This window comes from Chionomys nivalis, chromosome 1 (genome assembly GCF_950005125.1).
Source record: "Chionomys nivalis chromosome 1, mChiNiv1.1, whole genome shotgun sequence".
NCBI classification, from domain to species: Eukaryota; Metazoa; Chordata; class Mammalia; order Rodentia; family Cricetidae; genus Chionomys; species Chionomys nivalis.
Genome location: NC_080086.1, coordinates 3,555,289 through 3,609,968, shown reverse-complemented (window position 1 = coordinate 3,609,968; position 54,680 = coordinate 3,555,289). Strand labels below are relative to the sequence as shown.

The window sequence follows — 54,680 nt, the reverse complement described above, 5'->3', positions numbered from 1 at the left end:
TTCAGCTTTCTAGCACTGGGGTTGCATCCATGCACCACGAGGATGGCTTTGTGGGGTTCTGAAGATCACACCGCATTCCCAGGGCTCCCCACACCCCTCACCTGTGGGGTTGAGACAGTCTCAGCCCATTGACCTCCAAATGAACCTGTAGCCAAGGATAACCTTGTCCACCACTCAATCCTTCCACCCCTGCCCCCAAGTGCTAGGATTACAGGTGTGTACCCCAGCTATTCTTTTTAAATAAAAAAATAACCCTTTGTCTAGAAACAAAGCTTCCAGGCATAAACACAAGTAGGGATGTAAACCTGACAGGTAGGGCTGGGGGCACTAGACAGGGCACTGGCCCCAAGGAACCTGGCCTTGCCTGGGCCCACAGCCTCCTGCTTTCTTTGGGGAGCGGCTGCATTCTTCCCTTTGTTTTCAGGCTCTGGGAGACCTGAATCATCGTTTCAAGCTCACTGGGTGCCATGCCGGACGTGAGCTCCCGAGGAGACCTCACTATTAATCTCCTTGCTGTTATCTATGAAGGACCTTGCCAAAACACTCATTTTTTTTTAAATTGGAGTATGCTCATTGTGCATAGTCCTGGGTTTCCTGAGGGCATTGTCATCCAGCCTCTGGACTGCTCTCTCACCTCCGCCACCGGTCCCCTTTCTCCCAGTGCGCAGGTTCTCTATAGCTGCACGTCATGAAATCTAGGAGTCATGGTGTTTTTCTGAGCCTGACTTAATCCATTCAGGACAATTATCTCTTCTGGTTTTCCTGCACATGATATAATCTTGTTCGTTGTGGTTGGACAGAATTCCTCTGTGCATATATTACCACATCACCCAGTCATTTGTTGGCAGACACAGGCTGGCTGCAGCGCTGAGCTGCATGAGGGCTGCAGTAAAGATGGATGCTTCAGTGTCTCCGGGACATGTTCACCTGGTGGTAGATGGGTCGTCTAGATGCTTTAGTTTTAAGGCCTCGCTATGCTGAGTCCAACAGTGGCTGGACTAGTTGCATTCCCACCAGAAGTATATTGGGGGCCCCTCTGCCACACCCTTCTGAGCAATGGCCATCATCTGTTCTAACCAAGCTGAAATCTCAGCATAGTTTGAATTTGCATTTCTGAACACCTTTTCATGTTTCTTGGCCATTTGTTACCCATCTTTTGAAAATCCATTTCATTAGCCCACTTATTGTTTGGGCTTTTAAAAAAAGATTTGTCTTTGTGTGTGTGAGTGTTTCGCCTGAGTGTTATTTATGTGTACCACAGGAACCTGTGGAGGTCAGAAGAGGGTGATAGCTGATCTCTCTGAACCTGGAGTTCTGGTTGTAAACCTCCACGTGGGTGTGTTGACTGAGATTTCCGTCCCACCAGGTCCCACAGCCCTTTAGTCCCAAATAAACACAGAGAGGCATACATTAATCATAAACGGATTGGCCTATTAGCTCAGGCTTCTTATTAACTAACTCTACATCTTAAATTAACCCATTATTCTTGTCTATGTCAGCCACGTGGCTTGGCACCTTTTATCAGTCAGGCATTCTCTTCTTGCTTCTTTTGTGTCTCTAGCCCCTGAATTAGGTTTTTTGGTTTCTTGGCATTTTGTCTTTTGGATTCTTTATGTGGCATAAATCCTAATCCTGTCAGGTGTTTAGTTAGTAAAGATTCGCTCCCGTTCTACAGTGTTCACGCTTGAGCCTCTTCCCCATTGAGGAAACGGGAAGAATGGACGCTCATTCAGCTCCAGCAGAGGCTGAGGGAGTGGCTGGGTGACAGAGGTAAAGAGAGGGCACAACTCTGTCTCACTGCGGGAAGTGGAGGCTTGGTTCCTCTCTGAACAGTGAATATTGTCTGGGCAGTGGGAATCGAAGCAAATTGCGGAGACTTGGGTGGGTATTAGGGCGGCCCGCTGGCTCTGGGAGTCCTTTCCGGGCCGTGTTGCTGACATTTGGGAAATTGAGAGAGTTTTGATAATTCGGTGTCTCTGCGTGTGACAGGGAATTCACTTGCACACTGTGGTAGCTAAGAAGGGTCATACCTTCCGCCCTCTGGACCCAACAAGAGGAGTCTGCTACCGAGTCCTCAGAGAGCCAGGTGGCCCGTGCCAAACCGTGGCGTTTTCACTGCTGTTGCTTTACCTAGGTAGACTGTACTCAAGGAATCCACCTCGCGACCAGTGGTCTGGAGCCAGTCAGTGTGTGCTGGGGGTACCTGCGTGGGATGAAGGGAGGTGGAGAGCTCCAAGGAGCCTTGATTACATATGTGCCTAACTGTTGCAGGAGTCCCCGTGACAGCTGTTGACACCCACACCCGAAAGTCCACAGCTAGGCAAGAAAAGGGCCGGCCCGCGGACCTGTCCTTCTGGCACCACGCAGGGGTCTCCCCTGTCCTCCACCTCCCGCCTCCCCGGGCATGCCGGCTGCAGCCTGTTGACTCCGGGCAGTCGGCTGAAGCTCCGCCTGTGCGGATGCCTGGTCCCGCCCTGAGCCGGCGAGGGCTACCGGAGCAGCGCCCCGCTCCGGGGCTGCGGGGCTCGCGATGGCTGCAGCCAGGGCTGAGGCTCCAGGTGAGTGGTTTTCAGGGACCCCGACAACGCTGGGGGATCCCCGGTGGCGAGCCGGGTCCTCCATTCCTTGCTGGGGGGCCCTGATGGCGAAGACAGGGTCCCCCGGTCCTATGCTGGGAGTCCCTGTTTAGTGAAGCCAGGATCCCTACTCCATACGGTGGGGTTCCTGCATGTCTACACCAGGGTTTCATCTGAGGGCAGTGGTCAAGGCGGTGGGTGCCTGCAGCCCCAGCTCAGGTGCAGCGCCTCAGTCCCGGGAGGGGGGTCGGGTCCCGGCCGCGCCCTGCAGAGGGTGAGCTGTGTGCACAGTCCCCCGCGCCTTGCGTCTGCATCCTCTGCATCCGGCGGCTCCGGTTTGCGCCTCTCTGAAAGAAGCAGCGGGTTCCAGGGTGCTGCAGGAGGCTCTCGCTGCGTCCCAGTGCCAAGTCCAGGACTAGGGAGCCTGGGAAGAGCGGGCACCCTGCCAATCTCATCATAGCCTTGGTAGTAAAGCCAGCAGTGGGCTTGGGATGGCGGGTGGTGGGGACTAATCCCTTTATCTTCCGGGGCCAGGGGTCGAACCCAGGACTCCAGATCAGCTCTGTAACCTCAGCTTGCTCCTTTTCGTTTTGTGAGTCTTGTTGGGGGTTTAGCCTAATTTGTCCTCTCTCGCTCTTGGGTAAAACTTGGAGGTGTCTTCCCTGGAACACCGTGGCCATTTCTTCACAGATGATAATCGTAAAAAGTTGTTACTTAAGGCAGGTGGGAGGCAGAATAAAAAAACAATAAGTAAAAGCAGGCGCAGAAGTCAAGAGGCCGATATGACTCTGGGCTGGCCTGGAACTTGGTGTAAGACCGTCAACCTGCACCTGCTTTCCAAGTGCTGGCTGCAGGCTTGTCTCTACAGGACTGGTGTGATTTTAATAAACGGTGGGGAGTCTGTCTGTGGCCTTTCAGAGGCCTAGTGTGGAGCTCAAAGCCGTTTTGCTGAAAAGAGGGTCCTTTCCTCACTCTCCCCTGGGTGCCTTAGTTTCCTCCCTGTAAAGTGGGGCTGATGACTTCCCCCGCCTCTAGGGTCTGCGGCTGTGAGGGGTAACAAGCTACATCAGCATTTGGGATGCTGTCCGTGAGCATCAACTAAACACATCTTTTAGTTTAGGGTCACTTGCCCACGACACGAGAGTCATCTAAGTGTGGCGCCATTTCGGCTCTACTGCGGAAATTTGCAAAACAGGTCCTTATGCCAGACACCAAAAAGGGTCCTGCTTTTTTGCCTGCAAGCCCTTCCATTTGGAAATAAGTGCTCATGGGAAAACAGAAGTCTAAAAACTACTCCTGCTGGATCGCGGGACAACATACAGTTTGGCTTACACTGTATGAAAAAAATTACAACTCCAGGGCTGTTTAGAAGTTGTCCACAAGAAGTGAGGAGGAGCCAAACATAACTGCTTGCTCCCTTACCGTTTCATGAGACCAGCTTGTGGGGTAAACGCTGAGAATAAGCCCGCTGCCCAGCGGCTGCCCTTCTTCCGGGAAGATGGTTCCAGAACCCGTGGAGCTAGGGAGAGGACCGGCAACTGCAGTGGCTCAAGTTCATGTTCGTGACTCAGAAACCCAAACTGGTGTCCCATTCTGCTTCGCAAAAGCTGCTGTTCCTGGTGTGTCCTCGGCACGTTCTTCCGGGAATGCCTCACACAAGCTGCTCCAGGATGGGCTGGGTGCTCTCACCAAGGTGAAAGCGGGAGCTTCTCAGGCGCGTGGGATCCAGGTCATGAGTCAGCCCCAGAACCCACTCAGCATTATCGGGGACTCAGTCCTAGCCTGCCTGACCCAAGGGAAGTTGAGGCATCAGCCCGCCCTGCCCCGGTATGTGCCAATCTGTGCCCTGCTCCTCCCCGCTTTCAGAATCTAGCACCTCCACTGGAAGATGGGGACAGTAGGAGCTGCTGCTTTATGAGATCCCTGGAATTAGGTGAGGTCGAGGTGCATGGGAAGGGCTGGACAGAGAGATCCATGGTGAGGAGCGCTGGCTGCTCCTGCAGAGGGCCTGAGTTCAGTTTCCAGCACTCATGTGGTGTCTTGCCACCCTCTGTAACTCCAGAGCCAGGCAGATTGATGCCCTGGCCTCTTGGGTCACAGAGGGCACACAAGTGGTACTCAGACATCCATTCAAGCAAAATACTCGTATACAAAACTCACACAGTCTTGCAGAATCTGCTGGGTATGTTTTTGCAGTGTGTGTGTCTGTGCATGTATGTGTATGTGTCTGTGTGCATGCGTGTGAGTCTGTGTGTATATGTGTGTCTGTGTGCATGTGTGTGTGTGTCTGTGTGTGTATGTGTGTCTGTGTGCATGCGTGTGTGTGTCTGTGTGTGTGTCTCTGTGTGTGTGTCTGTGTGTGTGTATGTGTGTCTCTGTGTGTGTCTCTTTGTGTGTGTGTCTGTGTATGTGTGATAGTGGTGGTGATGCTGCTGCTGCAGATCAAACCCAGGACCTTGTGCCTGCCAAGCTCATGCCCCACCACGAGAGAGCCCCACTCCCAAGGCCTATAGGCTCCTGGGCCACAAGCTTCACTTCTTTATGTTTGTTTATGGTAGAGATCTGTTAGGAAAATCATTTTTACCAGCTGGGTGATTTTGGCTAACTTATTTTGTTTCTTTGAGTTCCAGTTTTCTTATTTATAAAATTGGGCTAAAACCCCCTGACTCCACTGGCGGTGGCAGTGACCGGGTATGGCTGTAGCTGTGTGGAGGGTTCCAGCTTCCACACATTCTAATTTCCCTTTATCCCTCTTGACCTTTTCCCAGGACATTGTCTCTGCCGCAGAAGCCCCTCCGAATGCCTGTTTTCACACCGCGGTGTTTTTGTCTGGTAGCTCTCCTGGCTGTTTGCCGCATGTTGCTTGTGCTGGTTTCATGGCTCCACCTTCGGCATGCGGGTCATAGGAGGGCAGAGTTGGTCCTTCCCCGTCCTTCCCATCTCTGATCCCTCTTCCTATCGAGTGACTGGCAGAGACTGTAATTCTTAAGTGAATGAAACTTCACTTAAGGTGTGGGCAGGGCTGGTTCGTTCATGAAAGACCCATCAAGTATGCACTGTTGGAGCCAGAGTTCAGCCTAGAGAGGTCAGTAGTGGCTTAGGCTGGAGGAGAGCTTACATTCCTGGCTTCTCTCCTTACGAATGTGTCATAGAAGAAATGACTCAGAAGCTGGTTTGTTCTGGCTTTCCGTTCTAGGGTACACAGCCCACCACAGCAGAGAAGGCATGGCTAAAGAAGTGTGAGGCTACTGGTTACCTTGTGTCCACAAGAAGCAGAGAACAGACAGAAAGTGTGGCCTGACTATCAAACCTCAAGGCCCACCCACAGTGACCCACTTCCTCTAGTGAGATTCCCCCTCCAAAGGGTCCACCACCTTCCAAACAGCGCCACCACCTGGGGGCCAAGTGCTTGAGCACATGAGCCTGTGGGGACATTTCACGGCAGAAATGGGCTGCCATTATATGGTATTGACAAGACAAAACAAAACCTAATAGGCTAACCACAAAGAATAAGGCCCCCTCTCAAAGCTGGGGAGACATTGTCTAATTTATGAAGAGGGAGCACTTTAGTATCCGCAGTGGGTATCTTGCAGAGAGGAGATGGTGCGGCGTTCAGGGGACAGAATAGGAACAAGGGAAAATGGCGGGTGACTGGGGGATGCAGCATGTGCATTCTTTCGGGAAAGGAAGCCAGCTTTGCTGACGTTGCCTCGCTGTGTGGTTAGAGTCCCGTCTGTGTCCGTCCGTCCCCCCCACCCCCAGCGTGGACAGTTAACTCAGTAAGTCCATTTGAGGGGCAGAGGTTTCTCCAGAATGAAAGACACGTGTACCTTTTGTTGTGTGGTTCCTGGTTGGCAGCATCGTGTTCATCACCCTGGACGGGGAGTGAGCTGAACCTGAGGCTGGGGGTGAAGGCGGGAAAGCAGAGGGATGCCTCTTACACAGGGCGGGCGGGTTGGCCTGGCCGTCCTTCCGCGGGCATCTCCCACTCATTCTCTTTGGTTTTCCGGAAAAGCAACACTCATGTCTTTCAGGCTGCTTCCCACTCTCTCTTTCAAAAGCATTCTCAGAACTATTTAGTTTGTCCCCACGACAGCCTTTCGGGAAGCAGGTACCTGCCCCTCCCTGTCTGTTAGCATCTCAGGCCACGGTGGCCTTGAACTTGGGATCCTGCTGACCCGCCCCCCCCCAATACTGTGATTGGCTGTACAAGCGTTTGAATCTCGGATGCCATAAACGCGGTTGACATTGGCTGAATACCCTGTAGACATCTAAAGGGACAGAAGATTGTCGGGGCCCGAGGGCTGTTCTGGTAAAATATCAGGTGCGACACCCCGGCCTCCAGGCCAGCTTTCGTTCTCTGCGTGTGTACCATCTCCTCGGCTGGAGAATTGGACTTCTCTGAGTTTACACGGCAGACAAAGGTCAGTTACACTTGTGTTACCATGGAGACAAACAGGACTGCGCCCTAGCAGGCTGCCACCGCTTTAACAGGTCTCCCAGGCAACCACATTGCCTCCAAGGAAAGCGAACAGACCCAGCTCCCTTGTGCCACGGCGCTTTAGGGTTCCCTAGACATTAGCGCATAACATTTCCTTAAAGCGTTAGCACGTCTTTTTTTAAGTTTCTAATTCATTCATTTATTTCATGTTTGTGTGTGTGTGTGTGTGTGCACATGCTTGTGTGTGCACATGGCATGGCACACTTGTGGAGGTAAGAGGATAACTCTCAAGAGTCAATTCTTCGCTGACCATTGCAGGAATCAGGCTCAACCCTCAGGCGGCTGCAGCAGGTGTTTCTACCCACTCAGTCGTCTGTCTGGTCCTTATTACTTCCTGTACACAGTTACCACAGTTACTTCTGGGACATGTGACAGGAAGCAAAAGGGCTGATGGGATTGGGGCATCAAATCCACACCTCAGAATTTAAGATGCTTCAAGGGCAAGCTATTTAGAGGAAGATTTAGAAATGATTTGTTACTGATTTCTCAAGGAGCTGACAATAATTTTAGATTCTGGGCATCACTGTTACTATAGAAACAGTGGTATTAAGGATGTAAATGATAGGGGTTATTTTATTGCTTTTAAAGTATTTGTTATGCTGGGTTTGGTGACACAAACCCGCAAACACACACCGGCAGGCTCAGAACTCAGCAGGCTGTGGCTGGAGGATTTCAAGTTCACGGTCAAGGTCAAGTTTTGCTAGACACAAGATCCTATCTGAAAACCAACAAAACAAATGTACTCGAAAGACATTCCCGCTGTTTTCTTTTCAGGCTCCTTCATATTTTTGTAATAATTGGCTATCTTTGAAATGGCATGTGAATGTTTTTATGAGTACTGATAAATTCCTCTTCTGTCAGCGGTTTCTTGTGACTCAGTGGCTACAGTCCTCCTCGCTGGTGCTTGCTCGCGCGTCCCCCGCCTCCATGAACACCCAGTACACCGTCTCAGGCTCTCACGGGATGCTCTGAACACCTTCCAAGTTGTAGCCACCAGCTCTGTAATAGCTGCCCGAGGACGGCACTGTTTTATTCTGTGTTCTAGATGCATAGCTGAGGAGTTGAGAACTTAGGTTCCTTCCTAAAGGAAAGACTGCTGAGCCAGAGCCTGAACCCAGGCCAGCTGGCCTCCAGAACATATCACCTTTTCGCCTGACCTTGGATTACATTCCTTCAATCCCTGTGGTGCCATTTCTGTGACATGCTGATCACTAAAATGGAACCTGTCTGTTGGCAGGAGAGTGGAGTGCTGGCTGGCCTCCAGGGCTTTGAGGGATTCTGAACAATTTCCCTTAACAATGGGGTGATGTTGGGCAGATGCACGTGTCTGGGCACAGCCAGAGGAGCAGAGATGCTGGAGGCTTCTTGCAGTGATTGGCAGGGAGCTGGCATGCAAGGTGGGGCAGGGAGCCAGGCCAGCCTGGACCCTGCAGGGTGGACTGTCCGCAGGCCGGCTGAGGGGCTCTGCCGCCGCTGTCCCAGGAAAGTCAGGTGTGTCCCACGCCCTTTGATGGAGTAGATCAGCTCCTTCCAGTCTACCTGGGAGCATTTCCTTGACCATAGTGCACCCTTGGTGGGAATTAGTCAGATCTACAGAGGTCATTGTTTGATTGTGCTGCTGGGAACTGTGGCTAACCCAAGCAGACACAGCAAAAACGAACAATAAAAATACAATCGCTGTGAGTTTTTCCATTTCGCTTTACCTGTTTCTCGTGTGTCAGCAGCCGTGAGAACCCGTGGGGTCAACCGAGGAGAGACCGAGAGTAAAGTGATGTTACCCAGGATCTGCTAAGTCTGCCTCGGGAAGATTGGGTTACAAAGGCAGAATTTAGCCAAAGGTGTGCTCGAGGCAAGGGAGTACACTGACTTAAGATGGCTGAGGAAGGATTTCTGTGGAGATTTCTTGCCACCAATTAAGTCCCCTTCCCATAACAGTTAGTCATGGCTGCAGGCTACTGGACAAGATAGTAGGTTTGGCCTCCTCTGAAGTACTTGGGCGAACTCAATGTATGTGAAACTCCCTGATATGTCTCTGACCTGACCGGCTCCTAAAGCAGCTTGCACACCGTGCTGGTGGTGTGGATGGGAGGGAAGGCCCATTTCATTTCCAAAGGAGGTCAGTGAAATGGATTCCGCTACACTCTTGGCTGTGTCTTCTGCCCCCCTGACATTCAACATCAAAGACCCTGGGTGAGGTCTGTCCTCACTTCCTCCCACTTGATCTTGTCTCTGAGATGTGGCAATTGCTCTTGGCTCTCACACATTACCAGATCTTGACTTTTTCCTTCAATCCCGTGGCTTACAGGAGAATGCTAAGTGATCTGGTCCCAACGTCGATAGTCAGACGGGATTTCCTGTAGCCCAGGCTAGCCTCAAACTTGTGATCTCCCTGCTCCTGTCTTCTGAGAGCTGGGGTTAGAGGTGTTTGGGTCACACTCGGCCACTGTTGAAAGATTTTGATGAATTTTAGTAGAAAAGTCATTGTGTCGAAGGGGCGGATGCTGGCTCGGGGGCGTGCCATTGCCCTCCACACCATGTTCCAGATCGCCTTCTAAACATTTCCAACAATTTTTCCTCCTACCAGAGTCCTGGGAGATGATGGGACCGGCTCCTTTTCTCCCCCTCGCCCTTCCTAAGGCTCCTTGGTCTGTATTTTTCAGTATTAATTATTGATGGGTATCACCACAGCATAAAGCCTGTTTCCATTGTTGGGTTTCGTGGTACCGAGGATGGAACCCACGACCCCATGTGTGCTAGCCAAGTGCTCTACCTCTGAGCTGCGCCCCTAGCCCTGTGTCTCCATCATGAATTCAGTGATTCTCAGGTTCCTTGTAGTAGTCCCCCCTCAGAGGGCCACAGCCAACCACAGTCGTGTATTTCAGAACCAGGAAGCAAGGCTGCCATTTCTCTGAGCCCCTTGCTGTTTCCACTGCCTCCATTCTGGCTGCCTCTGGGCCCCATGCCCTCCGTGTGCTTGTTTTACTGTCACACAATAAACTTCCAAAGGTGAGGGGCTGGAGAGATGGCTCAGTGGTTAAGAGCATTGCCTGCTCTTCCAAAGGTCCCGAGTTCAATTCCCGGCAACCACATGGTGGCTCACAACCATCTGTAACGAGGTCTGCTGCCCTCTTCTGGTCTGCAGACATACACACAGATAGAATATTGTATACATAATAAATAAATAAAAAATAAAATAAACTTCCAAAGGTGAATGAACACACATATTTCAAACTCATGTTTGAATTCTCTAAATTCAAATAAAGGAGATTTCTCATCCTGTCGTGTTTCTCTTAGCTGAGTTTTCAGATCTCAAGACAGAGCTACTGTATGAATTGTGTGATACGATCATGCATAAGATGAAAGTTAGTGTCTGAAACCCTCTTCCGTGCTTTCTCACTCACAGGTAAAGGGCCGGTAGAGAACCACAGCCATGCTCTTATGGTTTCTAGTCACATGATAAGACTCACGGCTCCTGGACCTGCCAGCGCCCTTGTAATGGAGGTTCCGAGGAAACGCAAAGGAAGTGACTCGGACCCGGCCCAGTGAGTGCGTGTTGTTCCAACCCCATGAACTCTTTCAGTCATTTCCAAGTCTGTGGCTGCGTGGCGGCTGGTCACGGCCTATTGTACCTGTCCCTGATCTTGCCTTCCAGGACTGGTGGTGAGGGCAGTCCAGGAAGGTCAGCCAGAATCTGAATGAGACGTCGGTGTATAATCTACATCAGTATGTAATGTTCATGGTCACGGCTAACTCCCCTCTTCCCTTATCAAAACACTGCACCAGGAGCAAAACATTCATGCATGTTTGTCTCCCGGTGACTTCACTGACCACCCAACTCATCGGTTACAGAATAGCCCAGTGATCTGCACTCAATTTAATCTCATAAAGCTCTTGCTTCCATAGCTACTAAGCCAGCTCGATAACAAAGATCTCAGTATTTGCTTGTTTGTGTTGCTGGGAATAAACCCAGGACCCCAAGCGAGCTAGGTAAGAGGTGTGTTTCTGAGCCACACCCCTATCCTCACTGGAGGGGCTCTGCCACTGAGCCATTCTTCAACCTGCCCCTCTCTCCTATGCACCTTGTAGCCTGAGATGCTTTCATTAGCCCCCCAAAGCTAGGTTTACAGTAAAACTGTTTGGGACAGATCTTGGGATAGCGCTGTGTGGGAGTGGGAAAGCTGGGGTCGGTTTCCCACCCTCGCAGAAGGGCGGCTTCTGAGTTAGAGAGGAGAATACGAGCCAGCTTCCCAGGTCTATTTAAACTGGTTCTCACCAGGATCCTTCATCTTTTAGCTTTGGTCCCCAGGACAGTGATACTGGTGTGGTTCAACCATAAGCCTCAAAGTACTTTTCCGGTCAGTTGCGTATGACTGGGAGATTTCTTCCTGGTTTGACTCTGTATTCTCTACTTCTCTCCATTAACAAGATGTACAGGATAAGGGGAGCTGGCCAAGGACAGTTACCTTCATCTGGAGATATCAGCTGGTAACAAATGAGAGTTCCTACTAGGTGTGTGTGTGAGTGTGTGTGTGAGTGAGTGTGTGTGAGTGTGTGAGTGTGTGTGCATGAGTGTATGTGAGTGTGTATGAGTGTGTGTGAGAGTGTGTGTGAGAGAGTGTGTGCATGAGTGTATGTGAATGTGTGTGAGTGTGAGAGTGTGTGTGAGAGAGTGTGTGTGAGTGTGAGAGTGTGTGTGAGAGTGTGTGTGAGTGTGAGAGTGTGAGCCTGTGAGTGTGTGTGCACACACACGTGTGTGTGAGTGTGTGTGTATGTGGCTGTTTTATTTTGTTTTGGTTTGGTTTGGTTTTTGGTCTTTTTTGCTTTATGAGACTCAATTTCTATATGTAACACGATCTAAGCTGGAACTTACTATGTGGCCCTTGTAGCTCAGGCTGGCCTTGAATTCAGAGAGGGTTTTCCTTCCTCAGTTAACCCTCTCCTCGTCTTGTAGACGAGCCTGGAGGTGTGTCTCCTAGGTTATTCCAAGTCCTGTCAGGTGACAGTGAGCTGCACCATCCCAGAGGTAAGCCAAGGTCTCCTTCCTTCCTGGTCAGAATCCATGACAGGAACTACGGTGGGAAACCTCCCGAGCCCCTTCACCTGTCTTCTTTCATCAAGAATACTTCAGGCTTTGGATGGAGAGCTGATTCTCTCAAAGGGACTGTGGCCAAGGTCTTGTGCTATGTAGTCATTCAACATTAAGAACCTACTATGTAGGATAAAGAGATATATCAGCAGTTAATAACACTTGTTGCTCTTTCTGAGGATCCGAGTTTGGATCCTAGAACCCACAAGTGAGTCATAGCTGCCTGTAACTCCAGCTCCAAGGAATCTGATGTCCTCTTTCTGGCCTCTGACCTGCATGTACACAACACACACACACACACTCACAGAAACAAATAATAAAATATTTTTTAAAAAGATTTATGTATATGAGTGTTTGTCTGAAAGTATATATGTGCACCCCATGTGTGCAGTTCCCACAGTGGACAGAAGAGGGTGTCAGATCCCCTGGAACTGGAGTTACAGGCAGTTGTGAGTCACCTGTGAACAAGAACAACAAAGGTCTTAATCACTGAGCCATTTCTCTAGCCCTCAAGGAAACAAACAACCCCCCCCCAAAAAAAACATGTGACAACTCGTGGAGTAAGAGGCGGAGAAGCAAATGAGACCCGTTGTGTTTTAGAAGGAGAGCAATATCCAATGGGTGAAGATTGTTGAATGGCAATTCTGCAAGTGTAGGTAGCACAAACCAGCTGAAGAAAACATCAAGAGGAAGCCCTGTTTAAAGGGCTTTGTGGGCAGCGCAGGGCTCCAGAGTGAGGCTGGTGGGGGCTGAGGAGGAAGAAACGCAACTGTGGAATGATATATATAAAATTTCATGACTGTTTGACCCTTTGAAGCAAAGAACAGGTTGAGGATAAATCTCCGTGTGCCGCCAGCCAAGGGCCACCACATGGAGGGAGGAGCTTGCAGGCCTGGAGGAGGAGTCTGACGGGGCAGATGAGGGGATGCCTGTGGTTTGGATTTTCTTTAGTTGCAGATTTCTTGGGAAGTGTTCAGGGGCCGAACTGCTTCCAAAGGCTGGAGGGAGAAGGTAATGACAAACCAAGGAACCACGGAGCCTTAGGAAGGGGGTGTTCTCCTAGGGCACTCTGCATCTTGGGAGACAGGGACCAAGCAGAGGATCATGATGACACCAATATTTAGGGAGAAGGGAAGCTGAGTCAATTGTCTAAGGTGCTAGGCTGAGCAAGGAGAACCAAGCAAGATGAGAAGCAGGACCATGGAAGCCAGGGGGGTGGCAGTGAAGACCTCCAAGATGGCGGGGTGTTCAGGGGCAAAGACCTCAACCTGACAACCTGAGTTCCATATCCTGTGAAAGCTGGAAAGGCCCCGACTCCACAGAGCTGTTGTCTGAACCCCATCTGTGTGCTGCGGCAGGCACCCCGATAGTGATGGTGGTGGTGATGGTGATGATGGTGATGATGATGATGGTGGTGATGATAATGGTGATGGTGATGATGATGATGGTGATGGTGATGATGATGATGGTGATGGTGATGATGGTGATGATGATGGTGATGATGGTGATGGTGGTGATGGTGATGATGATGATGGTGGTGGTGATGATGGTGATGATGATGATGATGGTGATGATGGTGATGATGATGGTGATGATGGTGATGGTGATGATGATGATGGTGGTGGTGATGATGGTGATGATGTTGATGGTGATGAGGATGATGATGGTGATGAGGATGATGATGAGGATGATGATGCTGGTGATGATGATGATGGTGGTGATGATGATGATATCCTCAGAATGGAAGACTTAGGGTCAAAAACCACAGCAACAACACTAGAATCAGTGCTGGTGTCTGTCAGGGCAGGGCTCGAGCTCTTTCTAGACACAGTCGGAAGCTGGATGGGAGTGAAGTGAGGATGACAGCAATGTCTGCTCAGCTCTGATGTGTGGAGGCCACATGCTGTTCCACAGGAGGGAGGGAGGAAACCACGACCTTGGACCACAGATGTCGTAGCTCAGGAAGGTCCTGGTCAAAGTCACTGGATATGGTGGAGATAAGATGGTTTTATAAGCACTTTCCCCAGAAGCTCTGACTTCTGAGTAAATGCAGCCACACCCTGAATGCAGTGGGCCCCAGCACCCCAAGTGCCTCTGGGAGACGGGGTGAACATTAGCCAAGGAGGTTCTTCCCCCCCCCCCCCGCCCCAGGGAAGCACACAGTCAGATGGAAAAGCGGCGGAGAGACAAGATGAACCATCTGATTCGGGAGCTGTCCTCTATGATCCCTCCACTCAGTCCCGCGGCCCGGAAACTGGACAAGCTCACTGTCCTGAGGAGGGTGGTGCAGTACTTGCAGTCTCTGAGAGGTGAGTAGGGACAGGGCTGCTGCTCCAGGCTGGGCATTATGGTCTCCATACAGATCACTCTGTCGGTCTGGGGTTGGTCCTGGCTGTGATGTCTGTCCACCTTACCACACCCTTGCAGAATTGTACCCCTTGCTTCATGTGAGAAGATAGGCTGTCAGACATCAAAAATCCCAGTATGGAGGCCGGGACTGGCTGATTAGTAGTTCAAGGCCAGCCTGGGCTACAGGACACCTGGTCTCAAAGCAAGCAAAGTATGAATCGGATGCACACTGCCACCTAGTGGTTCCTGTTTAGATCTCAGAAAGGGGTGTTCTGTGGACCCTGCAGCAACCTTGCAGGACTGCGGTTGCTGGAGAGAGCAAAGCTGTCTGGGACTTCCTTTTCTGTGCTTGGAGATCTGGGTTCCATGAGTCTGTTGAGAAATGTGAGTCTCTTTTGCCCACTCCTGAGGCTTGTGTACATTTTATTCTCTCAAGCTCTTACTCTCCATGTTTTTGGATATTAAATCAATAGCTAGGTTTAGTGGTTCACGCCTATAATCTCAGCAATCTGGAGTTGGAAACAGGATTGTCATGAGTACAAGGCCGGCCAGGGCTGCAGAGACACTCCAGGGAAACAGCTCAGTTGCTGGAGTGTTTGCTTAGAGCCCAGGAAGCCTCAGGTTGGTTCTCGGCACCACATAACCTGAGTGTGGTGGTGCTCACCTGTGGTCCTGTCTCTCGGAAAGTGGAGGCAAGATCAGGAGTTCAAGGCCAGTCTGGGTGACTTAGTGAGCTCAAGGCCAGCCCAGAATACAGGAGGCCCTAGGTAACAATAAAAAAAGGAAGAGGAAAAAAGGAAGGGAGGGAGGGAGGGAGGGAGGGGGAAGGAAGGGAAAGAGGGAGGGGTCACTGTATGGTGACAGCAGCCGCTTGTGCACAGTGCACACTGATTAATCACTAAATTTCTTTCTCTGTATTTTCAGTAATTTTGGCCTATTTATTTCTAGGTGTGACAGAATCTTTCTTAGGAGATAATTCTAGACCTTCATTTATTCAGGATAAGGAGCTCAGCCACTTGATCCTCAAAGTAAGTGACCCCACACTCCTCACACCTGAGACACCCCTCTCACACTTGAGACAACCCCCTCACACCTGAGACACCCCTCTCACACTTGAGACACCCCCTCATACCTGAGACACCCACTCACACCTGAGACACTCTCCTCACACCTGAGACACCCCCTCATACCTGAGACACCCCCTCACACCTGAGACACCCCTCTCACACCTGAGACACCCACTCACACCTGAGACACCCCCTCACACCTGAGACACCCCCTCATACCTGAGACACCCCCTCACACCTGAGACACCCCTCTCACACCTGAGACACCCACTCACACCTGAGACACCCCCTCACACCTGAGACACCCCCTCATACCTGAGACACCCCCTCACACCTGAGACACCCCCTCACACCTGAGACACCCCCACACACCTGAGACACCCCCTCACACCTGAGACACCCCCTCACACCTGAGACACCCCTCTCACACCTGAGACACCCCCTCATACCTGAGACACCCCCTCACACCTGAGACACCCCCTCACACCTGAGACACCTCCTCAACTATGGTCACCACCTCCTCAGAGCCTTCCGAGGGCTGCTGTCATGGCCTTATTTTCTCACAGGTGGGGCTTTCTAGGCTCTACAGCAGAAAATTTGGTGTCTGATTGACAGTCTTGCCTTGTGCTATGACATAGGTGCATGTTATAGTTTTGTTATTTTTTTTAACTTTAAAAAAGTTACTCTTATTTTAACTTAATCTTTAAGACTTACTTTTTATTCACGCATATGTGTGTCTCCCTCTGTGTGTGTGGGGTACACCCTGGGGACAGAAGGTTCTCTTGGAGCATGGGTTATAGGCGGTTTGAATTGCCTGCTGTGGGAACTGGAAAGTAACTCAGGTCCTCTGAGAGAACAGCAAGTGTCCTGAACTTCTGAACTGCACCCCAGCTCCTGGAGGGTTAATCTAAATCATTTTATTACACTGACCTGAGGGGGAGGGGGATGCATGTCATAGCATGTGCACATGTGTGTAGATCAGAGAACAGTCAGGAGGAGGGGACTATGTCATGGCATGTTTTTGTGTGTAGATCAGAGAACAGTCAGGGGGAGGGGACGTATGTCATGGCATGTGCATGTGTGTAGATCAGAGAGCAGTGGGGGAGGGAATGTGTGTCATGGCATGTTTTTGTGTGTGTAGATCAGAGAGCAGTAGGGGGCAGGGATGTATGTCATGGCATGTGCATGTGTGTAGATCAGAGAGCAGTGGGGGAGTTGGTTCTCTCTTTCCACCATGTGGGTCCCAGGATTCAAATTCAGGCATCAGACTTGGCAGTGAATCTTTTCCCATGGAGCCATCTCACTTGCCCTGACAATGGATTTTGGGGATACAGGGCGGTGTTAGCTAATCATGCAGAGGGCTTTGGAGGCCCAGCCAATAGTCACGGGGCGCTTTTCTCACCCGTTGCTTCCTGTTACCTCAGCTCTCCGGAGCACACGTCACCTAACTCTTCCTGTTGATTGTTTTAAGGACGAGTCAGAGCGCAGGAAGGTAGCTCAGTTGGCAGAGTTCCTGCCTAGCTGCACACAACCCTGGGCTCCAGACCCAAGCTCTGCATAAACAGGTGTGGTGGTGGATGCCTGGAACCCCAGCGCTCGGGTGATGAAGGCAGGCGGACTGGAATGGAAATTCAAAGTTGTCCTAGACGGCATAGCGAGTCTGAGTCCAGCCTGGGCCACACGAGACTATTACAAAAGAGAGGGAATGCTTCCCTGGGGGGTACCAGCCTGGAGAAATGGTTTAGAGGTTAAAAGCACTGGCTGCTCTTCCAGACGATCCAGGTTCAAATCCCGGCACCAACCTGATGGTTCACAACCATCTACAATTCCAGTTCCAGGGGATCTGATGCCCTCTTCTGCTTCCATGGACACCAGACATATACTTGATGCGCAGACTTACATGCTGACCACACACACACACAGACACACACACACACACACATGCACATACATAGAGTCAACCCTTCCTCTCCCAGTTTGCATAGCACAGCCATAGCAGCTGTAACAAGTGATGTGTTCTGAGAAGTTCATAGGGTTCTCTGTGTAGCAGACTGGACTCTGGCGAAGGTGATTTTATTTTGGAATGTTGTCATACAATGTGATGGACTTTACTGTAACATTTTCACACATGTATGTTCATACTTGGTTAGTTTAGCCTTTCCCACCCTCCCCTGTTCCCTTTCTCACTCCAAATGGCCCCCACTTTTGTTTCCACATCACATGTGTTCGTTACCTTCTCTTTTTCTCCTTTAACCCCATAATGTCTCTTTTTCCCCTTCATGAACCGTGTTCCATAACCCTGCACACATGTAAAGTAGCTTGATAATGAGATATCAACAAAATAATCTATAGATAAAATTTTCATGTTACAAACTTTAGAATTGAATTTGACGTTCTCTGTATGTCATATGAAAATTTTAGACTGGGATTTGCCGGCTATCTTCACAACTCTGAGAGTTTCAGAGCCACGTCTCTCCTCCAATGCTGACTGGGTGCAGGAGAAATGACTGTCTGGGTTTTGTGTTGATCCTAGACAGCAGAAGGCTTCCTGTTTGTGGTCGGATGTGAAAGAGGGAGGATTCTCTTCGTATCTAAGTCCATCTCCAAAATGCTGCAGTATGATCAGGTATCAAACCACAGTGTTTCCATGTGGTCCTGAGAATAAATACAATGTCCTTCTGGTTCTTATTGCCACTATTGAAAATCTTAAAGATTAATTCTGTGATTGTGCCATGCTATTCTGTGCAGGGCCCAGGTAGATCCTTCAGTTGAGGGGCATCTAGGTTGTTTCCAGCTAGTACAAATAACACTGCTATGAACATAGTTGAGCACATGTCCCGCAGTGCTGGTTTTCCTGCTCATGTATCTGTGCACCGCATGCATGCGTGTGTACCGCAGAAGCCAAAGGAGCTGTCAGATCCTCTGAGACGAGAATACAGATGGCTGTGAGCTGCCCTGTGGGTCCTGAGTCTTTCAGAAGAAAAACATGTGCCCCTTAACTACTGACCCATTTCTCCAGCCCCTCAAAATGCACTTTTGTTTGTATTTACAAATATCACCCAGAACCCCAAGTTAATGCCTCACGGTGTGGTGTGTCTTTATTTAAGTTCATGGAAGGTTTATGTCTTCGGGTGTAACTCAGTGGTAGAACACTCTCTTGGCATGCACAAGGCCCTGGGTTTGAGCCCCAGCACTGGGGAGAAAAATATCAATCTCTATCAAGGAACATTTATCTTATGTGTGTGAAGAAATGTCCAAAAGTGACTTCATTGATGTTAAGCGTGTATCCACTTTCTTAACAGGGCAGTTTGATGGGACAGAATCTGTTTGATTTTTTACATCCAAAAGATGTCGCCAAAGTAAAGGAACAACTTTCTTATGATGGCTCCCCAAGAGAGAAACCTGTGGACACCAAAAGTGAGTTCTTTCGGGGTTCTTACCACTGTCCCTATGTCCTGACTAGTTACCTTCCATCGCTGTGATAAATCACCACGGACACCAGAAAGGGCTTCTATTTGTTTATTTATTTATTTTTAGTTTACTTTCAGAAGGATAGAGTCTATCATGGTAGGAATGACATAGCATGGGGGCAGGGACAGAAAACGGGTTGGTTATGGTTTTATCCACACACAGGAAATAGAGAGAGGGATGCAGGAGGAAGGGAGGGAGGGAAAAAGAGAGAGAGAAAAAGAATTCATTTTACAGACATATGCAATACATATATTCACATGAAGATGATATGTGGGAATATATGATTGCTTATAGTTTTCAATTCAAATGAAATTTTTATAAGACAGTATTATTTGAAGGTAAAAATTTGCTGTAGTTTTATTCTTTTTTGTATATGACCCAGATTTTAGGGTATGAAAGATCTTGTACCACTGGGCTTGGGAAATGCACATATTCATTATCCCAAGATACTCAACTTGTGAAAATGCCTAGTGCCAAGCAAGAAACAGTGATTTGGGGGCCAGAGAGGTGACTCAGCAGTTAGGAGCTCTTGCAGAGGACCAGGTTCTGCTCCCAACATGCAATGCTGCCCATACCTGTTTGTAACTCCAGCTCCAGAGGTCCGATGCTCTCTCTTGGCCTCCATGGGCATGCACATCCACTCAGGTAAACACACACACATAAAATACAAATAAATTGTTTTTAAAAATTAAGGGGAGAAAATGATCTCGTCAGTTTATAATTTTGGTTTTATTTGTTTATGTATTTGTTTGCTTGTTTGTTTGTTGAGACAGAGTTTCACTATGCAGCTTTGGCTGATCTAGAGCCCCCTACATAGATCAGGCTAGCCTTGAACTCACAGAGATCTGCCTACCTCTGCCTCCCTAGTGCTGGGATTAAAGATGTACACTGCGATTATTTCCTTTTTTAAGAGAAGGGAAGAAGAGAGGATGGAGGAGGTGGGTTTTAAGCATGTCTGTGACCTTTCTGTTCTCCTTCCCGCCACTGTGAAAGCCTCTTTGCAGGTTTACAGTCCCGGCCCCGACCGCACATGCAATCTGGCTCCAGACGATCTTTCTTCTTTAGAATGAAGAGCTGTAAAATCCCCGTCAAGGAAGAACTTCAACGTTCATCCTGCTCAAAGAAGAAAGGTGGGACTCCCGGGAAAGCATGCAAGCATGCGATTCAGTGTCTGGTGTGGAACACGAGGTCCTAATTAGTTTCTGTAAGAGAAAAAGTAAATTCCACAGTCAAGGCAAGAAATAGAATACAAAGTGTCTAAGTGGGATTGTGTTAAACCAAGGTTGTTTATTCTGTCGCTCTAGCCAGTGCTCATTCTGTTGTCCAGGATTTCTGTGGTGCTGCTGAACTTGTAGCAGAGAAAGCTGAAGTTCGATTTGGGGCCAGATCTGGAGGCCTTTGATGTAGGAGGGCCTTCTATCTATCTGTTGCTTCCATTGGTTAATTAATAAACAAAACTGCTTGGCCTGATAGGTCAGAACATAGGTAGGCGGGGAAGACAGAACAAAATTCTGGGAGGAAGAAAGCAGAGACAAGAAGACGCCATGAAGCTCCGGCCTGAGATGGATGTAGGTTAGAATCTTCCTGGTAAGCCAGCACCTCGTGGTGCTACACAGATTAATAGAAATGGGTTAATCAAGATGTGAGAGTTAGCCAGTAAGAGGCTAGAGCTAATGGGCCAGGCAGTGTTTAAATGAATACAGTTTCCGTGTAATTATTTCGGGCATAAGCTAGCCAGGTGGTGGGAAGCGGCCCACAGATAGAAGATCTTTCTACATCATTTCCCCTTTTCTGTTTAAACAAAAAAAAAGAGAAGGCTTTAACTTTAACATAGCAAAATTACATATAACAAAACAGTTATCAAGCAAGAATTACAGTTATAATATTTATATCTATTTTATCTTTTATTATAACCAAGGAAAACTATAACTATCCATTCTTCAACTCCATCAAAGACTCCAGAAGTATATAATATCACCTAAGTAAACAAGAAGTAAGCAACTTCCAAAACTCTAGAAATGACAGAGACATCTTGCTGCCTGTACAGTCACCCAAAGTTCTTTTGTACCGTTGGGGCATCCATCTTCAGCCTACAGGCCCATAGTTTCCAGCAGACATTTCCATGAAGCAGGAAATTTTAGACAGTTCAGTCACTTTTTTCTGTGTCCTGCAGAATATCTCACAGACTCTTTTATGAATCAGGAGCCCCAAAAGACCATCTCACCTTTAGGCAAGTTCAGCAGTCCTCTCTCTGTGGGTTCTCTGTGTCCAGTTTATGCTACAGTCCAGGCAAGAGCAGTTTCTTGTCCAAATGGCTATCAAACTCCATAAGGAGCCTCTTCGATGCCCATCTTCCTCTTGAAGTAGATTGGTGCTGCCAGGAGCAGAAGTGTCTCATTGTTATGAAAAGTCCTAAGTTTTTAAAACATTAAAAGCCATATTCTGTAGTCTTTGAAAGATATGAAGAATGCCTATCTGAAATATATCTATGTACATCTAGAAAATCTAACATGACTACAAGCTTGACTATTATTGATGATTATCCATTAACAACCTACATTTCCTAATTATACATTACATTTTTAAATGAACTACACAACCACAATACCTCATTCAAAAAGCAGAAACACATATACATATAACAAAATTGACCTTAACTTTATACCAATAAAACAAATTTATACCAATGTAAATTATTCATATCTATATCATATCCCCCTTTAAATGTAAAAGAACATTTATAGACAATATTTGGGAATATGGACGTAGTTATTTCTTTCCAAACTTCTTCCTGCTGTATAGGGGTGCTATTAATCAGGTCTTTCATGGTATAACCTGTGTGCCAGGTTCATCTCAGTTGAGTGAAGTAATTTTCTTAAGGTGTTCACAGCAACCTTTTAGGAGGGCGTGGTCTATCATACCATATTGGGATAGAAGCAATCCACAGGGTCTCATCCTCTGTGAAAACAAAAGAAGACCCTCTCCAAAGCATCATATGCTTAGATCCAAATTCTGAAGTCAAGATAGCTTTATAGTACACATGTTGGATTAGCTTAGTAGACCACACAATGAAATGTCTCTCTCTGTACTTAGCTCCTTCACAGTCAAAAAATGGAAAGAAAGTACAATAACATACAGAGTACAAACTCTCTGTGAATTTTCCATTTTTATGTGGCTTATTTTTATTTCTTTTAATCTATAACTATCTGTACTCTGTCTCTTTAAAGACTTTACCTTTTTTTAACGCATTAACTTTACTCTCTATATTCTTTTTCTTCTCTCTCCCAAGCCTATGTACACTCATCCAACACTGTGACCCATTTAGAGCTCTTTTATGTCTGAACCTGTCCTATTGTGAATCTGTGATTCTTTGCTGTCCAGGAGCACTTCTTAAAATGCTAAGAGCTTCTTAAAAACTTAACTTGTGCCATGTAGAAGTAATACAGTACTGCCTGTTTCCTGCCCAGTCTAAACCTTAACTGCGCTGTTATTATGATAATTATGATAGTTCCTGCCTGAGATCAGCACAGTTCAGCGTGGAGGAGCTGCTCTTCCCTCAGCCATTTGGTGCCCCTGAGCTGCGCACAGTTCCAGGCACACAGCAAGTCCATGTTGCCATAAAGCAAGCAAGCATTTTACTCACAAAACCCCATCCAAATTCTCTGTCTCCCGCAAGAGTCAGAGGTCATGGTAGGAGCATAGCCCAGAAAGCTTTTTTTTTTTTCACCTCCAGGTAGGAGCCAAAGTGAGCACTTTAACTCTGAGAATTTTTATCTCAGTTATTGCCTAATCTGCCAGGCAGACCAGTGTGCAGCCTGGAAACTTCTCTGTGTATGGCAGCAGAAATCCGCCATGCTCTCCCGCCTGACCAAGCCTGATTCTGATGTCTGCCCAGGCAGGAAGAGCTGAACCATTGGCATGGTCTCAGCTGCTTTTCTCCTGATCCTGATTGGACACACAAACACCCAGGCCCACAAAAGCACCATAGCCAGAGTTTGCACGGGCAGCAGGGCCCAAGAAGCTGTGTTTTAAAATGGTGTGGCTTTTGTTATGGTGCTGTTGCTGAATCAGGAAATCTCTCTGTGGCATACCAGCCACAAACAGCAAAAAGCTGTGTTAAACTCTCTCTCTCTCTCTCCTTTTTAAGCCTTCTCAGGTTTTATGTGGAGTTAGTTACCATGTTGGAGCACCACTTGTAGAAGGAGCAGTGGGCCGCTTCCCGCCACCTGGCTCCCTGCCGCCTGGCTAGCTTATGCCCGAAATAATTACACAGAAACTGTATTCATTTAAACACTGCCTGGCCCATTAGTTCTAGCCTCTTACTGGCTAACTCTCACATCTTGATTAACCCATTTCTATTAATCTATGTAGCACCACAAGGTTGTGGCTTACCGGGAAGATTCTAACCTACATCCATATCAGGCTGGAGCTTCATGGCATCTGCCTGTCTCTGCTTTCTTCCTCCCAGCATTCTGTTCTGTCTTCCCCACCTACCTATGTTCTGACCTATCAGGCCAAGCAGTTTTCTTTATTAATTAACCAATGGAAGCAACAGATAGATAGAAGACCCTCCTACAACAAGCCTTGAACCTCAGCACTTAAGAAACAGAGGCAGGTGGATCTCTGTGAGTTCAAGGCCATCCAGGACTACATAGCCAGACCCTGTCTCAATAATAAAATAAAAACTCAAATGACAACAAAGTTTGACATCTTTTTAAAATTTGTTTGTTGTTGTTTTTGAGACAGGGCCTCACTTTGTAGCCCTGGCCAGGAGTTCATTATGTTGACTAGGCTGGCCTCAAAGTCACAGAGATCCACCTGCCTCTGCCTCCTGAGTGGCAGCCCTAAAGCAATGTTTTAAATCTTAGTTTTTAAGTGTGAGTGTGTGTGTGCACATGCACAAGCAAGTACAATGCCCACAGAGGCCAGAAGAGGCCATTAGACCCCTGGAACTGGAGTTACGCTCAGCTGTGAGCTGCCTGACAAGGATGCTGAGAACTGAACTTGGGCCCTCTGGAGGATCAGCAGGAACTCTTAGTAGCGAATCATCAATCCAGCTCCTGCTTGTTTCTTTTTGAGACAGAGTCTTACTGTGTACTCCAGGCTGCTCTGGAGCTCCTGTGCATCACCCCCATCTCAGCCTCCTTAGTACTGAGATTTCAGGTATGGAGCACCTCACCTGACTAAAAAGTGGTCTTTATATAGGGCTGCACGGTTCTATTTTTTTTTTTTTATAAATTTTGGTACAAATTGTTTTTATAACCACACATGAAGAAAATCACACTTGTTGATGATATATTAAACATTTAGTGTGTTCCTGATGCTGCAAAGAACATTTTAATTCTCATGAAAATTGTCTTATGTCTGTCTTAGAATCAAGGAGGAGACACTTTTTGTTTGTTTTTGAGACAGGGTTTTGCTGTAGCTTTGGAGCCTTTCCTGTCACTAGTTCTTGTAAACCAGGCTGGCCTTGAACTCACAGAGATGCACCTGCCTCTACCTCCCGAGGACTGGGATTAAAGGCGTGCGCCACCACCTGGCTAAGGAGGAGACACTTGAGAGACCTAATGAACACCCAGTCACCTCCCTCTTGCCCATGACTCTGTGTGGTACAGAGCCCAGGGCAGGGCTGTCCCTAGTAATTGTTGTTCTAACTGAAGGTAGACCAGTTATCTCTTGTTTTCATGGAGTGTGAATACCTGGTGCTTGTCTTTCTGAATTCCCATGTTACTGGTGTCCTCTTTTCTCTTTCATTTTGCCACAAACAACAGGATTCCATTTTCCTCTGTGTGTGAACCACACTCTGTTTTTGTATACCATGTCCCCTTAGACCTGTCTGCCTGTTGGCAGGCTCCTTAGGCTGCTTCCTGTCATAGCTGGTGTGACCATGTGCTTTAAATATGGGTATTTTAGGGGCCTCTTTGTACCTTGACTGGTGTGGGATTGTTTTGTGACTTTGCTTCTGGGGATAGGCCCAGAAGTGGGGTAGCTGGATGTTGTGATACTGTAGCCTTTTGGAGAATTCCCATACTGTTTCCTACAGTAGATGTTAACAACGGCTCCCCTTGACTGTCTGTGTGGCTCCCTCTTTCTCTATAGCTTCCCCAGCTTTTGTTCATTTGGCTTACGCTTCCTCCCGTAGTTCATCATCCAGGGAAGTGGAGGCAGGAACGCAAGCAGGGCAGGATCCTGGGGACAGGAGCTGATTTAGAGGCCGTGGAGGGGAGCTGCTTACTGACTTCCTCCTCGTGGCTTGCTCAGCCTGCTTTCTTATAGAACCCAGGATCACCAGCCCAAGGAAGGTACCACCTACGAGGAGCTGGGCTCTCCCCCAAGCAACCACCAGTTTAAAATGTGGCTCATAAGCCTGCCTGCAGCCCAATCTCAGCTGAGGTTCCCACCTCTCAAATGACTGTAGCTCGTGTCAAGTCGACACAAAACCAGCCAGCCCAAGTGGAGAGTCTTTGGATTGATGTCTGTCCTGTGAAGTTTGTGTGTTCATTCTTTTTTTTTTTTTTTTTTTTTTAAAGATTTATTTATTATGTATACAACATTCTGCCTCCATGTATGCCCGCACGCCAGAAGAGGGCGCCAGATCTCATTACAGATGGCTGTGAGCCACCATGTGGTTGCTGGGAATTGAACTCAGGACCTCTGGAAGAGCAGCCAGTGCTCTTAACCTCTGAGCCATCTCTCCAGCCCCTGTGTGTTCATTCTTTATATATGGTGAATATTAACCCTCTGTCAAGTCTCTCCTAGTTCTGGGTTGTGTTTTTTCTTTTGTTGACTGTGTACTGCGGACTAGATTTTGAGCCTGGGAGTCCCATCTGGGAAAAGCTTGCCTGTCCCAGCATCTGAGGTAGCTGCTCTGTTTCCTCTTTGTAACTTCTTAAGTCTGAGATCTACACTGAGGTCTTCATTCATGTTTCTGTTGACTTCTGTGGAGGGTGAGAGATGGGGCTTCAGTTTCGTGTCTGTGAATGGCTATCCCGTTTCCCCAGCACTGTTTGCTGAGGGAGCTGTCATTTCTCTGGCGCAGGCTTTCCCACATCAGTGTTGAGAATCAGCTGTCTTCGGACCTGTGGGTTTGTCTCTGGGTTCCTCGCTTGCTCCGTTGGACTGTGTATATGTTCTGGTGCCGTTACCATGCGCTTTTGGTACCATGGCTCAGGGCTGTACTTTGAAGTTAGACACCTCCAGCTTTGCAGTTTGGGCTCCTCTGTGTTCCCATGTGAGTTTTAGGATTTCTTTCAGCTCTGTTAATGATGTCATTGCTTTTCTGATAAGGGCTGCATCAAATCTGTAGACTGCACTGAGCTGAGCCAGAAGAACAAACCTGGAGCTATTCTGATTTGGGGTTTGCTTTGTTCCTGCTTTCTAAGAGGAATCATTAGGTTGTGTATTCGAATTCTGTGTTCTTGACATTATTGTTTTTATGTAAGTGCTCATTGCTATAAACTTCCTTCTTAGTACTTTTTGCTTTATGCCAAAGATTTTAGCCTGTTGTGTGTGGTTTTTTTTTTATTTTTTAAAGAATTCTTAAGTTAACATAGAAGGTACCTGGTACCATTGTGATATCTTTATTAGTGTATACATTATACATTGGCTACTTTCATGTGATGTCTTTATAAGTGACATCTTTATGTGTGTATACACTATACATTGGCTGCTCTCATTGTGACGTCTTTATAAGTGACATATTTATGTGTGTATACTCTATACATTGGCTGCTCTCATTGTGACGTCTTTATAAGTGTTTACACTATACATTGGCTGTTCTCATTGTGATATAAGTGACATCTTTATGTGTATACACTATACATTGGCTGTTCTCATTGTGATGTCTTTATAAGTGACATCTTTATGTGTGTATACACTATACATTGGCTGTTCTCATTGTGATGTCTTTATAAGTGACATCTTTATGTGTGTATACACTATACATTGGCTGTTCTCATTGTGATATAAGTGGCATCTTTATGTGTGTATACACTATACATTGGCTGCTCTCATTGTGATATAAGTGACATCTTTATGTGTGTATACACTATACATTGGCTGCTCTCATTCGCTCTCCTCCTCATGCCCCTCCCTGTCCTAGGTTCCTTCCTTCCTCCTGTCCATCCTCTTCCTGTTCCTTTTCCTTATCACAGGTGTTTCCATTTCTGTCTGTTTCAAGAAATCTTAAATTCCCCTTGGAGTGGACGTGCACTGTCCCACCTCCACGCAGACACACAGGTTTTAGTTTTCTTAATTACTTATTGACTCCATCCCATTGTGACCAGCAAAGGTACAGGATAGGATTTAATTCTGCATGAATTTGTTAACACTCGTTTTGTGGCACAACACACAGTCTACTCGAGAGACAATTCCACGCGTGATGAAGAGATGAGAAGATCGTGAGTGGCACAGAGGCTCAGAGCCAAGCCAGCCTTTCTACACCTGGCCCTCAGCCACACCATAGGCCCTGCCTGTTTCCAAAGACAAGCGGAGACTATTAGAACACCTCACAGAACTATTAAGGCTGTTAGACAAGTTATACATTCATGGCTGTGAGACCAGCTGGCTTGAGGCTCACCCTCTTCATCTCTATGCTGCTGCTGACTGGAACCCTTAGGACAACCTACAGAATTTACTGTTAAAAGAGAAACAAACTATATTTTAAAGATTTGTTGTTGGGGACCAACAAGATGTTGTGATGGCATTTGAGGGACACACAGTGACCTGAGTTTAATCCCACATAAAGATGGAGTGAGAGAATCAACTCTGAAAGCTGTTCTCTGAGCTCCACATGCAGGCTTCTGCACGTGTGTGCACATGTCACACACATGCTAATAGTGATAATGAAATCTGTTGTCCTGTCAGTCTTCTTGGATACTGCCAGTTTAAAACAATGGCTGTTCTGATCTTCTGCAAGCCCAGTCACAGCTGAACTTTCCAAATAGCATGTCTTTGGGCTTTCTCTGCTTTTTAGCATTTAAGTCATCTTTTTAGGCATGTGCAATGTGTGCACCACCGTCTTCTGAGCCCACATGATAGTTCATTGCTTTTGTAAACTTTTCCCATAGTTGAGCATATGATTTATTTTTTTCATTTTTCATTTGGTGGGCTGGTTTGATAAGCTCTTTCATGGAAATTAATTGCTTAGAATTTTTCTGAAAACTCAAGCTTTTGAGTCTTCTTTTATACCTTTTGTAGAAGGAGCGGCGGGCTGCGTTCCCGCCCGGATCCCACACGGCTAGCTTAGCCCCAGAAATAATAACACACAAATTGTATTTATTTAAACATTGCTTGGCCCATTAGTTTCAGCCTCTGATTGGCTAATTCTCACATCTTGCTTTAATCCATATTTAGTAATCTGTGTAGCACCACGAGGTGGTGGCTTACTGGGAAAGATCTTAACCTGTGTCCATCTCAGAGAGGAGAGCTATGGTGTCTGCATCACTGCCTTCTTCCTCTCAGCATTCTGTTCTGTCTTCCCTGCATACCTATGTTCTGACCTATCAGGCCAAGCAGTTTCTTTATTAATTAACCAATAAAAGCAACACATAGAAAGAAGATCCACCTATATCAACCTTTTAATGTGTTTCCAAGTGCTCATCAAATATGTCTGTGGTTCAATATGATCATATGTATCTATTAATCATCATCATAGCCAACAGTAAGAGACAGATATAGTGGTACAGATATGCAACAACTTGGGAGGCTGAGGCAATAATATCAGGAGTTAGGGGATAGCCTGGTATATATATATATATATATATATATATATATATATATATATATATATATATGTAGGGATCTGGGGGTTAGCCTGTGCTACTGGATGAATTTGTCTCAAAAAAAAAAAAAGAGGAGGTAGAAGGAGGGAAAGAGAAAGTGGTGGTAACATTGGTATTTTTGTTCTAAGTGTATTTCTATGGCTTTTCGTTAGACCACAGAAAATTCTACACTGTCCATTGCACTGGATACTTGAGAAGCTGGCCCCCGAGTGTTGTTGGCATGGAGAAGGAGAGGGACAGTAAGAAAGACAGTGGTCCTCTTACCTGCCTGGTAGCCATGGGCCGGTTGCATCCATACACCGTCCCTCCGAAGAGTGGCAAGATCAAAGTGAGGCCAAGTGAGTTCGTGACCCGCTTTGCCATGAATGGGAAATTCGTCTATGTGGATCAAAGGTGCGCGCACGTACACTGGCGATGGGAAGCCGCTGGGGCCCGCTGAGGTTGTTCGGGCGCGACTCCGTAGCTCTGCTGGAGGTTTCTTCTATTAGGGCTTGGGAATCGGAAGCACAGTTTAAACAACGTAAGGATAGGGCTGTGTTGGTGGTTTTGGTCAAGACAGAGGACAAACCTGGAAAGGTGTTTCTTAGTCCTGGTGCTGAGTCCGGACCCGCTCCGCGGCCACGGTGTTGGCGGTAGCCTTGTAAGCGCATCATCTGGACTCCCTGGGACGTCACCTGGGTGGCTTGTTAAGCGGCTCTGGTCTGCGGCTGGAAGGACCAGGGCATCCCTTAGGAGCCCAGTGGTCCCTGTGACTAGCTCTTCCCCTAGGCTGCTGCCCTGAAGTCCCACCTGTCCTGGACTTGCGGTAGCCTGGGAGCTGTCACCTTTAACAAATGCCATGTTTGTTTTCTGTTTCACAAGCAGGGCAACAGCGATTTTAGGATACCTGCCTCAGGAACTCTTGGGGACTTCGTGTTATGAATATTTTCACCAAGATGACCATAGTAGTTTGACTGACAAGCACAAAGCAGGTGGGTGATTCATTGAGTATGGTGCTCTGAGAGTAATTTAAAATCACAACTTCAGGCCGGGCGGTGGTGGCGCACGCCTTTAATCCCAGCACTCGGGAAGCAGAGGCAGGCGGATCTCTGTGAGTTCGAGGCCAGCCTGGTCTACAGAGGGAGTTCCAGGACAGGCTCCAAAGCTACAGAAAAACCCTGTCTCGAAAAACCAAAAAAATAAAATAAAATAAAATAAAATAAAATAAAAATAAATAAATAAAATCACAACTTCAGTCAGGGGTGGTGGATCGCACTCAAAATCTCAGTACTTGGGAGGCGGAAGTAAAGAATCAGGAGTTCCAGGCTAGCCTGGACTACATTGCAAAACCTTGTCTAAATAAATAAATAAATGATTATAGTATCGATTCTCGATTTCTCGTTCCTTATTAAATTCAAATTGATTCTCAAGGCACTGGCTTTTGGTTTGGTGTCTACTCTTGGCCTAGAATTCTGTATGGGCCCCTGGCTAGCCTGGAACCGGTAGCTACCCTCTCCTCAGCCTCCCTGATACTGGGATTCCAGGCAGGAGCCACCACACTCGTTCTGAAGGCTTTTGATTTTAAAGGCTGCTCTATTGATGGCATCTTTTCTTGTGAAGTTCTGCAGAGTAAGGAGAAAATACTTACAGACTTGTAAAAATTCAGAGTGAAGGACGGCTCCTTCGTAAGCCTCAAGAGCCAGTGGTTCAGCTTCACTAACCCTTGGACCAAAGAGCTGGAGTACATTGTGTCTGTCAACACACTGGTTTTGTGAGTACTTCTCTGTCTTCTTAAGACCTTTGTATTAATTTCAAATGAGTATCTCTGTTTTTCCTAAGAAGCCATTAAAATTGCATGGTCCTCTGGCCGTATGGAAGCTCGGTTTGGGGATGGAAGCCAGGAGCCAGTACAGATGACAGAATCCTTGTGGGCTTCTCCTGTATCCATCCCCAGAGCTTGTCATCATTAGTTGCAACCCCTGGGACAATGTAAAGTCATGTAAATGCTTGTTGTACCAGATCGTATAGGAATAATAACAAGAAAAAACCCTCTATGTGTTTGGGAAAAATGAAAGTTATTCCCTTCGATTGTTTTTGGTCCCAAACCTGTGTTTGTGGTGACCAGTAGTGTCTAAGATTTTTTTTTTATTCTTCATTGATGTTAGTTGCTCAAGTTAAGCTGCATGTTTGCCCTTTGTAATTTGCTTGGTATAAAGTCTGGCGGTACACACATATGATCCTGGTGCTTGGGAGGTGGAGGCAGGAAGATGAGAAACTCAGAATCGTTCTTGGTTATGTAGGGAGCTTGAGGCCAGTCTAGAGTACATGAAAACTTGTCTCAAAACAAAAACAAAACAAAGCAAAACAAAACAAAACAAAAAAAAAACAAAAAAAAAAAAACAAAGAGAAGGAAGAGAAGGAGAAGAGGAAGAAGAAGCACTGATTTTACATTGGGATGCAACTCAATGGTAGAGTACTTGCCTAACGTGTACGTGAGCCTTGGTTCAGTCTCCCCAGCATTGGTGGGGAGAGGAGGGAGATCAGGCACACATGTTTAAGGACGGTACTAAGGAAGAAGAGGCAGGCAGATCTCTGAGTCTGAGGCCAGCCTGGTCTACACAGCCAGGGCTACAAAGAGAGACCCTGTCTTGAAACAAAAACAAAAGAAAAAAGAAAAGAAAGCTCTATCTTTTATGACTGTACGACATAGAACTGTAGCCAGTACAACCACAGAGTGAGCAGAAATCCGGCCCATGTCTTCAGTGGAAGTGTCCACCTCCAGCCAGCTCAGCCTGGCCTCAGCTTTTGCTTTGCTAAGTTTATGAGGTGCCGTCATTGCTGTGGTATGTTTTGATCACACTTTGACACTCTCAAGACTGCCAGTAAAGTTCACGTTGAATCAGAGGGTGGAGCTAGCTACTAGCTGACCAAAGTTAGCCATAGAGGTTTTGGAGGACTGAGGACAGATGGAGAGATACAGGAAGTAGTAGGGAGGGGCTGAGATAAAGACGTGGTCCTTTTGGATGGGGGAAGGAGAGAGAGAGAGAGAGAGAGAGAGAGAGAGAGAGAGAGAGGTCATTGGCTGCTTCTCCACTGTTTCTCTGATCAATCAGGTTCTTATCCTGATATCTCACTTCTGAGATTTTGTTGATAAAGAATAATTAGGTAACTACTTCATGTCATACCAGTTCCGTTTGCTTGTCTGTAACATTTAGTTTAAAGAGCACTAGGAGACAAGTGTGCTGCCTGTGTCCCCGTCAGCCATCCCAGTTCGATCACCTTCGCTGTGAGAATGAGACCGACCAGTGGGGCATTGGGCACAGATCCAGTCTCAGCTGATAACGTGAACAATAACACATCAGTGAGTGGGAACGGGCAGATCACACATGGAGCCAGTGCAGACACATTCATAGGGTCCCCTCACTTCAGAGAATGTCACCCATGTTGTTTCTGGTTTCTAGGGGGCGCAGTGAGACTGGGGCAACCCCCTTCCTTTACGGCAGCAGCCAGTCCTCAGAAGGTAAGCATTTCAGATAGGGGTTTAGCTCAGACGTGTCATCCAGCATGTGTTTTATGAAGGTGCGGTTGTCTGTCCAGGGGAGGGTGGAAGACGTTCCAACTGGACAGACATTTGTTATAGAAGGAGGCCAAGGCAGCAAAGGCGACTTGGTGAGTCCAGCACTTGTCATGCACAGAGAGTGACCTGAATTCAACCCCAAAACACACACAAAGGGGAAGGAGAGGACGAACACCACAATGTTGTCCTCTGAACTCCACCACCACATACATGCATCATACACATACATGTAAACATACATACACACATATACACCATCATACACATACACATCAAACACGCATACACACATACACACATACATTATACACATGTACACACATACATATGCACATACCTCCACCAGAGTGTAGCGTGGCACCACACATAAGCAGTTGCCCACGTGACTGGTTTCCTGCTGGACGGAGTTCCCCACAAGCAGACCTGGTATTTTCACGTGGTCTCCCTGCAGCCAGTATTCTTCCCTGACTACTGTGTGTTATACACCACTAGACAAATGCGTTCCTCCCTGTCTACTGTGTGTGTTACACACCACTAGACAAATGTGTTCCTCCCTGTCTACTGTGTGTGTTACACACCACTAGACAAATGTGTTCTTTCCTGTCTACTGTGTGTTACACACCACTAGACAAATGTGTTCTTTCCTGTCTACTGTGTGTTACACACCACTAGACAAATGTGTTCCTCCCTGTCTACTGTGTGTGTTACACACCACTAGACAAATGTGTTCCTCCCTGTCTACTGTGTGTGTTACACACCACTAGACAAATGTGTTCCTCCCTGTCTACTGTATGTGTTACACACCAATAGACAAATGTGTTCCTCCCTGTCTACTGTGTGTGTTACACACCAATAGACAAATGTGTTCCTCCCTGTCTACTGTGTGTGTTACACACCAATAGACAAATGTGTTCCTCCCTGTCTACTGTGTGTTACACACCAATAGACAAATGTGTTCCTCCCTGTCTACTGTGTGTGTTACACACCACTAGACAAATGTGTTCCTCCCTGTCTACTGTGTGTGTTACACACCACTAGACAAATGTGTTCCTTCCTGTCTACTGTGTGTTACACACCACTAGACAAATATGTTCTTTCCTGTCTACTGTGTGTTACACACCACTAGACAAATGCGTTCCTCCCTGTCTACTGTGTGTGTTATACACCAATAGACAAATGTGTTCTTTCCTGTCTACTGTGTGTTACACACCACTAGACAAATGCGTTCCTCCCTGTCTACTGTGTTACACACCATTAGACAAATGCGTTCCTCCCTGTCTACTGTGTGTGTTACACACCACTAGACAAATGTGTTCCTCCCTGTCTACTGTGTGTGTTACACACCACAAGACAAATGTGTTCTTTCCTGTCTACTGTGTGTTACACACCACAAGACAAATGTGTTCTTCCCTGTCTACTGTGTGTGTTACAAACCACTAGACAAATGTGTTCTTCCCTGTCTACTGTGCTTGTTACACACCAGTAGACAATGAGAGACAATCATCAAGGGTGTGTTTTGCATCTCCCTCTCTTTTTTATCCACGGGGCTGTGCTCATGTATTTTATGCAGAATATTTGTTTAAGTATCTGGATATGGTGGTAGCACACACATGTAATCCCAGCACTCGGGGGGGGGGGGCAGAGTCAGGAAGATTTGGAGTTATCTCTCTCATGTACTTAATACCCAATTAAACAACAAAACCAAATAAAAACTCCAGGAGGCAGAGGCAGGCAGGTCTCTTGAGTTCAAGGCCAGCCTGGTCTACAGAGTGAGTTCCAGGACAGCCAGGGCTATGCAGAGAAAGAACAAAAAGTCAAAACAAACAAACCAGACTCCTGGGACTGGAGAGACGGTTCCATGGTTAAGGGCACTGGCTGCTGTTGTAGAGGACCTGGGTTCGGGTCTCACACTGGTGGCTCACACCTCCCTGTAACTCCTGGTGTCCACGACACTGTTTGCATTATATGCACCCTTGTGCATGCAAGCAAACACTCATACACAGAAAATAAATAAAAATAAAAACAGCACAAAAGGAGCTATGAACTGTAAAGTGGCATTGCCTGGCTCTGCTGTAAAGGTCAAAGGGGAAAAGGCTGTGTTGAAGGTCATGGGTGGTGGCTGTGCCCTTGGACTACACTGTCTGTGACTGCTGCCCACGGTGTCTCTCACATTGGGAACTGTGTAATGAAAGGTTAGATGTTTCCTGGCGTTTTAAGGGGTGGCTCAGCTGTTTCTTTTCAGGAGAAACCAGGAAGCTATTTCAAAAGAAAGAAAGCCACTAACTTGGGCTGTGTGCTCCTTAACATCCTTGATTGTGTTTTCTCCTGTGCTGTTGCCCAGACTCGTTCAGACAGTCCTGTGTCCGTGTGCCTGGAGTACCCACGGGGACCGTGCTTGGTGCTGGGAGTATGGGGAAAGGCATTACAAACGAGGTTCTGGGTTTACAGAGGTGAAGTATTATCACTGCAAATAGTCTCGTATAAATGGCTGCCTTAGTCACTAACCAGCACACAGATCAGTTGTCCGTGTGTGTGTGTGTGTGTGCGTGTATGTGTGTGTGCGTGTGTGTAAGCATTCGGGAGGGCGGGACAGAAGGTGGGTGGGTATGTGCATATTGGTGCCATACCTACGGGGGTCAGGGGCATCAGATCCCCTGGAACTGGAGTTACAAGCATTTGGGAGCCACCCAGATAAGGACTTTAATAATCTTAATTTGTCAGATTGTTTCTAAACATCACACCAAATACAGAATTCAGGAAGAAGGAATTGATAACTTTAATTGCATAAAAGTTCGAAATTGAAGCATAAACTATGCCATTACAATAAAGTTGAAAGCATAAACTGGAAAATGTGAGAATTTTGTATAATAAAACAGACTATCTTTAACTTATAAAGAATTTTATACCATAAATATATTAAATATGTAATTTTTATATAGTTATAGGTTAAACTTCATGTATACCATAAAGGTGAGCTATTCAATAATTTTGTAGGTGCCTGGAGAGATGGCTCAGCAGTTAAGAGCACTTATTGCCCTTGGTGTAGTTTATCTGTCGGTCACTTGTGTGAAGCATTCAGGGGAGAAAGGCTCCCTCTAAAATCCCATCAGAGGGACAAACTTCTCTTGTCTCCCTTCTCAGGTTACACTCCTCATCCCCAGAAGATTCAGATCCTTCAGAAAGAGCTGGAGATTGCCTCAGTGTAAACTGCAGGAACGCCAGTGTGCCCGTGAGTGGGGTAAGTGTTCATTGTGTGATGTGGAAGTGATTTCTTTCTAAACTGTTGCTTTCGTTGGTTAATTAATAAAGAAACTGCCTAGGCCCATTTGATAGGCCAACCCTTAGGTGGGTGGAGTAAACAGAACAGAATGCTGGGAAAAAGAAGCTGAGTCAGGCAGTTGCCATGATTCTCCCACCAGACACAGATGCAGGTTAAGATCCTCCCTGGTAAGCCACCTCATGGGGCTACACAGAATATTAGAAATGGGTTAGATCAATATGTAAGAGCTAGCCAATAAGGGGCTGGAACTAATGGGCCAAGCAACGTTTAAATGAATACAGTTTCCATGTAATTATTTCTGGTAAAGCTAGCCGTGCAGAGCTGGGTGGGAATGCAGCCCACCACTCCTACTACAACAATTGTGAGAAAGAGGCCACCCCATAAAAACAAATGGACTTTCTGCTGACTTGGTGGCCTGAGGGTGCAGTGCAGGTTGGCAGCATGGTTAGAAGGACACGGAAGGGCTCTGGGCTGTCACTCAGATACCTGGTCTTTGGAAGGTGGGGTTCAGAATTTGAACTCTGCATCAGGTTCCTCACTTGTGGGGCAGGTATGATAACAACACTCCTAGACGAATATGAGAATTAGGGGATGAAATATAAAGCAAAAGCACTTTTTGAGACAGCATCCCACGTAGCCCAGGCTGACCCCAAACTCACTGTGTAGCCGAGGTTGACTTTGAACTCCTGATTTTCCTACCTCCACCTCCCAGGTGCTGGGATTACAGGCGTGCACCAAGACACCAGACAAAACCAAACACTCTTCAGACAGTGGTTGCTACACCTTCTGGGCGCTCAGTGGGTAATAGCTGTTATGATCACCACAGATTCTACACTCAAGTAGTTTGAAAGAGATTTAAACACTGACATACTCCAGCTAACGGAAATGCGTGTTGCACACCCCTGGGCTGGTTGTGCACACCTGTCTTCCAGCAACTCGAGAGCTGGAATGAAGAGTGACTTCAAACCCAGCTTAGACAACTTAGATCCTGTCTCAAAATAAAAAGGTTTAAAAACTAAAAAGACTTAAAGGAGCTGGGCGGTGGTGGCACACGCCTTTAATCCCAGCACTCGGGAGGCAGAGGCAGGCGTATCTCTGTGAGTTCGAGGCCAGCCTGGTCTACAAGAGCTAGTTCCAGGACAGGCACCAAAGCTACAGAGAAACCCTGTCTCGAAAAACCAAAAAAAAAAAAAAAAAAAAAAAAAAAAGACTTAAAGGGATGGATCTAAAGCTTAGTGGAGAGCCCTCGCCTGGCGTATGGAAGGTCTGGGTTTGATCTCTGTAATTGGGGACGCTAAACCTCGTGCTTTCTGGAAGTCTGAAATACATTAAAATCCTAGTGTGGCACAGAATTTCCATGAGTCAGCTCTGTGCCCTGAGAATACAGAAGGACAGCCATGTGTGACCGGGGACCAAGGGCCCGAAAGCACAAACATCACATGATACTTGTATGAAAATATAGCTGGTCTTCCTATTAAGTTATTCATTTATTCACACATTTGGCAAATAAAGTGATCTTACAGAAACGGACATATAAATCATTGTAATAAAATCTTCCAGCCTCTGCATGTGCATAGCTGTGCAAACATGTACGTGTACACACATGCACATACATGTATATACCCATGCACACACATGTGTCCCATAAAAGGACCTCAGCTTTGCCGTAGGTGCCTTAGTTTGGAATCTCATGGCGACAGGGAGCGGCTGACAGTAGGGATAGGCTCTTTAAACTTTTGCTATGGAAGATGCGGTGTGCGCAGGGCAGGACGTACAGAGTGGGGTGGGTACTCGGGAACTGCTGCAGGAGGTTCTGGTGCTGACCCACTCCAAAGCCACCCAGAGGTCCTCGCTGTGCTCGAGGCTTGCTGACTGCTCCTGTCCTGTCTTTCCAGGTGTCCATGGCGAATCCTGGAACAGGGGGCCTGGAGGCTGCCGGGCAACACAAGAGCCCTGAAGCTGCCCACAGTCACGGGCCGCTCCTCAGTAAGTTGTCCCTGTCACCCGTCACCATATGTTAATGAACGGCAGACAAAAATTATAATAAAATATTCAGCTTTAATAAGGTGAGGACTTACAAAACCGAGGTTCCGGCGGAGAACAGGAAAGCAGAAGAAGGGAAGGTGGGGAGCACACCTGCAATATTTATAAGTAAATAATATCCTCAGGGGACCCCGCCCTACAAGCAAGGTGATTGGCTGGGCTCCCCCTACATCTCCCCCTTTTGTCTAAATAAGATAGAGCCAAACCAAATACAACTATATACAATAGGAACAAATAATAAATATACTAAACATTCTATTTCAAGGAGTCTAAATAATGTAGAGAGTAACTACAATTATCTAATCTTCAACTCTGTCAAAGATCTGAGAAGGGAAGTAATATTACTTAACAAACGAGAAATATCCAAAATGTGCAACAAATGACAGAGACAACTGACTACCTGGGCAATCACATAAAGTCTCGTTTGCAATGTTGAGTCAACCAACTTTGGCTAAGGCCTAATATAATTGACATACCATTTTTAGAACTATCCTACCCTGTCTTGGCAAGATAAGACAATCCTGTTTCATCCACTTATGGATACTTTGTATCTTTGTCAGTAGTTGAGGTATGGACTTTTCTTAACCCAAAGACCAGTTCTGCCAAGAAGACAAGCTCCTAGCGGAATGTCTTTGGTGCTCAACGTTCTCTTGGGAGTAGAGCGATGATGCCAGGAGTGTTTGTGTCTCGTTGGCATGGAATTTTAGGTTAGATTAAAGGCCATTTTCTACAGCTCTTCAAAGAGGTTGAAGATTATACTATCTATACTAAATATAATCTCTATGTATCTAAAAGACCTGATTATCCTAAAAATAAATATGACAAACATATAATTCTCAATACCTATCTAACTTGAAGACTAAGAGAATAAACAACTGTGCAATATATGAAGACAATGATCTCCAAATGTAAACAATGTCATTACATATCAAATGTAAACAATGTTATTATATAAATAATATCAGAGGTAGAAATGTACATTGTAATATGGTAAATGTATCAATACAATATAGACAGAGTTATAAGCATACTCTTACACAAAAAATAGAGGTAGGAGCACTCACATTCAATATTCAATATATCAATATACAAGAATCAGTACCAATATAATTTTCTAAAAACAGCAATTCACAAATACCAATCATCCCATCAAACCAGTTAATCCCCCCCCCTTTTTTTGGAAAGTACCCCTAATCCCATAAAATATCTTCCCCATCCCCTCAACCCTATATCAACCACTAAATGATGTCCCTAACCCTGAGGGCAAACTCTGTTGGGAGAGGGGACGTCGTCCTCTAAGATTGCTTCCAGCTGACATGGGGGCAACGTTCTTCTTAGGGGGTCCTGTGGAAGCAAATGATGGTAAAATTCCCAAATTAACCTTTGACCTAAGAAAATTGTAACTAGCCTCTGAGTGTTTTGAGAAGGTCTGGCCAGAGTGTTGTCAAAACTGTGCATCATTCGAAACTGTATCGTGCAGTTGGTGCCAAAAAACAGGACTAATTTTAGCGTTAAAAAAATCATGACGTCATAATAACCAGGTTGAATTGATGTTGTGGGCCCCATCTTCATCCTGGAAACTTCAAAGATTACTGTAGGAAAATTTGTTGCTTGTTATGGGAAATTTAAACGTTAACTACAAAGACATATACTGACATATAAAGAAAGACACAGATATGAGGAAAGGCAAAGAAAGTTTATCAAGTACATAATTATTCTTATTCTGTCCCATTTCATGGCTCCTGACCTGAGACAGAAACTTTGAGATATCTCTTATCAACAGGCTTGGAATTGAAGAGGGACTGAGCCATAGTCCAACTCCAAAACCAGCTCTACATATTTATAAAGAAATGTTTAATAAGACATATATAAAAAATTAATACAGCACATGTTTAATTTTATTGTTGATCCTTAGTGGGTCGTAACTAGTTTCCATCCATCAGTAATTAAATATTCAGAGTTCCTTAAATTCTTTGAAGATGAGTGTTTTCCTGTGGAGATAAGAAAAGAACCCTGCCCTCAACCTATCTGTATTTCTTACCATCAGTATGATCGCCATCCTTGTGAATGAATTGTTATTTATCTTTTCCAAGTGGCTTCTCTTCTTCAAACCAAACCTTTATTAATTTTGACGGTATCCACAATTTTTCCTCTCCTGTGGAGACAAGAGCAAAACCCCTTCCCCAATGCAGCACATCTCCTGGCTTCCATTGTGAGGTCAGTACATCCTTGAAATAAACTGGTTGATTTAGTTCAGTAGACTTTTCCATTATCCAATGTCTTTCTGTAGCCGTTGTTCCCTTCTCATTAGCGTTGAGAAAATTCAAGGTTAACAAAGCATTATGTAACCTATTTCTGGGGGTGTTTTCCACCCCTTTCTGTTTGTTTAACATATCCTTTATAGTTCAATTTGATCTTTCTATGACTGCTTGACCTGTAGGATTGTATGGTATACCTGTAACATACTTAATATTGTAATCATCAAAAAACCGTTTCATTTTCCTAGAGACATAAGCAGGACCATTATCCATCTTTATTTGTGTAGGTATACCCATGATAGCCATAACTTCTAATAAATGAGTGATTACTGAATCAGCTTTTTCTGAGCTTAAAGCAGTTGCCCATTGAAAACCTGAGTAAGTGTCAATGGTGTGGTATACATATTTAATTTGCCAAATTCTGCAAAGTAGAACACATCCATCTGCCAAATTTCATTCCTTTGAGTGCCCTTTGGATTATCCCCTGCAAGCAGTGGCGTTTGGTTATAGAAAGAGAAAGTAGGGCATTTCTTTACAATCTCCTTAGCTTGTTGCCATGTAATAGAAAACTCTTTCTTCAAGCCTTCGCTATTAACATGATGTTTTTTATGAAATTCAGAGGCCTGTAGCACACTAACAATCAACAATTGATCAATTTCTGCATTACCTTGTGTTAGAGGACCTGGCAGACCTGTCTGGGATCGGATGTGTGTTATATACATAGGGCAAAGCCTGTTCCTGATCACATCTTGTACCTGGATAAACAATGAGGTTAGTTCTGCATCGTCAGGTATAAATTCAGCAGTTTCAATATGTAAAATAACTCTTTCTGCATATTGTGAATCAGTAACTATATTAATAGGTTCTTTAAAATCCCTTAGCACCATAAGAATGGCATATAATTCTGCCTTCTGGACAGAATCATAAGGACTTTGTTCCACCTTACTCAAGTCTTCTGATTTGTAACCTGCCTTCCCTGATTTATTGGCATCAGTATAGAATGTATGGGCTCCAGTTATTGGAGCATCACAGACGATTCGAGGAAGAATCCAAGAAGTTCTCTTTATGAAGTTAAGCCTCTTGCTTTTTGGATAGTTGTTATTAATGTCTCCCAAGAAATTAGCACAAGCTCTTTGCCATGGCTCATTATCTTTCCATAATTTCTTTCGTTCATCAGCAGTGAAAGGCACTATAATTTCTGCTGGGTCTATGCCTGCTAGTTGACGAAATTTTAACTTGCCTTTTATAATTAATTCAGAGACTTTTTCCACATAAGTTTTTAGTTTCTTACTTGGTTTATGTGGTAAAAAGATTCATTCCAAGATAATATCATCTCTCTGGATCAAAATTCCTGTAGGAGAAATTTTTGATAGTAGTATGACGAGAATACAATCGAGTTCTGGATTCACCCTGTCCACATGTGCCTTTTGTAATTTTTCCTCAATCATTGTCAGTTCCTTTTCTGCTTCAGTTGTTAATTCTCTGGGACTGTTCAAATCTTTATCACCATCCAAGGTTTTGTTCAGATGAATTATTAGATCAGGTGTTATCCCAATAGCTGGTCATAGACTGGAAATGTCTCCTAACAGTCTTTGAAAAGTCATTAAGAGTCCGTAGCCGATCTCTCCTAATTTGTGCCTTTTGTGTCTTAATTTTTTGCAAACCTATTTTATAACCTAAATAATTAACAGAATCTCCCCTCTGAATCTTTTCAGGAGCAATCTGCAATCCCCATTTAGGTAAAACTATCTTCATTTCTTCAAACACTCTTTCCAAGATATCCATGTTTGAGTCGGATAACAAAATGTCATCCATGTAATGATATACCATCGACTTGGGAAATTTCTTGCATATTATTTGCAATGGTTGATTTACAAAATATTGGCACAGGGAGGGGCTATTTAACATGCCCTGTGGGAGAACGGCCCACTGGTATCTCCTCGAAGGTTGAGAATTATTATAAGTAGGTACTGTGAAGGCAAACTTTTCTCTATCTTTTTCTTGTAATGGTATAGTGAAAAAACAATCCTTTAAATCAATAACTATGAGAGGCCATCCTTTTGGTAACAAAGAGGGCAAAGGAATTCCAGATTGCAGAGGGCCCATAGGTTGAATAACCTTGTTGATAGCCCTGAGATCTGTCACCATTCTCCATTTACCTGATTTTTTCTTAACCACAAATACAGGAGAATTCCAAGGGCTGGTAGATTCTTCTATATGTCCAGCATCTAATTGCTCTTGTACCAGCTGTTCTAAAACCTGTAACTTTTCCTCAGCTAAAGGCCATTGTGTTGTCCATATTGGTTTCTCAGTCAACCATTTTAGAGGCAAGGCTGTTGGTATCTCTGAAGGGACATCAATTGCTTGTTCTTGTACAGCCCGAATGGCCGGTTTTCTCCGTTTGTAATATCTTTTAATATTATTCTCAGAAATATAGGCTCTAGAAGTAGCAGGAATGTTAATTTGGGTATTCCATTGATGTAATAGGTCACGACCCCATAAATTCATTGCAATATTGGCTACATATGGCCTTAATTTTCCTATTTGTCCCTCTGGTCCTATATATTCAACCCATCTCGTGCTCTGCCTTACTCGAGATAGGGTTCCAATTCCCAGGAACTGAACATTTACATTCTGAAGAGGCCAATACGGATGCCAAGATTCTGGGGTAATGATACTTACATCTGCACCTGTGTCCAGCAGGCCAGTAATAAAAATGCCATTTACACACACTCTCAGCTTTGGTCTTTGATCACTTATAGAAGTTTGCCAAAACACACGGAACTCATCCTTCAGATCATTATTGCTTGTAACAGTAGGCATGGGGCTTTCTAATTGTCCTGACGAGGCACATTCTCTGCAGTAACTGGAAATGACTGAACCATATTCACCATGGGGGCCTGCGAGGGCCCCCTCGCATTTCCTGTCTGTAACAGGTTGCCTTGTCTATCTTTTGTAGACCTGCATTTATTTGTCCAATGTCTGCCTTTCCCACATCTTCTACATAAACCTGAAGGCTGAGTCCTCCTATTTCTGTTATTTCTAAAAGATGCATTATTATTATTTCTGGAAATCCATTGTCTACAATTCCTTTCCATATGACTCATTTTGCCACAATTAAAACATCTGGTATTTTGATGCCTTCTTTTACCATTGGAAATTGCTTTTTCTACCCATGCTTCAGTGCCATAGTCAAATGTATCAACATTCAGTGTATGCAAGACCCATTCTTCCAAGGGCACTGATCTGATCTTTAAAGGCCCCAAGATCCTTTTGCATTCCACATTTTCATTTTCATAAGCCAAAGACTCAATTATTATATGTCTTGCTTCTGGGCCAGATATCCCTATTTGTACAGCTTTAGTTAGTCTTTGTAAAAAGTCACTAAAGGGTTCTCTCTGACCCTGTTTAACTCTGACATATGATTCCATTCTCTGTCCTGGGTCTTGAACCCTGTCCCAAGCCCTTAAAGCTGCTGTAGTACATATGGATAGGGTGTGTTCATCATAATTAGCTTGTTCCTGAGGGTCAGAAAAAAGCCCTTCACCTAGAATTTGATCTAGGGAAATCTCAATTCCCTTCGCTCTTTCTTGCTGTTAAAAGTCTAGCTTCTTGCCTGAATAAGCATTTCCAATTCAATTGTTGTCCACTCTCAAGGACCGCAGAAGCCAATTGAATCCAGTCAAAGGGCGTGGCTTTGTTTGTTGCCAACCATGATTTTAGCATCTCTTTAACAAAGGAGGCATGCATCCCAAAATTCATAACAGCCTGTTTAATTTCTTTCAGATCATTCATACGGACAGGCTCCCATGTATCTTCCTTAATGACCCTAGGGTTTCTGGAACCAATCACTTTCTATGTTGTTATTACTGGAAAGGCAGGTAGACTTTAGGTAGAGGTTTGTGGGAATTATCCTGGAGAGATCTACTCACAGATGGAGTTAAAATTTGCCTTTCTACCCTTTGCTCCTCTTCATCAGAATTTAGAATTTCCTCAATCTTTTCAATTCTATTCACCATTGCCTTCTGCAAGGCCTGAATCTCCTGTCCAGAATTATGTTCCAAAGCCTTCATTGAGGATTCAAAGGTATGAAGTTTGTCCATTAGAGATAACATCTCATCTTTGGACATAATTTTCTTTTCTTTTTTTTTTTTTTTTTTTTGGTTTTTCGAGACAGGGTTTCTCTGTGGTTTTGGAGCCTGTCCTGGAACTAGCTCTTGTAGACCAGGCTGGCCTCGAATTCACAGAGATCCGCCTGCCTCTGCCTCCCGAGTGCTGGGATTAAAGGCGTGCACCACCACCGCCCGGCTTTTTGGACATAATTTTCATGGCCTGAATCGTGCCTTCTTGTATTGACAATCTTTCCACCAATCTGTCACAGGCTTTAGACAAAATCCGATTGTCACATTCAGCAGTTTTGATTCTCTCAGTTAATGTTTCAGTTCCTACAGAAAGGGACTGAAGTTTACGATCCAAATCAGCGGTTCCCTCTTCCATAGTAATGAATTTCTCCTTAATATCAGCCTGTACCTTTTTAAAATTTTGCTCAGTTGACCGAGTCATGTTAGACAAAGATCTTCTCTTCCTGGAGAACTTCAAACTAATTCATGAGGAGATTGTTGTCAGTCTCAATTGTTTTTAAGCGTTCAACCTCTGCCTTAAGAATCCTGGATTCGTCTTGTAAAGACTTTATCATATTGCTATTATCAAACCATATAGTACCAAGGAAAACTACAAATCCCAGAAAGATCCATAGATGTGGGGTGACAGACACCTCTTGTAAAATCTCCCACATGGTACAATCAAAAAGGCTGTTAAAGTCTTGAATGGTGACATTTTCAGACATTTTCAATCAAATCTGCATTTACTTTTATTTATGAAAGAAATTTTTACCTGTAATGACGGTTTCCTGCCAGTAGATGGTGAAGTGCACCTGAGTCCACGTGGCTGGGAAGTCAGAGCCGGTCTGAAATGAATACTCAAAACCGAAAGTAAACAGCAGGGGGGAGGGCCAGGAAACAGGGCAGAGCCAAGGCCGGACTCAGCCACCTGCAGGGAGGGGACTCAGAGCAGTCACGTGCACGGAGTGGCATTGTGTACTGATCACGCTGTTTTTGCTGCTAGGTGCTGGGGGAGGCTGAATACAGAGGCGCTTGCACCACTATTACTAGGCCTGAGCAAGTCTGGCAGGCGGCGCGGGCCGCGCAGGCTTGTGCGGGCCGAGAGTCGCCGATCCGCAGAGTTGTGGCTGTAGCGCACTCAGGCCCAAGTCATGTGTGTCCTGCGCTCTGTTTACCAAGGTAGCGGGGCAGCTGCAAGGCCAGCAGCCTGTTTAAGAGGCTCCGTTTGCTCGTGTGCGGATCAGCGGGTCTGCCGGGCACTCTGTGGGTGCCGACGCCTGAATGTGCAGCTGGACCGGAGGGGGGAAGGGAAAGCGAGCTGGGAGCGAGCTGTGTAAGCTAGCGGGCTTGGCGCCAGCCCAGTCGTACTTCCTGAGCTCCGATAGCTGACTTGCTCTCAAGGGCTGGGAAAGATATAACCCAGGCAGTGAGTCACGACAAAAAATGTGTGCTGGGCATTCTCTCAATCTAATCGTTCAAAGCCGAATCCGCGGCTCTGCTGGGCCACACTCAGGGGTGGAGGCAAAAAAGCCCGACGCTGGACGCCAAGATGTTATGGTGTAAATGAACGGCAGACAGAAATTATAATAAAATATTCAGCTTTAATAAGGAATGGACTTACAAAACCGAGGTTCCCGCGGAGAACAGGAAAGCAGAAGAAGGGAAGGCGGGGAGCACACCTGCAATATTTATAAGTAAATAATATCCTCAGGGGACCCCGCCCTACAAGCAAGGTGATTGGCTGGGCTCCCCCTACAACCATATGAACTTTCCAAAGCCCCCTCTTTGTCACCGTAGTCTTAGGCACAGGAGATTTTTGAAAAAAATAAATGCTTTATAAAATAACATTTTTTTTTCCATTAGGCATGGTGGCACATACCTATAATCCCAAAACATGGGTGACTGGGGCAGAGGATTCCTGTGAATTCAATACCGTCTTGGGCTACATAGTGAGTACTAGGCCAGCCAGGGCTACATAGAAAGAAAGCTCCGCCGCACCAGAAATATCCGCAAAATTCCCCCACTCGGAATCCTAATACCTAATCAATACCTTCATAATCAGCAGGCATTATTTTTAAAGATTTATTTAATTTTATATTATGTGTACATGTTTTGCCTTGCATGCATGCATGTCTGAGCCCCACATGCATTCAGTCCCCTCAGAAAGAGTGTTGTCTCCCCTAGGCTGGAGTTACAGGTTGTGAGCTGACTTGTAGGTGCTGGGAATCAAACAAGGTCATCTGAAAGAGCAGCCATTGCTCTTAACGGCTGAGCGCTCTCTACAGCTCAGTCCGCTATTCTTGATAGTAAGATGTCTGGCATTTGCTGAACCTCTCATGAAGGACCCAGTTATCAGCTGAGCCAGTTTTGGCCTTGGCTGTATGTTCATAATTCAAATAAAAACTTAAGAGAATTTCGATCTAGGAAAAAAAAGTCCATGCTCAAGAATTATCAAGAAATTTAAAAATACTCATGCTAAAAAGTAAAATAAAATAAAAGGGCAGGAGGCCTTGGAGAGACAGCTCAATGGTTATGAGCACCTATCGCTCTTGCAGAGGACCCAGCACCTACGTGGTGGCTCATGATCATCTAACTCCAGTTTCAGGGGGATCGAAACCCCTCTTCTGGCCTCCGCAGTCACTAGTTATGCACATAATGCTCATATATACACATGAACAAAACACTCAAGTGTATAATATAAAGTGTAAGATTTAACCACTCACTTTAAGATGTTCATGCAATATCCAAACCATGCAAATGCAGAAGCTCGGTTCACACCTCCTGATGGCACTGCTTTCCACTCCTCTCAGGTTCTGCTGGCTTTGAAAACACCCGGAAAACTTGGACTACTCTCTACTGTTTTAGCCTCTGTTGTCCAGAACCTTGCTTCATCTCAAACTTAGATCTCACCTCAGCCCCATCCTCATTTCCTTTTCCAAACCCTGACTTCTCTCATGAAAATGTCAGTGTTCTGGGATGTGGGGCTTTCTCCACAGCCTCCGATTTTAGCAGTAAACAAGTAGAACTTTGCTTATAGTGTAGATGAATCAAATATTGTCTGGGCTCCTAGATACGCAGCCTCTAACACCCAACAGCCTGGGAGTGTGTGCCCTCACCCGGCAGTGTGAATATCTACTACAGAATGTACGTGACCAGCTCATCTAGAAACACGTCAGGGCACCGGAGGGACGGCCCGGTGGTCAGGGCACCGGAGGGACGGCCCGGTGGTCAGGAGCACCGGAGGGACGGCCCGGTGGTCAGGAGCACCGGAGGGACGGCCCGGTGGTCAGGAGCACCGGAGGGACGGCCCGGTGGTCAGGAGCACCGGAGGGACGGCCCGGTGGTCAGGAGCACCGGAGGGACGGCCCGGTGGTCAGGAGCACCGGAGGGACGGCCCGGTGGTCAGGAGCACCGGAGGGACGGCCCGGTGGTCAGGGCACCGGAGGGACGGCCCGGTGGTCAGGAGCACCGGAGGGACGGCCCGGTGGTCAGGAGCACCGGAGGGACGGCCCGGTGGTCAGGAGCACCGGAGGGACGGCCCGGTGGTCAGGAGCACCGGAGGGACGGCCCGGTGGTCAGGAGCACCGGAGGGACGGCCCGGTGGTCAGGGCACCGGAGGGACGGCCCGGTGGTCAGGAGCACTGGCTGCTCTTGCCCAGGACCCAAGTTCAGTTCCCAGCACCCGCACGACAACTCCTCTGGTACTGACTGTATATAGTGCACACACATACATGTGGGCAAAACACGCACACACGTGAAATAAAATAATATAAAATATATCCAGCTCTTCAATTTAAGACATGTAGTTTTCCTTCCCAAATTGTACTGGGTGGCCCCTGCTGGCTTTATCTAATGTCATTCCTGCCACAGTGATAAGACACCCTGGCAGGAAGCAACTTAGGAGAAAGGGGTCTATTTTAGTTCACAGTCCCAGGTCATGTCTGTCACTGTGGCAGGAATGAAGTCGTCAGCCAAATCCACAGTCAAGAGCCAAGAGAAATTGTTGTGTGCTCACTTGCTCAGCTTGCTTTTCCACGTGTACACAATTTAGATCCAGTCCATGAAATGGTAACCCCTCAGTCAGGGTCTTCACAGGCTTTCCTGCAGGTCCCCAAGGGCCTTTCTGCAGGTCCAGACAGACAGACTTTGTTCCTAGGTTCTAGATTGTAACTAGTTGACAATTTTAAAGGTAACCATCACCCGGGACCTCCTGTATCTCAGATTGGGCACAAATACATATGTAGCTACGGATAACCTTGAACTTCTGGTCCTCCTGCCTCATGCTGGGATTATAGGTGTGCACCCCCACGCCTGATTTATACAGTGCCGGGTGTCAAACCAGGGCTGCACGTGTGCTAGGCAAGCCCTTCACCAAGAGAACCTCAGCCCTCGCTATTGACTTCCCTGTTCTTGACTAAGGTTATTTTATTTTTAATTCATTTAATCGTGTATGAGAGATAGGCCTGCATGGATGTCTGTGCACACAGGCATGTCTAGTGTCCACGGAGGCCAGAAGCAGTTGCTGGATCCCCAGGAACTAGAGTTACAGATGTTTGTGAGCCACCGTGTAGAGCCTCTGCAAGAGCGACCAGTGCCCTTCAGCCGTTTCCCCAGACTCTGCCTACGGTTATTGCCACACACGGCTTCCTTCACGGCTCCCCGGGCTTACGTAGCCTGTGTTTTGCCTTCCAGGTGATGGTGCCCAGCTGCATGTGGATGCCCTGGGTGACAGCGATGACACGGCCATGGCTGCGTTCATGAATTATCTGGAAGCAGAGGTGGGTCTGGGTGACCCTGGGGACTTTGGCGACATCCAGTGGATCCTCTAGTGTTTGATCCACAGGAGACCGTGAACTCAAGGGAGGATCCCTGCGAAGTGTTCCATCTACAAATCACGCTGTTCTCCAGCACTGTGTCTTTATCTTTTATTAATAGTCTATCGATTTTTATACATCTGCACCTTACTCTCACACGGTTGTGGGAGAACAAGATGTTTTCCTCCACAGCCAAACAGTCAAGTTCATCAAACTCTCTTTACTCAGTGAACTAGCCTGGAGTCAGGCTGCCATAGTTTTGCTAAAATGTTCTGACCAAAAAAAAAAAAAAAAAAAAATGCTGCCAATCATATTGTTTGGGGCTTTACTTTGCTTCTTCTTCTTCTTTTTCTTTCTTTTTTTTTTTTGTATAGTTTTGTTTTTGAGTATGGGGATTTTAACATATTGACATTTTCCTTGTCTATCGCCCGAGACTGAGTACGCCGGCTTGTGTGCTGTGACATATTCCCACACCTTGAGCCTTTCCCTAACTGATGAAAGAGCTTGGTGCTTCTAGGATATGGCGAGTACTTGAGCATTTAAAGAGGCCGAGCAGCTTATGAGGTCGTGCTGATGATGAACACTGTGCACAGCCTGTGTAGAACTTGGTGAGGCCTGCTAGGATGTTGAGGTCAACTTGTGCACACTACAATGGGCTTCAAGGGAGAGGACTTCCGTCCCAACTTTGTTGACAGAAGAAGATGGACGCTGAGCCCTTGACCCTGGCAATGAATCTTGCAAGCAGACAATATGACCACTAAGGGTTTTCACTGCAGCTAGAGATGTCCTGCTGGTTTCCTCTGTTGAAGCCGGCTTAGCGACAGATTTGGCATAGACGATAAAACAGGCCCAGGCAGGTTAAACGACCCGTGGGAGGTCCTGCCTTAAATCCATAGGTTGTTAATGTTTAATGTATATAATCCAGTTGCATTTGTGGTAGCAAAGGACTCACTAGTTCCCTGGTGACCGAGCTGACTTTAGAGACAGCTGTAACCTGCTAGGTAATTGGGTAGTCATCACTGCCTGCAGCCGAGGAATGAAGCAAGTGGCAAATGTAGTTATTTGTTATTGTTTTGTTGTATGATTTTGTTTGTTTGTTTGTTGAGAGAGGATTTATGTAGCCCAGGCTGGTCTGGAACTTACTGTGTAGACCAGGCTGGCCCCATATTGATATTATAGAGATCTACCTGTCACTGCCTCCCAAGTGTTGGGATTCAAACCAAACATCACAATTCCCAGCTTAAATACAGTCCTTTAAATGACAAGACAATGAAAAACCACTTAAAAGCCAAGATTCTAGTAATTTTAGAAGGCATTTTAAGACAGTGATTAACCCAGAGAGATGGTTCAAGTGGAGTGTAAGAATTAACATGATCTGAAACTCTGGCCTGGGAATGCAGCCCAGTGGGTAGAGTGCTTGCCAGCATGCAGGAAACCCTGGGTTCAGCTCCTAGCATTGTGAACCAGGTGTGGTGGTGCCCACTGTAATCCCAGCACTCATGAGTTAGACAGTAGGATCGGAAGTTCAAGGTCAGACTGGGATCCATGAAACCCTGTCTTTAAAATAAATAAATAAAAAGATTATTTAAATGTCTATCTATTCGCTTTCCTGAAGAATCACACTTTAAATGGGTGTTTTGCCTGCATGTCTGTGTACCACTTACATGCAGTACCTGTGAAGGCCAGAAGAGGGCACTAGACCCCCTGGATCTGGAATTGCGCACGTTTGTGAGCTGCCATGTGGGCCCTCTGAAGACAAGCGAAAGCTCTTACCACTGAGCCTTCTGTCGCCTCGAGTGGTACTTATCACCTTGTGTTTGACTGTCTTTGCCGGGCGCTCACTCAGACCCTTTTTGTGCTCTACAGAGGCAAGTCAGACAGGCTGGGAAGAGCCGGGACACTCTGGGGCTCTAACACAGGTCCAGACTCCCTTTTTATCTTTTCTGTTGTGGTTTATCTTCCCAGCAACCAGCGTGCTGAGCCCCTCACCCTAGAGTCCTTTTGTGATCCCGAGTACCAGTTATTCACTCTGTACCTGACCGAGCAGAAATTTCGTCAGATCTGTGAGGGACAAGGATGTAGCTCAAATAATAAAAACCCAGAAACCAGAAAAGCAAAGCAGTCAAGCCACTAGAGAAATCTCACCTCTTCCAAGGCTGGACATGAGCTTTCATTGACTATTTCAATGCTATTTGGAATATATGTGGTTAAGGCAAAAAAATTAAAATTAATTGTACTTATATCTTTCTACTTTTATGCTATTTTTGACTGAAACTCACACAGTCCTGGCTTGGTCTCCTAAGTGTTGGGATTGCACCTGTGTACCCAGCTGTTTTATCTTTTTAAGGTGGCTAGTGTATCTTTCTACTGGACAGCACCACACTGGGATATTTTGCTAGATGGATGTTATGAAAATGGACCAAAGGTTGAGGGATGAGGTAATTCACTCTTGTTATCCCAGTGCTTAGAAGCCAAGTCAAGAAGATGGCTGAAAATTCTGGGCCAACCTGGGCTACAGAGTGAAAATTTGAAGTTCTATGGATTTTATTATGTGAAGATAGCCTCAAGCTACATAAAACTTGGGTTTAATATTGACGCCATATGGTCAATAAATACATAAGTTTATTGAGAGACAAAGACATCAGGAAATGCCGAAGAACCAGGAACCAGTGGAATGAGAAGGAAGTTGTTTGTAATGTCCCGCTGAAAAGGTCACACCTGCAATCCCAGTATTCACAAAGTTGAGGCAGGGGAATCACTGTTAGTTTGAGGCTGGTCTGAGTTATGTAATGATGCTGTGTTTCACTGAGATCAGAATCAATAATAACTGCATCTCAGGTTGCAGGATCTCTGGACTCAGCAGGGGGTTGTGAACCTCCTGTGTCCCTGGGGCTGTGTCAGACCAGGTAGAGAGCTGACTGCCTCATGGTTTGCCCGGTGTAGAACAGGGCTGAGGGCTAGAACTCTCCAGAGGCAATGTAGCTACTCTCCCTTCTCTGAGGGCTTTCTTTGGATTAATTCCTACCCCTCAGGCCTAGGAGAGGCACTTTTACCCTCCCTACCTGGAATGCAGTGGTCTTTTGGCAGCCGAATGAGACACATGGGCCAGAGGCATCTTGAAGGTTCTGTTCAAGCTGTAGAGACTGAGATACCAGTCAGTGCTGGGGTGTCCTCTGATCTCAGGGAAGCTGCTGTCATCCAACTTCTTGAATGATGAGTTCTACCCCATGTCCAACTCTTTCTAACTCTCTCGTTCTTGTCTGTATATATTACTGTTTTTTTAATTGTGTGGTAAATAATGAAAAGAGTGAAATTAAATTATATTTTACATTAATAACTAGTTTGTGGTGTTTCTAATTTAATAAACTTTCTCCCCTTGGTGTTGTGCAATAGTTTCTAACGTAGAAGCACATATTAAGGAAAGGGTTAGCTTTCAAATCTCTGGGCAGAACAATGTATAGCAGCTGTCCACATTCATGCGTTAATAACTGTCTGACTGTTTAGATTAGAATTTGGTACTGAATTTTCCACTGGGCCACAGTGAGTCCCTTTTTCTTTTTTTTTTCTTTCTTTCTTTTTTTTTTTTTTTTTTTTTTTGGTTTTTCGAGACAGGGTTTCTCTGTGGTTTTTTGGAGCCTGTCCTGGAACTAGCTCTGTAGACCAGGCTGGTCTCGAACTCACAGAGATCCGCCTGCCTCTGCCTCCCGAGTGCTGGGATTAAAGGAATGCACCACCACCGCCCGGCCTCTTTTTTTTTTTTTTTTTTTTTTTTTTGGATTTTCGAGACAGGGTTTCTCCGTAGCTTTTTGGCTCCTGTCCTGGAACTAGATCTTATAGATCAGGCTGGCCTCGAACTCACAGAGATCCGCCTGCCTCTGCCTCCCGAGTGCTGGGATTAAAGGTGTGCTCGGCGAGTCCCTTTTTCTTATCTCTTCTTTCTGAAAAGTTTTTTTTTAATTTTTAAATTTTCATATGTACTTATTTATGGAACATGTAAACAAGAAGCAGTGGCGCATTGGTTTGAAAGAAAATGGCCCACAAAGGGAGTACCGCTAGTAGGAGGTGTGGCCTTCTTGCAGTGGTGTGGTCTTGTTGGAGGAAGTGTGTCAGTGTAGAGGCAGCCTTTGAGGTCTCATATATGCTCAAGCCACACCCAGTGTTTCAGGCCACTTCCTGTTGCGTACATATCAAGATATAGGACTCTCAGGTCTAGCACCGTGTCTGCCTGCATGCCTCCATGAAGCTCCATGATGATAATGTGCCGGGGAACCTCCTTCAGCCAATGGCCTTTGGGAGGCTGGGCCAGGTTGGGCGTGGCCTTGGCTTGTGTGCCCACTCTCTCTCCTCTCTTGCCTGGCTGCTGGATTCAGTTCCTGTTCCCTACTCGTGCAATAGACTGTGATCTGTGAGTACCCCTTAAATAATGAACCCCCTTATTATACTCAATTCTGGGCTACTGTGGGATTACTTTGTTAGTGTTCACCTACACCTGCTGCCCAGCGTGGGTACAAGCCCGCAGCTACCAGGACGAGGTCATCACTTCCCGCCATTGTCTCCCACCCACAGTGCACTGCTGCAACCTCTCCAGCATCCTGGGATTTATTCCCACCATTGATTCCTGCTGTCTCACCGTGGTTGGACCACGATCTCCGCCATGTCATGTCTGCTGGTTGCGCACAGGTCCCTGCTGGCAAGTTTTGGGTTCCTTGATATTTTGGCCACCAAAAACCGTGTACAGAATCGCTTTAATTGCTCTTAATAATTGTTCTTAATTTGTCAAGTAAAGCATATTTGTCAGTATTAAAGCAGTCACCAACATGCAAACTGAACGGGACTATTCACACAACCGCAACGCCTGCTGGAAAATAAAGATTATTATACCTACAATAATTTACTGAAACCTCACAATGTAGTTAAGTATAAATAAATTAATGAATTTGAAAGTTATACAATGACAGACTATATCACCACCCAGGAATTTAATAACCATTTTGCTTACACTGTGGGAGGTATTCTGCAAGGCTTGTGTGATTTTTCTTATACATCCATTTATTTGATTTTGAGAATTAGCTTTGTTTTTTCATGTTATATCCTTAAGAAAATGACTTAGTTTTCTTTTTCATATTATATCCTTAAGAAAATGGTTTGATAACAGAGCCAAGAATGAGGCACTTTTAGAAATGATACAGTCTTTATAGATTAATAATGAACAGCTAGCAGACAGGATTAATACCATTAAATCAAAAGTTAGCTGAAAAAGTTGATACCATTGAAAAGGATAGCATTAATTTGACAGACAAATTTCAATCCATGTCAAAGGGTGCTGAGAAATTATCTGAAAGAATTCATACTGTTGAATTTAACAATCGAAATCTGTTAAAAAGTTATGATAAGTTAACAGATAGAGTATCTCTTCAGGAAGGAAATCTGCACACTATCCAAATAATGTCCAATGCTATCTTTACTGGAAAATTTTCATACCTTAGAATCTTATGAGCAGAATAAAGACCAGAGGCTAAATGACTCAAGGAAAGCACTAGAATTATACATAGGTCAAGAGATTCAGGCTTTACAAAAGGCGGTGGTAAAAAGATTTGAAGTGATTGAAGAAATTATCAGAACTGATGAGCAGGAAGAAAACATACACGAGGACAGGATTTAGCCTCACCAGTACATGTCAGAGATGACTTATCCAGGGTTTTAGCATGTTAATCTGTAATCTCCTCTGACAAACCACCCAGTACTAAATACCCAATAGGATTCAAAGAATGTAAAA

At 45.9% G+C, this 54,680-nt stretch overlaps 1 protein-coding gene across 1 annotated transcript; it reads left to right on the top strand.

Annotated features, from left to right (window-relative positions):
- Positions 1-14,377: 14,377 nt before the first annotated feature.
- Positions 14,378-49,109, top strand: Bmal2 (basic helix-loop-helix ARNT like 2). Its single transcript, XM_057769858.1, is given in 13 exon segments — positions 14,378-14,472; positions 15,461-15,540; positions 18,113-18,205; positions 18,882-18,996; positions 20,044-20,180; positions 28,985-29,225; positions 29,697-29,803; positions 30,432-30,582; positions 32,273-32,331; positions 34,730-34,838; positions 35,530-35,626; positions 37,564-37,654; positions 48,783-49,109. Coding segments are annotated over 9 exon segments (1,092 nt in total). The 5' UTR covers positions 14,378-14,472; positions 15,461-15,540; positions 18,113-18,205; positions 18,882-18,996; positions 20,044-20,080; the 3' UTR covers positions 48,920-49,109.
- The last annotated feature ends 5,571 nt before the right edge of the window (positions 49,110-54,680 follow it).